The sequence below is a fragment of the Micrasema longulum genome, unplaced genomic scaffold (assembly GCF_059751315.1).
Source record: "Micrasema longulum isolate JH-2025_06_02 unplaced genomic scaffold, ASM5975131v1 h1tg000736l, whole genome shotgun sequence".
Classification (NCBI taxonomy): Eukaryota; Metazoa; Arthropoda; class Insecta; order Trichoptera; family Brachycentridae; genus Micrasema; species Micrasema longulum.
The window spans coordinates 62,055-134,143 of NW_028277930.1; the positions used below are offsets into that span (position 1 = coordinate 62,055).

Here is a 72,089-nt window from a genome sequence, read left to right on the forward strand (position 1 = left end):
TTTGAGGCATGTCAGCAGGTGGGATAGAGGGTATATGGAAAGAGGTAATGAAAAATACACCACAACACCCAAACCAATTGAGAAAAAAATCTTTCTTGGATTTATTTCATGCAACTGACGGGAATCGAACCCGCGACGCCAGATTCACAGATTGGCCGTCTAACCAACTGCGCCACGGCGCCTGTCGAATTACTGTAATGGAATCTCCCAATTTACCAAACTGATAATTTTCAATCTGTTTTCGATGCAGCAGCAAGGCTTATTACACAAGTAAAAAAAACATTCTAACATCTCACAACATCTTCGAGATTTGCACTGGTTAAAAAGCCCAGAGAGAATAAAATACAAGCTTCGCTGGACAGTATTCAAATCCCTTCATGAAATGGCTCCAAGATACCTATCAGACCTTTGTATTAGGGGAAATACAAGTCAAAAAAAATCTACTCTCAGGTCAGAATTTGATTTAAGAGGAAAACTTGTCGAAATCCGGCACTCCCCAAACACTCAATTTGGATTAACATATTACAACAGAGATGAAGAACATTTAAGAGAAGGTAATATAGAAGTCCAGGCATCTACAGGGCTTATGACCTGTCGATGGCTGGTTTAAGTGGCCACTTTACACACTGTGCAACATTCACCATTCCGCCTATATTTGGACATCTATATTCCTTCAATTCTTTCATCTGTTGATGTTACAGGGCTTATGACCTGTCGATGGCTGGTTTCTTCTCTAAAATGTTCTTCATCTCTGTTGTAATATGTTAATATAAACAGCTCCCCGGGGAGTTGAATCCAGTCCTTGTCTACAAAAATTTGGACAAACTCAAAATATTGTTGACTCAATTTGGAGATCGTGCTTTTGCCATTGCCGGCCCCTCTGCCTGGAAACTATTGCCTTCAAACTTACGAATCATCGACAGTCCCAGTCAGTTCAGATCCAAAGTAAAATCTCACTTCTTTAAATTATCATACCCTCAATTTTGAATCCGAAAATAAATGACGCTTTAGTTAAGTTAGAATGTAAGTTTAAGTATACGATTGTAAAGCGTTCTTGGAAGTAATTTTAAAAAAAAATGGCGTTTAATAAATCAGCCTAATATTATTAAGGTCGACACGTAGTAATGAATTCACAAAAAATATTTTTTACCAAACTTGTACCTGGTACATATTTTTTTATTTATAAGTATGTCATCAGATAAATTCATAATTATTTTTTACAGGCAGGTAGCCTTTGCTCGTGCCCTTACATCCATGTACTGCTTTTCTGTCAACATTTAAGAAAAAAATAAAACCAATACTATCAAATATGTATTTCACAACATTTTTCAAATAAATAATTACCATTAAAAAAAAGAGTGTTAGATACATTGCTATAAAATTTCCCATTATACTACAGCAAATAACCGTATTTATCATATATATTACAAGTGATTCGACTCAACTTGGATTTTCTAGCGAGTCAGGCAAGTTCACGGGCATGTGTCGTTTCTGGTTGTTACTATAAGCTGTCTCTGTACTCAATTGATGAATGTATTATGTTGGTATTATTTCAAAAGAAATACTTATTTCAAAAGAACCCCCGCCGAGCAAAAGAAAACAAAAATTTCATTTAAAAGATTTATTTTGTGAAATGAATTATCTTAAATTTACCAACAAATCGAATGAAAATACACTGTAGACATCTCCATCCAGTTGTCAACCACACAATAATAATATAAGGCAAATTGTAGTCAGACACGAGAAAGTAATCTGGGACGAGCCCCACTCACACTGGCATAATACTTACATAAAATAAATGGCAGCCTAATGCGAATCTTAATTTATTTAATGATAAAAATAACAAACTAGCTCGGTAAGTGTAATGTGTAGAACGAGTTTGTAGTTTGAAGAGGATTTAACACTAGTCTTAAGAGTCTATCTCCCTCCAGCCGCGCGACTGTCGGACAGCGGCTTACACCGGCTGGCCCGGGCCGCCCTTCTTGCCGATCAGCGACTTGTGGATGTGGGGGATGACGCCGCCGCCCGCGATGGTGGCCTTGATGAGGCTGTCCAGCTCCTCGTCTCCGCGGATGGCGAGCTGCAAGTGGCGCGGCGTGATGCGCTTCACCTTCAGGTCCTTGGAAGCGTTTCCCGCCAACTCGAGCACCTGCGCCGGAAAAACGACACACGTCAGATGACGACAATAACAAACTTCCCGCCAAAAACACCGGGCGTGTTTTCGGCGAGTCCGGCGGGGAAATTGACAGTGGAAACAAAATAATTGTATGTTAATTTATTACTACATTAATTCGAGCGAAAAAACTAGGCCGATTTACATTTAAGCAAATCGATTTCGTGTCCCGCCGATTCGACGCTATGAAAAATGGCGGCGGCCATTTTGCGCGGTGCATAATATGCAATGTACGCCTACCTCGGCTGTGAGATATTCCAGGATAGCAGCGGAGTAAACGGCCGCCGTGGCACCGACTCTTCCATGACTCGTCGTCCGGTTCTTTAAATGCCTGTGGATCCTTCCCACGGGGAACTGAAATCAAAATACAATGACTAAAACGGACCCGCACGCTTGTCAATGTCGAATGGAGCGCGGTACAAAAGAAGTCACCGATGAAATTGAATTTAAAAAATTCTTTCAGAAAGCGAATTGAGAAGCGAAACCGTATTTTAAATTAAGGAAATATTTTTTAAAAGACATAAATAATTACCTGAAGACCGGCTCTCGCGGATCGAGATACCGCTTTCGCCTTTGCTTTACCAGAATCCTTACCAGCTTTACCACCAGCCTAAAAACATTGGAAAAAATGGTTAAAATTTCAGATAGCGCCCTGAAATTTGGTGAGGTGATTAAAAAGACCCCGAGTAATACGCTGCCGATAACAAACGTTGCAAAATCACAGTATACACTTAATAAGCTTGACACAAAACTCACCATGTCGGAGCTTATTTCACAACAACCACACTACAACACTAACGAAAGGCGCCAAATGAACTAACGGATATTAAAGATGGCAGCAGTCGATTGACATCAACCAATCACGAGTCACCTGTGACCGTTGGAAGCACGATAATACGCAACTCACCAATGAGAAGGCTAGAAATCTGAAAAATGTCTCGGTTCGTGCTGCTCTCTGGCGGATTAATATTTAGAATATACGCGTGGCGTCTTGCGTCACTTTGTTTTATTTTTGAAAATGAGAGGGAACAATGTTTTACGGCTTAATTAATAATATTGGCAATTAAGGCATCGCATCGACTCAAATGCAGACGAAAAATAAAAGTTTTAATCGGATAATATTAACCCGTCACAAGTACGCATGATATTTTAAATATCCATTCTTTAGTGAAGTAGGTAAACAATTTCTTTGTCGTAGTGTTTACTTTGGTACAGTTCCAGATTCCCGCCATCTAGTGGTTATAATAAATACGTAGTTTGGAAAATTATTTTATGGAGATGCATAATAAGATAAATGATGGTGCATAAACTGTCAGATTTCAACAATGCATTCCATTCAACGTGTTTTTTTAAGAAACGAGAAATAATAAATATACTTAACAATTTTTGTGTAGGTGTTTTCACGGAACGCGCTGTGAATTTTACTAAAAAAATAAAAATTAGTATATATTATATATGTACATATATAGGCTGATTCTTAATTACTATTTACTTGAATCTTAATTTACAAACAAACCATAACGCCGTTTGCCCGTAAGAGTAGGCAGAGATGATAGAACGCCATATCACTATGCCTTTCCATACATACCTCGCTTCCTCTACATTCATACATCTTCTCTCGCACGCGCGCCGATGTTTCCGACTTTTCATTTCCACCTTAAAGAATTTGTCATCGTTTTATGCATATCCATCAACATTCGCATAAACATCACTCAAAACGCATTAAAAACGTAACTCAGTGGATGATTTAGAAGTAACAATGCAGGTAATGTGATATCGTACTTTGGTATACCAAAGATCAACCTGGCAGCTCCATTTTATATTTAGTAAGGCAAAAGGATATACAAAAGCATTTATCTAATGAGGCAGCCCGTCTCTTTAGGTAGAAACATTTACTGTTTGATTTGCTGATTTGTATTTCAAGGGAAAATTCAGCATCAACGTGAATGACTAAAAGCTTAACAGTAGGTATGCCAAAATTATAAAAAGATCCAATGCCAAAATAGTTTTTTTACCTATTGACCTAAATATTATATTAATATCTCATCCACTGCATAATGCTTACAATGGTTTAAACTGATTAATTAATAAATATCACAAACATTATACTATTATTGAATTGAATTGATTGAATTATGTTTTATTTACAGAACGAAAAGGCTGTTGATAATATATCGATATAATAAACCAATACTTTAACCCCAGAGGCTCTTATACTTCACAAAAGTTAACAGATGGAAGAGTTGAGGAAATGAAAATGTTTAAACATAGGCAGAACGCTTAATGTTACACACAGTTTGTAAAGTGGCCACTTCAACCAGCCAATGACAGTACATAAACCCAGTAAATACCTAGACTTCCATATATCCTTCCCAAAATGTTTTCCCTCTGTTGCAACAAATTTTGATTTGAATATCGGAAACTTTTTACCATGAGAAATCCCGCTAGTCGAAAAGCTAGTAAGTCATAACACAGTTTCATTTATTTGTTTCAGAGTTGAGAGACAAAAGAATGCACCGGACTCTGATCTCCAGTCAATTGAAATGAATTATTTGTCATCACATCATCTGACATCATATCACCTGACTTTCTTGGCAAAAATAGCCCGTAATTTTTATTATTTATTCAAAATAAATATACTGAGTAATAATAACAAGATATTTTATTTAATGTTAAATTTTTAAGAAGCTTCGTGTTTTTTGTTTTTTTTTGGTTTGTATTTTTTTTGTTTCATTTTTTTTTGTTTTTTCATTTTTTTTTGTTTTTCCTAGTTTTTCTTTCCTTTTTTTTTCTCTATTTTTTGTTTTTTTTTTGTATTTTTTGTTTTTGTTTTTTTTTTGGTAAATAAATCATAACTTGCATGATGTTTGTTGGATGGTACCAAAGAAGTTTGCTTTAAACTTGCCTCAAGTTTACAGAGTTGCAATCTCAAACTTGGGTCAAGATTGAACTCTTGATACTTCCAACTAACAACATTTTAAAACATCAAATATACAAAAAACACAAATGGTTGCTTACTTCTGCGGGGGGAGGGGGGAGTTTGATAAACAGTCAACCGCACGGCCACGCCCCACTCGCTTCTCCCCTTCAGAAGTAAGACCATTAGCTATTTTAAATATTTTATTTTTAAAAATGTTCGTCGTTAGATTTAATATGTCTTCTTGCTCATACTGATCATTGTGGTTTCGGAGGTGACAGGATTTAAAGAACATCCTGTATACATATTTTTAACACATTTACGAAAATCCCTAAGGGCGTTTATAAATAAATATAAGAGGTTCATGCTATTTTCTTAATTAGGTTAAGTATTTTCCGTAATATTTTTTTAATTGATGATTTTTAAAATCAATAAAAATTTCATCAAAAGACTATCGTGAATTTTCATGTGTTATAATAATATGGAAATGTTTTAGTTTTGCAACACTGAAAAACGCGCATCAGCCGATCAGCGCCCCCATTATTTCTACAACGTAACCACAGACTACAGGCACAGGCTACAGATTCTGTACTACAGATATCTACTACAGGTATCTTGGTTGTTTTAATAGTCTGTGGTTGTTATGGTTTTGTGTTTGGTGTCTGGTGTGTGGATCATCTGTCAAAAAGCACGCGGTCTAATGCCCAAATTCAAACCTTATAAATGATGTTTTGTGTACCTAAATTAAATACAAATCTAAACTCTCAAAACTGAAACTATAAGTAAGCAGTATTTTTTCTGTTGTAATCTTGACGTGTTTGTGTCGTAAAATATTATTTGTGACAATTTTGCCCAGCCATGACAACTTTGCCCACTGCCAAAATCCTTAACAAAATCATGTATTAAAGTAAGAAATGTTACTGGTATCATTAGAATTACATTTCGTAAGTATATTTTGACAGTTCCATGGCAAAACTAAATATTCAGTTTACCGCCAGTTTCAGTTGATCACTTGAAATTTGGAATTAAACTTGAAGGTCTGTTTTTGTATATCTATAAATAGTATCAAAACTTTTGTTGTTGCGGAGTTTTAGTTGAAACTAGGCAAGTAAGTGTTATATATTTCATTGCATAAATAATAAGAACGCTATAGAAAATATTTCTGTATATCTATTTGAACAAACACAATAGATATTTAAGTGGGCAAAATTGTCTTAGATTTCTTAGTTAATGTTTTGACAATTTTGCCCACGTCTAGGGTTGTCGCTACATACTACTTTGAAAAAACATTATCCATGACAAAAACCAGATTACAGAAAAAAATACATCAGGCGACCCGAAGAAAATGAAAGTACCTGCTGCTTAAACAAAGTAGAAAATATAAAAGAAAATGAAGTAAGCGACAAAAACATGATTTTAAACGAGGTAACCGGATGTTTTGTTCAAACTGGCCGATTTTCCTCAAAGATTTAACAAATAAGATTTTAAAATCTGATGGGGGTTTCAATCCAAATACACGCTAAAAATGATAAGCCAGTTATTCCGTTCATCAAAACTTTTTATACCGCACAGCGATTGGATAACAATCCATCCGATTTTTCTCTGCCTTCAGAATCAAAAGATACCCACATCTTATAAAGAAGAACAGTGAAAAAATGTTATAGCGACACCGAAACAACAGACTCCAATGCCTACTCAGTTAATGAATAAACAGATTTCGAGACATCCATCATAAGTCATCATGGCGAATATGAACAACGTGCCTCCGAATCTTCGGCTGAGGAAAACGAAAAAACAGTGTCAGTGTCCAACACCGATGTAGAACGGTATTGGTCTGATCCGCTTGAAATTAATAACGGTAAATAAGGCGCTTCCGTTTTAGTAAAGTTTAACACTGTTGATACGCAAAACGACAAATATGATGTCGGTTAAGTTATCAGCACATCAACAACCACAATTTTAATATTGTCATTTGTAAGATGCAAACGTAATGGAGCTTTGTTTGGTCTAAAGTTGAGGATATTGCTGATGTATTTAATTGGAACATAGTGAAATCTTTGCCTGAACCTGTCATCTTGCATCAAGGTTTTCATAAATTCAATGTAAACCTTAAAAACTGCAAGATTGAGTCATTTTCTGTGAGTAAATTAAAAATGGTAATACAAAAACCAATATTAATTTTTACCGTTCAAAAACAATTTAAACCATTTTAAAAAATGTAAAAATATCCGACCACATTTTAGAAATTTTTACTTAATTGAATTTGCCAGCTTTTTGTGAAATTATAAAGACTTATTTTTTTATTTTAAATGTTTTTTGTATAAATATTTTTAACAGTCTAAAGAATAAAATAAAACATGGAAAATAATATGAATTCTGTACATAAAATACAATTTCAAAGTATAGGTCATTTAGCAAATAATTGCACTGCTGTACAAAAAAAAAAGAATCGTTTTTTTTCTACATACTTATTTAAAGAAAAATAGTTTTGAGAGCTTGCCCCCTTAATTACGAAAATCGCATCAGAACTGAAATGGTTTGTAAAAAAAAATTAAAAGCGATTAATAATTTATTGGCTTATGCATAGTCAAACACGAACAAATTTAAAGGATTAGAGATAAACTCCTTTGGTTTGGTTAAAAATCCAATTATGCGCCAACCCTGGCCCACAAATCCGCATTGTATAGAAAAATTGAGGAAATAGTTGACAATTTTGCCCACCGGTTTTTTGCATTGATTTTATAATGGTGATGCCTCAATGATGCTATTGTTTAAACATAAACAGTTTTTTCGCCCAAAAAGTTGTAATAAATCGTATGATAAGGATGATAAAACCAAAAATAACAGTTAATTACCAAGTGGGCAAAATTGTCAACAAGTGGAGATAATTTTGTCCAATATGTTTTGTCTTCTAAAATTGCATAAATAAAATAAAAGCAAACATTGTGTACTTGTAAAAAGGCTCAGAATAATTAGTATCACTATTCAACAAAATGGATAGGAGTAGTCTTTTACAAAAAAAATATGATATTGTAAAAGTTTGTTAAAACTGTGCAAAATTGTCACGTTTGACGGTAGTGATTCATGTTTATAAAAATCGCAACTGAGCAATGCAGCTAAGCGCAATATTTTATAAGATATTGATTTATTTTTAATTCTTGAAATAGGGCACGCATAAACATACTCTTATGTGTGCTCTTTTAATAAAAATCTACAAATATATTCAAGTTATTAAAAACATATTTCTTAACCTTCTGTTTCAATTTGGATTTTTTTTTCCTAAATGTTTTTTCTGAAAAATATTCTTCTCTCATATGTCGGTACTTAAAATTATTTTAGCCTGGGCATATTCACTATTACTATTAGAGTTCACTACTTGGGCTATTTCTTCCAGTCCTAAACCGAAACCGTGGCGATGTTTCCTCCAAAGCTAGTGGAAGACAGCTGCAGAGACTGGACCATACTCCTCGATTGCCTGTCTGCAGAAATGAAAGATAAACCGATCGATACTGCAGATGAGTATGCGGCGATCATTCAAATATACTCGATTCGAGGAATTCGGTAAGTTTAAACTCTACCAATAAAAATAATCGTATCATTTTGAAATCAAAATAGTCATCACCAAATAATATGGCCCCATTTCGATGATACCTTATCTCGCGGAGTAATGTTGATGATATTTTGTAGTATCAAAATCATAAAACAGATTCTTTACAATATGCCCCATGTTTCTATTTCATGTATTAAACCAATTATGTATACATATACATACATACCGATGTATGAGGAACACAAAAAGTATCTCACTTATACTTACTCGCAGCTTTTATCTAAGCTAAATGATATAATGCTATGGACAGGCTTAAAAAACCAAAATAATTGCATAGAGTTTTGTTTATAATTTTTAGCGAAATATTTGAAAAATGGTTATCGACTCTGCTTCCCGATAAAAGTGTTTTGGAGAAATGCGCAAGTAGAGCGATTTCATGGAGAGAACGGGGAAATGTGTACTTCAAGGAAGGCAAGTTGGAGCAGAGTTTGGAGTGCTACACCTTCAGTGTCCTGTCAGCTCCTCGGGAGCATCTCACCTTCCCGCTGGCGCTCGCCAACCGCGCCGCTGTGCTGCTGAAGATGGCTAGATATAAGGTTCTCGTTACATTATACCGAAACAAATATTATCGCACTGTCGTTTCTGTCGAGTATGTTGGGCATGTAGTTAGTCGTAGCGATGAACCCCCGAAGGCGGATATCTAACGTATTACAGAGTTGACTATGGACAAATGACGGAGACGTCGGGAGTCCTCTCCTAAGGGTAGATGGACTTATTCCTTTTACTCTGGTGTGAGTTCGAAATAGGCGCTGGTATCTAAATCACCACGCAGTTTAAATTATTTCTGGTCGCGGAGAATCCAGGAGCAGACTCCATTTTTCCGCTCTTTCTAATAATCCGAGTTGCGCTTGTGGCGCGTAAAATCAAACGGCCGAATATGTGTTATGGTATTATCCCTTCTTGAATGAGAAAGTAAGCTTATGGCCTGATGGATGTTACCAGACCAGTCTAGTATCCAGATTTAGTGAAAAACCGTCAGAATTTCAGATTATTCAAGCAGTTTAGTAGCTTGTGGGTTGAGAAATAGGAAATGAGCCCCATAATATGGTGACCGATATTTGCGGAATTCTCGTCTGTTAGAGAATGTGCAGAATGGTTGCTAATTTCACATATTGTCGAAGGAGCCCGATGTGTCTGGGTATGAACTGAACAAATATTTTGAACTGTCCTTTCCTATCAAAGGGAAGTGGTGTTGCTTTTCTTCTAACTAGATTAAATTGAAGTAGCTAATAACTTTGGTATAAGCGGTGTTAATTGCATGGTAACTGAATCAATCTTTTAGTGACTCGAATGAAGTGTGTAAAGTGTGTAGAGTTAAGTAATCTTTCAAAGTACCAGTAATATTCTTAATTGATGTTATTATAAGGTGAAGCACCCAATTGTTAGCACTGCACCATTTATCAGCACTGCGTACTTTAAATAAAGAAAAAGAAGTCAATAACTTTTCGTCGTTCGCCTGATGCAAAAAACGTGGACACTGATTAGTATATTTTACTATTGGCAACATTACATCAGAAAAAAACCCATAAAATTGAAAAAAAATCAGCTAGAAGTGAGGCTGTTGCATTTTTAAAGCTTGTTGCAGCGTAAGGTGAGTGCTCAACTTATCCCTATATTTGAAATATATCTTTGTATTTTAATAAAATCATTTGTACATCGGTAGGAAAAGAAGAAAGTGAATTATTCACTGACATTAAATTATTACAAAGGCTTGAATCTTTCTATCCGACAGGACCTATAAGATAACCGAGAATAATAAGTATAAGCGAGATGCTGCTTTGGTATTCACAGAGAGAGTGAAGACCACAAAATGTGTACAGAAGATTAATTATGATGTGAAAGGCAGCACGAAAGGGTATCAACATTATCAAAACAAATTGATGCTCTGAAAGCTGTCAATAATGGGATGAGCAAAAAACTAGCTGCGAAAACTTTGAATGTACCACGAAGAACTTTTCAATTTAATGAATTGTGGAAAACTGGTGCAAATATTATGTGATGCTGAAACATTAAACCGAAAAAGTGATTTCTCATCACAACTAAACATATTTTACAAAATAATTTTAAAAAATCTTTTCAGAAGTCGACATGCACTACGACTTCATTTTTAGGCGATGTTCGAAACGAAAATATGTACATGTATTGAATTTTAAAAAAATATTTGAAAAAATTGTGAAATAGAACAGAGTAAACACGCTGATGGAAGACATCATTTTAAAGATATTTCGAGGGAACCTGATCATAAGACAAACGGAAAATACCCGACTCCTGTTGGATCGAGTAGTGTCATTGCATTCGCAAGAAGTACTTTAGGAAACATTTTAAAAGGCAATCAAAAAAGTTATTTTAGGAGGAGGAAATATTAAAAAAGAAGATGTTTTTTGAGAATTGTTTTTAAAGAAAATATTTATTTGTGATTTTCAAAATGACAAAACGCAATAGACGCCGAGCCGGAAGAGCTGTGCGGAGGAACAAGTTATTTTTTAATATATATATTTCTGCTTCTGGGCCATATGTTTATTATTAACACAAGTTAACAATGCGTGAAAAAATAATAAATACATGGAACAATAATGATTCTTCGTAATAAAAGCAACTGTATGTTTTATTTATTAATTTTTACCAGCGGCACTTATACCGTGCTCATGATTGGGTAGTGGGGTGTCAATACTCGGAGAAATGCATGCTGATAATTGGCATTTGGGTTGTTTTGGGCGGATTAAAAAGTTATTATTTAAAGAAGAACAGTGAAATTTAGCATTTAAACTAAAATTTCAAATAAACAAATAAAAAAATTCAGATAATTGACTACCTTTATATCTATCTTTAATTTCACTATCAAATTTTCATAAAATAAAAAATAATCTTTCATAAAATAATTTTTATTACTCCGAAGTCAGGCGATGCCTTAAAGTGTTAATAAATAGTGATTTTTGGAAATGGATTTTAGTAACTAGATTATACTAGTGAATAATATCCGACATCAGCCCGAAATTTGTATTTCTTTTAACGTGCATTATTACTCGCAGTATTACACGAGTATTATTCGAGTATTACTCGAGTATAGACCGCATTCGTTTTTTTTTCGCTCTTATAATTTACACAAATATTTAAAAAAATTGTGGCCATTTTCAACAAGTTGTAAATAACTCACTTTAAGACAATGGAAATCAAGTCGGGGTAGTGGGGTTCGAACAGTCAAGTTAATTCGATTAAGGCAATGATGATGTAAAGTTTTGTTTACTATTGTCAGGAATGTGTGCGGGATGCAGAATTAGCCCTGAGCCAGGGGTATCCCCGTGATGAGCGTGCTAACAAGTTACTGCGCCGCCTGCAACTCGCTCGTGAGCACGTCCCCGGTAAGGACTGCTTATTATTCTCAGGATGTGTGTCATCGAATGTCAGCTTGAAGAGGAAGATCTGAACCATGTTTTTTTTTATGCCCCATAAATAATTGTTATCCTGGGTTCGTGTCCGACCACTTCGATATTAACATTCCATTCCCTACTAATATTCTAACTCTCCTGTCTCCACCCAATAGGAATGTATTCAAAATTTTATGTAAATATCTAGTTATGATATGAAGTTGAAAATAAGTTATATATGTGACGCTAAAAAACAAACGTGCCCATCTCCAGCCACCGTGATTTTTTTAGATTTTTGGTTAATATTAATGCCTACGATGTTTTACATAATAATATTAAGTTTAAACAACCCAGTCTCTTTTATTTTTGCTAAAAAAACAATTTAAAAATTGTATTATTTTTCAAACGTGGCCATGTCCATTGAGTGTTTTAAATCAAACGCGTCCACATCCGTTCGAGCCAATCAGATCGTAGCTTTTTATCAAGATGGCTCCCATTGCTCAAAAGATTGTCATTCTTGCGGTGTGTGCTCTTCGAGTTTTTAAGTGTATAACAATGGAAAACAATACGACTAATATAGAAAAAGTGACTTCAGATAAAGCACGAAAGGTTACCATATCAAATCACAGCATTAATGTACAAATACGACTGAAAAACTGTAAGTTGATTTCGAAATTCAACTGTTAAACTTGCTAGGGCTGTCCCGTCCCTATCTCCATTTTTTTTTGTTATCATTTAATTGACTTTTATTTAGATAAATAAGTACGGTGTTTTTTTAAAGTATTTATTACACATTCAAATCATCTATATTATTTAATAGCCTAAGTAAAAATAATTTTTAAAAACCTGTTAGTAACAATTTATTGTAAAAACTTCGTTCGTTTAATTCAATGAAGCTAGCCAATTTAAAAAAAATCAATTATAAACTTTTTTTTTCTTTATTTGTGCATGCTGTGTTCACATATAATTGATGAAAAATATCTAAAAATAACAATTTGTGATTATTTTACCAATGTCATATGTATTGTTTGTGAACCATAATAAATAAAATAAATAAATGGTCTAAGAAGCTATTTTGAGTCCAAAAACAATGGGGTTCCAATTTTTGTATTCACTGCTTAACTTAACGATGACGTAGGCAAGGAGTGATTTTTATTTGTTGATTTTTGTAATAAAGCAAAACTTTTTTATAGATATTTTAGAGAAAGTTTGACATGCTTAAGTCTAATTTGGAAATTTAGGCTTGAAACCGAACTTTCTAATGACAAAGTTCAGCCCTATGGGGAATTGTATATAAAAAAATTCTCTTAAATTAATGAAAAAATAAGAAAAAATATTTTTAATATAAACGAACTACTTTGAACGACGTTGCTAGTTCTTCCGGATCCACCAATGGTAAGAAAGTTATAATATGTTTCCGGTTTATCGTAAGTCAACTGACTAATCATCAAAACTCACCGAAGATGAGGGGAAGAGAACTTGAGACGTCACAAGCGGAGTAATTAAAAAAATACAAAACTTTGAAAAAATCGTAGCACTGATAATACGGTACATTAAAGAAAATGGCTTAGTTTACTTAGTAAAAAGTCTTTTAAATTAGAAATAAATAAAAAAACACTGAACTCCCTTATAATGAAATTCGGTAAATAATACAGTGTAATTTTGAAAACAGTTTCAATTAAAATCCATCTAAGTTGGATATTAGGGATCTTTTTTTAAAAAAAACACAAAAGTGTGTTTTTTATCCAATTATTATTACAATATTATTAAATAAAAAAATATTTCATACTAAAATTTTCATATACTCATCTCCGGGATTCCTATAAAACCGAAATGTGGTCACAAAAAAATGCTTTTCAGTGCACCCAATTGAAGTCAAGCGACATTTTAGAATTTCACAAATCTTTTTAGAAGTATTCAAACAAAATTGAGCAAAACAATTTCCTGCTACAATTTATTAAAACATCAACTGCCGAAAGAAGAAGACCAAAAAATATTGATAAATGCAAAGCCCAGCATCTAAGCAAAATAAATAATATAGTTCTGTGTACTATAAAACTACACAGAACTATATTATTTATTTTGGACTAGAGCTGAAGTGTTAAACTTATCATTTTGCCTTAATGTATGTATCAGATTTCAATTATTGTTCTTTTATACAAGTTTAATCCTATTTTTTTAACGCTTCTTTGTCTAGTGTTGTACTTTTAATTATTGCTAAAGATCTAATTTTGTTTTTATTCATTTTAATATACATGTTTTTTTTATAATGTGACTTTTTTTATCTTAGCACATCCCTGTTGGTTTTTGGAGAGACACGAATGATAGAGTGCAAAACAAAACTGGCCAAATCCAGACAGTGCAAAACAAACATGGACATCTCCAAAATTTAAATGCAATTTCCGAGTTTTTTTAACTAATTGTGACTACAACTCACTATCGAAATCGTACTTTTTAGTCAAAGTACATTTATAGAATAGCACTACGGGAACTCTGTGATTATATTAATCGTTCAAAGAAAAAAAGTTGATTTACTCAGTTTGACGAACGGTGGAGATAGCCACGTTTGTTTTTTAGCGTCACATATATATGTATACGTATGGTGTATAAATGATTAAATACCAACACACTAACTTGTATATAGTACTAACACGTGTGTAAATATTTACATATATTAAAAATCTAAAACTCGACACTGACTAGAACACCCCAGTTGACTAGACTAGACTTTGAATGTTGAATTTGTGGTTTGTTGTTGTGTCAGTCGTAATACGGAGGAGGGACCCTTCCTTACTTCTTCCCGTATACTTTATGCCAATGAGACAATAATAAGAGTATGTAATTACTCTAAAACTAGTTAGAAATAACAAAAGTTTAAATAAAATAAAGAAATATACGCAGTTGTATATTTTCCTTAAATTATTTTCAGTTCAAAAAGATGATGTTCTCTCGACGCCATTATTTACTCCACACCCCACATTGGACGGTGCTTCTTCAGCTCTCGATGTTAAGTATGTTTATTATTCAATCCTACTGGTTCAGAAATTATTTGGAAAATACAAGTTTGTATGCCTGGATTTATGAAAGTGCTACATGTCTGTCACCAGGGGAGTGCAGCTCAATTAACAATTGAAGAATTCAAGAAATAATGTTAGATATCGTACACGGGTGCAAAGTGACTACTTGAACCAGCCAAAGATAGGTCGTAGCATTTCCTTTCTATAAAATGTTCACCGCCTCTGTTGTGATAGATAAAAATATAATAGTTTAATAACTAAAATCCGAAGACCACCGAAGAGAACCACCGAAGGAGAGCTGGAAATGAACGTCTCAGGAGTCACCCTCTAGCTGATAGCGGATCACCCGATCTAAACCGAGAAGAAGAACTAAAATCTTATAAGATCCCGTGACAGAGTGACCGAAGGACACTGCAATACAGTATACCTAAAATATGCAACACGTTACCGAATGATATTAAGAATAGTGAGTTAAATAAAGGAGCGAGACGTATTACGTAGATCGAGTATGAGACGCTTGAATAAATTATGGCAATAATAATTAAAAATTTTAATAAAATATTGTACAATATGTAATGTTTTCAAATAAAATGATTAATTGAAAAAATATACATGAACCTGCTGACGAATTGCCTGTTGCCATTCAGCAGGACTTTAGTTTTAAGATTATTTTGTAAATAAATAAATTAAGAAAATGTTTACGAAAAGTACTAAGCGGGGCGCGGTCATCTTTAACCTGTATGCGAGTTACTACGCAGGGGAAAGGTTTTACGTAGGGTTTGTTGCCATTCAAAAATATACTCAATGGATGATAATTCAAACCCATTATAGTTCTCCACGATTAGCTACAAAATTTTTAAAAAAGCTATTTAAAAGATTAGTTTATTTACAGCTGATTATTATACAAAAGAATTATGTACTGATTATGTAGTCAAATTTAAATGACGCATTGGTTCCATCCGATCTATGTGTACATGATAGGTATCATGCGCACTGCGCAGACAGCCGGTAGATGAAGTGCGTAAGTCCGTTAATTCCTTTGAGGCGGGCGCTTAGTACTAAATTTTCGGGTTTACGGTACTTTATAACTTCACAGTTAGACGCGCCGGCTCCTGTGCTCCCGGCAATTATTATTATTATAATGGAAAACCTATATAGCTTAATTTTTGTAATATAATACCCCGAGCGCACTTTACAAAAATGATTCTATGCTATGTTGATTTTAATTAGATATCTACCATCACGCCTACTAAAAGTAAGACCGTGATAATTTTTTGTCAGCATCCCTAATGATAATATTTACAGATTTCAGCAAGTACAGTTTCACAATGTACCATATAATTTGTATGCAGTATCTGCACATGTACGAGTCCTTATAATGTCGGTTGTTTTAGATACTCTGATAAGTATGGAAGATACATTGTGACCAATCGGGAGGTACAGGAGGGAGAAATTCTTTTCCTTGAGGATCCTTACGCCTTCGTAGCTCTTCCCGGTCCCGATGGAGTCCTTCCTACGGCGTGTGAGATGTGCTGTGCTCCTGACATCTGCCCTGTGCCGTGAGTGACTGTCCATCTTATTACTAGACATCGGGCGGGTGATATGGGTACTTTTGGAAAATAATTTACCTTAATTTTTTAATTTGGTAATGTATCCAAAATAAAACAAGTTTATTGGATTGTAATTCTACTTTATTTTTTATAAAATATACAAAGGGTATATTGTGACGCGTTTCGTCTTGTTAGGACATTTTCAAACTAACTTAAATATTTACAAAGTTTCCTTATATACTAAAAATAATTGCTATTTTATGTTTGTGGATTTCTATACAAGCCAAAATAAGTAGAGTAAGATTACAATTATAAATAATTCAGTTTTTACTTTTGAAAATATTAAGTAAAGGTGAATTAAGTAGGTTTAACTGTTCATTTATAAGTATATTAGCAGGGTTATTGTCATTTTTTATTATTTCTAGCTGTTCTAACAGATTGAGTCTATAGCCTTTATTTTCTATGTATGATGGTTGGTTCAGGTTTGTTTTTGTTTGTTAAATTATGTTTGTTATTTATGAGGTGTTTTGCAAATTGGGATTTTTCAGGTTTTTGTTTAATGAATGCACTTTTATGTTCTTTGAATCTAATATTAAAAGATCTGCCTGATTGACCAATATAAATGGCATTGCATTCCTCACATGTTAATTTGTAAATGCCACTTTTATCAATAATGTTTATATTCTCTTTACTATTTTTCAATTTTTTCCCTATGTTATTATTTGTTTTATAGGCAACGTTTATATTATTGTTTCTGAAGATTTTTCCGATTTTTTCTGAAATATTTCCAAGATACTCTATGCAGCTATATTTCTTGTCTAAGTTATTTGAATCTTTGGGGTAAATTCATTTTAAGTTATTTGTATGTATTTTCTTTTTTAAAATATTATCTATAATTTTAGGGTTAAAACCATTATTTTTTTGCTATAGTTTTTATTATATTTAGTTCTTGATCGAATGACTGTATCTAGTGGGTAATTTATTAACCTATGCATCATGGAATGGTATGCTGCTAATTTATGTGTCCATGGGTGCATTGAGGATGCATGAATTGTGGTGTCTGTAAACGTAGGTTTTCTATAGATTTTAAAATTGTGTTTGTTTTCGAATGTTCGACTACCAAATTAAATATGGAATTCTACCAATTGTCTGCATACACAATAAATTAATTAATTTTTTAACGCGGAAATTAAACAAAACACTGCGTTCTTCGTTGTACATATTTATAAGAGGTACAAACATTGACCAACTTACTCTAGTCTCTTTGGTCGGATATTGCGCAAAAAGTTTAAACGATTCAATAAAATAAAATTTAATTGTTTAATTTTTATGTTTAAAAATATTATAAAATTCTCATTCGAATTCCATATCTATCTTTAGTAAATTTAGGTAACATAGGCAACTTGGGTTGAGGCTCTCCTGAGGCATCCGCGGTATGTGTCCCGGCTCATAGGAGGCTTCTCCAATAAAACAAAATGAAAAAATCTCTCTTGGTACTTAAGTTAAGCAGCATTAAATAAGGTTAATGAATATGAAATCTATCTGCATTTCAAAAAAGGGCCCAAGAATGCCCAGAGAAAAAAGTTCAAAATATTATTTTGTATGTTGTGTTCTTTTATATGTAGTTTTTATTTTGCTTGTGTAATGTAAATGAATATATACGAACCGAGTACAGTAGAGACTCGGTTATCCGACCTTTGGTTATCCGACCTTCCGAGTTATCCGACCTACCGGGGCAATGCCCTTTTCCTTTACCTGACTGCACGCATTATATTCGCGCGACAGTCCTCAGTGCTTCCGTAGCTCTTTCGCTGAGAGGACGTGTTGCGCATTGTTTTTGTTAGACTGTTAGTTGTGTTTTGATTTTGTCATCTTTAAAAGTTGTGGTGATGGCTTCAAAACGTAAAAAAGTGGTTGTGTCAATGGAAGAAAAACTGAAAGCCTCGAAGAGATTAGACAATGGTGAAACTTTATTAAACGTGGCGCAAGATTATAACATAGGAAAAACAACGGTAGGAGACTGGAAGAGGAATCGCAATGAAATAAAAAAATGGTGTTCTCACTGAGTCACGGCAACTGCTTTGGAAGATCAGAAAACCATAAAAAAATGTGAGTACGAAAAAGTAAGCGAAGCTCTGTACCTGTGGTTTACTCAACAAAGAGATAAAGGCGTACCGACAGCAGGGCCAATCTTACAAGAAAAAGCCCTAAAGTTCCAAAATAAACTGAACGAAGGTGAACCTGATTTCACAGCTAGTGTAGGTTGGCTCGATAGATGGGAGAAAAGATATGGAATTTGGCAGCCTTATATCTGTGGCGAGAAGCTTTCAGCAAACTCTGAAGCCATTCAATCATTTAGAGATAAACTTCATACGCTATTGGACAAGGAAAGCCAATAAGGTGATCTGATATTCAAGTGGGATAAGAATGGTCTCAATTACAAACTGTTGCCGGCGAAAACACTAGCGTCAAAGGCTGAAGCGGCAGCGCCAGGTTACAAACGTAGCAAAGAAAGAGTGACAATTCTTGCATGCAGTAATGCCGCAGCAAATATGAAAATGCAACTGGCTATGATAGATTACATTCAGTTATGTTACATGTACATATTTGAAAAGTTTTCGATGTGTAAAGAAAATTATGTAACGCATTTTCAATGTCGTTTTTATCATTTTATGTGTTATCCGACCTTTTCGCTTATCCCACCTTGTCGCGGCCGGTTTAGGTCGGATAATGGAGACTCTACTGTACCACATTTGTACCGACTATTGTAGGTGCGTGGAGTGTGCCGGCAGCGTGTACTGCAGCGAGGAGTGTCGAGAGCGGGCGTGGGAGAACTTCCACCGCTGGGAGTGCAGCGGGACGCGCTCCTTACTCTGGCCCACTATTGGCATCGCTCACCTCGCTCTCAGGTTTGTGTGTAGCTGGGCGCACGGCCCACTGTTGCTCACCTCGCTCTCGTAACACCGGTAGACGTGTGTGTTGCAGGACCTACCTGGTCGGGCGGAGGGAGGGGTTCGGGCTGGGGGAGGAGGAGACGGGGGGCGGGGGCGCTCTCCTCCAACACCTGAGGGAAGCTGCGCTCACTCCCCCCGCTGGCCGAACATACCTCCGGATATACAACTTAGTGACCAATTTTACTAAGATGGATAAACAGGATTTTTTGCAGTACGCATTGGTAAATATATTTTAGACTGACAGTTGAGTTTATTTATTATCATATTTTTTTTTTTTTTAAAAGAAATATTTGCGTTCTTATGATTTACCCAAATATTTAATTTTGAGTGCCATTTTCGACGAGTTGTCAATAACTCACTATTAGATAATGGAATCGAGTTGGGGTAGAGTGGGATTCAAACCACGGACCTTTGGCCGCTTTATATTCAGAATAATAAGGTATTTTCTGTAGGTGTCATGTGTCCCGTCATTTAAAATTAAATTAAAAAATACATTGTTTACGAGCTTTGCTGTCAAAAATTGCCCGTATTCAGAGACACTAAGTACATTCTAATCTCATATGCAGAGAATTACTTGAAGGTTGGGGCTGAGCTATTGTTTGTTTCTGAATACGTCACACGGACACAAAATAATAGTTTTCTACAATCTGAGCACTTTCATTGTTATAAAATATGTTTTTTTAAATTGCAAACATATATGTTTAGTTTATATAGCCCCATTTTAGTTATATTTATTTATTTCTTTAAACGCCTTGTAGGCTTTTCCATGTTTTACATATATATATATAAAGAGAGACATGTATTTCACACAAAAGTAAAAAATAAAATGAATGAATACCTCAAGGGCGCTTAACAAGGGTGATTCATGAATAGGCCTGTAGGACCGATAAAATGAGGTTCGAAGGCCCGAATCTCCCAGCATGGAACAGACGGCGATAGTCGTTAGTGTGGTTTTTTTTAAAAACTTTAGTCTCATACTTGATAGGTGTGTTTTGTGTCTTCAGACGAGTGTGATGCTGGCGACGTACCTGGAACGGCGCTCGGGGCTGGCCGGCGGCGGGGGGCCCGCGGGGGCCGCGCTCCTGCTACGGCACCTGGGGCAGCTGGTGAGCTGCGGCCACGCCGTGGGCAGCGCCGGCCGCCCGCGCCGCGCCACCGCCATATATCCCTCAGTCAGCATCATGAACCACGCGTGCGCGCCCGCCGTGCGCAGCGCCCATCGCAGCGCGCGCCTCGCCGTGCGCGCGGCGGCGCGCCTGTCGTGCGGCGTCGAGGTCACCAACTGCTACGGGCCCCACTACCGCCGCATGACCGGGGCGCGGCGCCGGGAGGCCCTGCTGCGCCAGTACGCCTTCCTGTGCGACTGCTCCGCTTGCTCCGACCCGCTGAAAGATAGTTTTGCTGTAAGTATTCGCTTAGTTGAAAATTTTTTTTTCTGTCGTATCTTTAGATGTTTCAAAAAATGGAAATCTATATTTTCGGAGACATTAAAATTTTGTCAGCAAATAAATATTATCTCGATAATAATTTTTTTACGCTTAAAGAATACGCAGACATGGTATAGTTTGACATATATATATATTTGGACAATTTAAATAGTGACATTTTTGTGAAAATCACCTCAAGAGTGCTGTACAGTAAATAAAAATCTAGCCCGTCTTGCAGCTACAGAGCGCTTGGACGGTTGGGATTCTAGTTCCTCGTCTCCAATTATGATATATATGAGCTAGATTACAGCACGTCTTGCAGCTACAGAGCACATATATAATAATAAATCTAGCCCCTATTAACCTTTTTATTTGCGCAGCACAGTTTACATGCACAGTTTGAATTTGTCCTGTGAAACATCGGACCCTTGAGTAGTATTTTTACAATTGAACCGAGTCGTGGTCCCATAGCTAGTGTTGAGGACTCGCAGATCAGAGGTCCGAGGTAGCAGTGACTTATTTATAACTTAATATATAACCCCCGAAATTCATTTATTATATTTCATTATATTATATTCGGGTAAATCACGAGAACTCAAATATTTACTTGTTATTGTTTTAAAAATATCTTATATTTTGTAAAAAAATAATTAGTCAAGAACATTCTGTGAAGATTAAATACGTGTAGTACTAATATGAATGATTATTATTAGCACTAAATAACGATACAATATGCAGGGCAAAAGATTGAAAATGAGCTGTGGGCTGTGGGCTGTGGGTAGAGATTTAGAATATAAGTGAATTGTCATGACTTGCCATTTAATGAAAATTGACACCTCAACCATTTGGCAATATGAAAACAAAAGTTATATAATCTTCCAAATAAGTACAATAAATAATAAATATCTTCTTATAATTAATCCAAATATTTCAATTTTTTGGGCCATTTACAGTTGTAATTTAACGGTGGTAGAGAACGGGAAAAAGGTTGTCAGAGTGAAGTTCTCATAATTCCCTTTTCGCACCTAATGGTGCATAGGGCACCGCATTAGTACAACGATTGCAGCGCATCAGTCTTACGCTTCAGGTGCCAGTCCCGGGACAGTGAAATATGCTAGTGTGAAAACACCCTTTTAAATAAATATTTCATATCAACCATGTCGGGAATCGAACCTGAGACCTCTCGCATGGTATGCAAATGCACTGACCACTACACCACGAGGCCGACACCGACACTTGAACAAATCGTTTACGTAATATGTGGGTATGTAAATGTGTCAATAAAATCACGTCATTTGATTGTCTAACGTCCGTTCCGCATTCGGAACGAAACATGAACCATTGTTCAAAATTCAAAATATACTTGTTATTTATCATAGAAATAAATTACAATGAACTTCCATCAAGAATATTCACTTACAAACTCAAATGTTTTATATACTTGTCGGTGAGTTCCCAACTCTCGAGGTGTTCAGTTTCAAGTTTCAAGAAAAATACAGTGACCGTGTCTAAAGCTACGAAGTTGGGACAAGGACGGGCTCTGTGCGGACAAACCGAGGAAGCCCTGTTAAATGTTTATGAATACATCCAGAATAGATATGAAGCGTTGATGGAGGTAATTATTTTATGCTAATATTCGTTTAATTAACAATGTAAAAATATTTTTTGTTATATAAATAAAAAATATATTAATTCATCATTTATTTTTATTTCTCTTAACACAAAACAAAATAACGGTTATGTTTTCATATTAATATACGCATTATAATAATTTATGGTTTTCTTTTTTCAGGGCGCTAAACTTACTGAAAACGATTCAGCGATGTGCCTTCCAAACCCGCGAATTCTTTGTTATTTACTTTTTAAAATATACGAACCCATCTATTTAAAATTATTTTAACCGTGCACTGGTTTATATTTTAAAAACTTACATAATGCGGTGTTGGGTTCATGTCATATATAATTACAAATGTATTTAGAAAGTTTTTATAAATACATTTGTTATCAATAGATCATCATCGTCAGTGGCTTTACAGCCTGTTGTGGGCCCATTCCTTCCTGCATCCTGCGGCTCTTCTCCAGTTTGTCAGGCCAATCGCTCTAATGTCACTTTCCACATTATTCAGCCATCTTAATTTTGGTCTGCCTCTGCTTCGTCTGCCTTCCGGAGTGGTATAAAGAATCCTATGAACAATAGAAGTTAACTTAAAAACATGATTTATTATTAAAAATTCTAATAATCGCATACATGAGTGACTAAATCCAAAAATCATGAAAATAAGAGGTGTTCTGTCTGATAATTTCCTTGATTTTTAGCATGTGTGGCTTTTTTTAAAGTTTTGTTTACTCAGTCTATTGGCAAATATTACTTGTCATTTTAGTATCTAAAACTTTCTATAAAAAGTATTGCGCATATTCAATGTCGATATTATCCCTTAGTTGTATCCAAACATGTTGAATTTAAAAACATTATTCTCATAAAATACGCGTACTTAATTTTTTTTTTAAATTATCGAAAAATAATTCTCCATTAAGTGACTGGGAAGTCCGAAATTTTATATTCGTATTATTTATATTCCGGAAAGAGCACGTAATTTCTTGTTTGCAGTTATGAAAAGATTAATATATTTATATAATGTCCTACAATAAAGATTGCCTACTAATTGGGTAATACCAAAATCTACGAATTAGGTCATTAACTCCTCTGCCGAGTCTTACCATAACTGAACATAACCTTCTCGGAATATAAATAATTTTAAAGAAAGTAAATTAGAATTTTTTCGGAATTCTCCTGCATTGTTATTTGATTGCAAAAGTATTCATGCAAATACAAGAGATTAAAAGTAATTCTGCCTAATATTCCTGCAAACCAGTTGTTTTATGTATTATGTCCTTTATTTATACATTATTGTACATGTAAAAATATGTACATAAATTGTCAATAAAATATTTATAATTCATAATTTGAGTGTTAATTAACACACTTCGTGTGGACAAAGTATTGCGCTGGCGACGGGCGAAAATATAGGTCCTGCGCAAATTTCTTTAATTTATTTGAAATCGCTATATCTTCGAAAATGATAAAAATATTTTAATAAAAAGTTCTACACACTAACTCAGCATATCCAAGCCATAAAATTACAAACCAAAACCAAATATTATTTGTAATCCAACATCATTATGGTTCAAGTTTTAAGTAAAACTCGATTTGTATTTTATAACATTACATATTTTGTATTTTATTTTATATTTTGTATAAAAAAAAGAACATTTGTATTGCTATTTGAAAATTATATACATATGGTTAAGACCTTAACAAAGAGATTGGTATATAATACTCATATAAAAACCTTTTTATTTTGCCTTTGAAATGAGGCCGGCGCAAAAGGTATTTCTACCCTTCCCGCTGTCAAGCTTTAATCCATTGAACAGGTAGAAATACCTTTCCCGCCCCAAGTGTGTTAAGATAATATCTCATTGAAACGGATTTCTTTCTTTATTTTTTAAACAATTAGACTTATTTTTTAGATGTTTTTCTGGGTTATCGTGCCGTGTACTATTACTCCATCTTGCCGATGTTTCGGACAGCGTTACATCGTCCATCATCTGGGCTGATGTAAACGCTGTAACGCCGTCCGAAACGTCTGCAAGAAGGAGTAATAATACATGGCGCAATGACCCAGAAAAACATTACGAGAATCCGAATGGCCGTGAAAACCTACGAACTTTAACGAGACATACTTTAGAAATACAATGTATGATTTTTTTCCAGAAATTTATTCTTGCCGAAGAAGTTTCAGCAGCTACTGATGTTTTCTCCAGAACAATAAGATCATTATTATAATGCTATCTCATCGCCAAAAAAAAGGAACCGGTCGAGTACATATACTCCAAATTCGTTTGACAAATGCGTAATAAGAAAGAGTATTTATGGTTTTTATCTGAAAGAAAAAATATTACCAACAATTGGAAGGTTACTGTCTGTTCTACAAGAAGTCATCGGTTATAATGGTTCCGAGATGACACTAAGAAGAATGGTGAACAAGATGGGATTTAATTCAAGAGCGTGTTACGAAAGAAGCCAAATATTTTCAAAAGGATATCCTATTCGAGAGCTATATGAAAGTATCGGGAAGAAAGCAGATTTATAGTTTACGCTGATGAAACTTGTATTCATACGACCCATGTGGAGTGACAAATCAGGTAAAAGCATAAAAATGCTAGTGTCAAAAGGATTCCGCTTCATTGTTGCGCATACCAGATACCCTATATATGTATGTATAAATCCCACCGAAAGACTGGTGATTACCACGATGACATGAACTTTACCAATTATCAGAAATAGTTGTCTGTAATGATTATTGGCAATGCGTCATACCACAACAAGTTGGTAAATCCAGCACCAACATGGAATTCTAAGAAAGCCGATATGATTCAGCGGTTAACTCGAAAGGGTAAACCTTTTTCGAATATGCTTCGACCAGAATTGTATCGGCTAATAAATTTACAAAAAAGCACTTTCGAGGAATTCGCTATCGATAAACTATTTAACGAAAGTGGTCATGAAGGATTCGCCATATCACCCAGACCCGATTGAAGAAATTTGGTCAATTATAAAGGGGCATGTAGCATCAATGTCAATGTCAATAAAATCAATAAATGACAAAATGACATTGAGCTCTGTCAAAAAATTGGTGAAAGAAAAGGTGTCATCAATCGCCAGCATTGAATGGGATAACGTCTGCAGGCATGTATGCAAAATAGAATATGGATTTGGTTGCATTTGATGATTTTACCGAAATTAGTGATTTGTTTTTTAACTTGTCTGATGGCACATCGGATTGTGACGAGTAGTTAATATTTTTAAGAATAGTTGTAGTTATTATAATATGTGTTTTTATTATTTCGTACCATATTATGTTTTGGCTACATTTACTGCATTATTTTCAATATGTTTTATTTTCACTGCATTTACTACGTACAGTACAGTACACGAAATGTTCAGGACCCATTTTTCTTCATACATTCTCATACACATATTCCCCCCAATTAACGTTTTTTTACATTTTTCATCACACCGGTTTTACGCTTAAAATTTTTCAGAATTAATTTAATGTGTCAAAATAGCCTAAATTATGTCGTAATAATGATGCAGCGGCCCGCGCTTCACTGCGTGTGCCACGCGAATGAAGAATAACAACAGGTGAACAACTAATAAAGGATAAATTATTGTCATAACCTAAATTCAAAGCAGGTGCAGTGTAGTGCAGTTAACCTTTTTGTTTAAGTGTCTTCCTTTAGGGTTAGTCTTGGTTTTCATTTGAACAAAAATGTCATATTGACTTGTACAAATCATGATACGCAGTTGACAAACGTTTAGAAACAATAAAGTTTTAATATCATTGAATTGCGATGTTTAAAACATAACAATATAAATATTTAAAGTTATAAAAAAGATGGTTTAAAAAGTTGTCATAAAAGTGGAAATAATTTTCCCGCGATCTATATGACAGTTGTTTTTAGTGATGCCATAGAAAAAAAGTGATACCATATAATTGAAATTTTTAATGCAAATTCTATTTTCGTTTTTTTTTATTTACACATAAAATAATTTTAACATGCTGTTTTTATATAAAATAAAAAATCAGATGACATAATATTGCTTGAAAAAATATATATTTTTTTTTAGTGAAATCATTGAAAATAGGTAAAACAAATATTGTCAATTTCCACTTATCACCGTTTTTACAATTTTTCTGGAAGTATATGTACACTATAGTGTAGCAAATCAATTTTATTTTTATGCAATTCATCTTTTTTCCATTATTTCCTCACTTTAGCGTTTTCCTCAGTTTTACACTTTTTTCTTGCTCCCTTGAATAAAAAAGTAAAAAAGGGGTTTTACTGTATGTTAGTTTTACTTCATTATTTCTTACTATTTTATATTTTCCCTAAATTTACCATATAATATGTTTGGTACTTTTTTAATTTTTACAATATGTATGTAATAAAACGTACAAATGGAAATATTTTGTTTAAATGTTCCCTTGCCCCGAATCTCTGCTTATGTTGTCTACGTTTTTATATTAAACGCATCTCACTTTTGCAATCGGACATCTATTACAAAGTCGCTTTATTATCTTGGTGCCTATGTTCAAATCAAAATTTCAAGTAAATAATGTTAAATATAAATTCTAATAAACAATTTATATTTTCGCACCGCAGTTACCCTATGAGAATAGGAGAGGTTATATAGAGATAGCTCTACATAATATTATGATCGTTGTTTATAGGACCTTTTTGATTGCTACTTGTGCGATATGTGCCGTGGACCGGTATTTACATCCAACTATGAATGTGAGGACTGCGGAAGGATTGTGCCCGATCCTGACGAATTACAACATTCAGCCGAAACGTCACTTCAGCTTTACCGACACGGTACTGTATTATTTTATATTTTAGTAGAATTATTATCTATGTATCGTAGCCGGCAGTAAAAAACGAGACATCCGGGTCGTGGTCCTGTGGAAGTTTTGTAGAGTCACGGGCCGAAGGTCCGAGGTTCAAATTCCACTCTATCACAACTCGATTTCCATTTTTCCAGCACGAGTTATTTACTACTTTTAGGAATTGGTCTGAAATTTTGAGTAAATAATGAAAACTTGAGTACAATTTATTGAACATAAAAAACAAACCGGCTTAAGAAAGAGATTATCGGCCATAATCGGCTAACTTCGGTTTTGTAGCGGGCCTATAGACTTCCATATTTTTCTGTCGAAAATTCTCTTCATCTCTGTTGCAATACGTATCGATGAAGTTTTTCTATATTATTGTGTTTTGTGTCAAAATATATGAATATGTATGTGGAATATGCCTGTGATATACTGTACGGACGGCTCTCGAATTTCACACAATTCGCTATTTATTGATAATGCGAAAATTATTCGCTTCCATGCTTTCGCTCCCGCGGTCAAATAGTGATAGACTTTACTTATTAGCTCCATATGTTCGATGTAATCATTGTTAAAATAAAATAGGATAGAATTAATTAGTTAGTTATACCTTGATAAAGAAGTTTGTGTAGCTTTGAAACCGATCCGTAGAAAAAATAAAAACAAATTTGTTTTATATTAATTTTATTATAATGAATAACCACAAAGTTAGAGCTTCAAATCTAAATTTTATTCAAAAAAGAAAATTATTGTGGTATATAATTTTTAAATTATATTATATTAAGAAAATAATTAATCAGACCATCGGGGAAACTGGCAGGAAAGGTGTGCCTACATTAAGAGAATTTTGGGGGAACTATAATACAATGTGCAGACCAATTTGTCATAAGAAAAATATTTTTTAAAATACCAACAAAAATAAATCTAAATATATCTTTTATGAGTAAAAAGTTATTAAAATAAAATATATATTTTAGTCATAGCTTAGATTTTATTATATTATGGCAATAAAAAAATATCATTCAATTGTTATTGCATTGTTTTAACTATTCAAAATAAGAACAACGAAAAGTAACAGAAATATGTAAGTAAAAATTTTACAGAATATTTTGATGTTTACATTTATGCTGAATTATGCTATTATTATTATTATTATTGATAATCATTCTACTGAAGTCACTGTACAGTACACTAAAACTAAAACAATATTTTCATCTATCTTTCATAGATTCCAAGAAATAAGACCCCAAACATGCCCATGTTTTGGTTCGGAACTACGGAACTACTATGTTCTGCCGAATGCCAGCACGGCAGGCGGTGACTCACAGCACCCCCAAAGATAGATAAAAACGTTGTTTCAGTGTATTGTCGAGTGTCTTTAGTAGAATGATTATCAATACTAATAATAACAGGACATTTTTCAATGAAATCTGCATTTATGTAATTTTTTGTGAAAATCATGTAAAATATTTTACTTTCGTTTTTTTATCCTAAAAACCCAAGTTAATTTTTGTTTTTTTAACTTTAAATATGTAGCTAAAATGATTCAATACCATTTAATGAGATTTTTTGTTACCATAATTTACTGTAATCTAAAAGATTCTCAAGAGTGTAAGAGCTATGAGTAAAATGATTTATTTTTATTAATAACCTTTTCTTATGATAGACCCCCCGTTTTAATTGTAATGTTATCAAAAGTTTATATTAGTTCTTAAGATGTTATGAACTATCTATCTTAATAAAGCATAAATAAATAAATTATGTTTTTTGTTGATAATTTCTAATGCATTTTCATACGACATCGGCCGGTCAGTCGAGCCAAGACAATTGTAAATGGAACACAAAAAGCAATATTGGTGACTCGTGGGCTGAAATAAAAGAGTCAACAATCATAGGTTCCTCCACAATTGATGAGTGATTTTATCAATTCTAGAGAGACTTTGGAAACTATCACAGATGATGAAGTAGTTATCCTAATGAATGAACTGAACTTGGACGTTGTCAAGAAGGTGTTCATGAGTCGATTGAATCTTACGCGGTACCGGCTATCAAATGAGTACTTAATGGAGCAACAACTGGTAAATGACACACAATGAAAGTGAGGAAGAAGATACTGATAAAATCGTCAAGACTTTGACGATCAAAAATATGAATGAAGCCTTCACGCTTCTTGACATCATGGAAGATTGTGATCCTAATGGAGAACATGTATCCCGAGTACGAAGGGCGATCGAGAAAGACAGCATGTTATAGAACTCTTTATCTAACTAGAATGACAAATTTATAATGAAACTACCTATAAGCAAACATGCCTCGTTAACTTAATTACGTGCATAATATTGCTAAAGAAATATTTTTAATGTAAATTTGATCAGATTGTACCTTCAGAACAGGTATTTTTGTATCTAGTGAAGCTGCTAGGAATATCTTTTTGCAATTTTTACATGTCCAACACGTGTTTTGTATTGCGAGTATGTACTTTTTTTTGCCAAAAAACGCTGTATTTCAGCACTGAACTGAAAAAATAAATAATAAGAATGTAAATATTTATTTTTTTATTAAAAAAAGTGCATTTAAATGACAAAAAAATATGAAACATTAAAAATAAGTTTAAATGGTAGATAAAAACTATGGTGTGTCAACTTTTTACTCGAATACAATTTACTATGTACATAATGCAAATCGCTTTTCCAAAAATTTGATTTATTGATAACTTTAGAAATACTACACAACATTGTATTAATATGATATAATTAATAATTTATTATTTTCAGCTCAAACTTTGGAGGGAAGAGAGGCGATAAGGACAACTCTCCGAGTGAAAACTTTACAAGAAAAAATATTCCACAAATACAATACACATTTACGAAAGACAAATGATTTACTAGCAAACTTATTAGCTGCAGAAGGTAACACACTTTATCACACCATTAATTTCTTGTTTTTTCAATCAATATTGTTTTTTTTTTATTGAATTTTCCCCTAAATGTTGGGGAATTTTATTTATATAGTATCACTTTTTTTTTACTATGGCACCACAGAATTTCAACTGTTATCAGCGTTGCCAGCCCTACCGATTTTGAAACATTTCTTTTTTTTTCTATATAATAATTTGATCTATATGGAAATTCAGACCTTTTCGAATTATTATTTGATCACTATAGAGAGTACCTATACTATTCAGTAATCTGTTTGTCAGGGCGCTACGAAGAGAGTGCGGCTCTGGTGGAGGCAGCGCTGGACGCCGTGAGGCTCCAGTTCGGGGCGACGAGCGCGGAGGTCGCTCACGAGCTACACAAGCTGGGCGGGGTGCTGCTCGAGCGCTTGCGAGCCGACCTCGAGCCGAACTCCGGGTGAGTGCGAGTAGCGACCTCGGCGGACCGCGAGTACATCCGCCGCCACGCTGATCTCTAACCGGCCCTTCCCTTGCTTGCAGGACGTTACGCGCAGAGCGACAGACGGCAGAGCGAGTTTTATCGGAGGCGTTGCGAATATTCCGACTCATATACGATGCGGACATGCCTCCCCATAAAGATGCTTTGGATCAATTACAATCGGTGAAGAATTTAGCTATAAATGATTTGGGGGAATAACTGTGAAATTATTATTTTTTTGTATATCGACACACCCTACACACAACTGTGTAACTGAAAAAGATAAATTTTATAGGAGAGCGTTTTAAAGATTTAAAAAAAATCAACTCGTGATATTTCACTGTTCTTACGTAGTAAAGCTGGGAAATTTGTCATTACGCTTTTAATTGAGTTATTTAATAAGATAAAAAATAAATGTTCTTTCTGAGATCACTAGTTTTTGTTTTATCACACATACGCACTTGTACTTTGCTACGTAACCTGTCATCAATACTGTAAGTCGCTGATACAGGCTTATTCATGCTTCACGAGTATCTGCCTAGTTACATAGTTTTCCTCTGTACTTCATTTGATATCATCTCCTAAAGTGTTCACTTACACAGCTTTTACCAAAAACTCTAACCTATTAAATACGGTTTTATATTTGTTTATGTGTCGCTGTCACAACATTCGTATTAGATCATTTTCATTATTTTGATGAGTATACCTGCCATATAAAATAATACTTCTATTTCATTTTAAGATATTGAAAAAAAAGCGATCTTAAATAAAACCATGTAAAATAATAATTAGATAAAGTTTTTTTTATATAAAAGACAAAATTAAAACGATGTAGGAATGGTGTCTAGAATGCTAGTTTCTCCGCGGGGCGTTCCTTGCAGTTTTTGACAATCGTAAACGGCGGTTATTACGTCATTCTCCTTAGTAGATCTTTCTTTATCCTTATTTTTTAGTTCTCGAGCTACAGTTTTATTTCGTATGTGTGTATTGTATGTCAAGGTTTCATTTTCTGTTATTGGTTTTGGTAAATTTGTGTAGACACGGCAAATGTCACATTGGGCTTTTTTTGGGACATGAACACCCAAATTGATTTTCTCGGAAAAAGTACTAATAAAAGTCACTAGATGTGAATAAAATGCGCATTTTTAGATAGCTGGCACACCACGTGAAAACATGGGACCGGGACCCAACGCTCGGATACACAATCACATGTTTACACGGCTCCGGGATATAATGTGTTAAGAAGTTTTCACGTAGGGAAGTCCAAACTGTGGGTGGTGTTTGTGCTTTCAGATGGCATTATCCAGAGCCTATTGCCGAGTTGCTCTCTTCACAGATCCTCTCTGTCTTTTTCTGGTCTTTTACTAGTTCCTCCATAAAAAATATTTTTCAGTTGACGGCACTCACAGATTTTCCCGGGTGATGTGACGAATATTAAATGAAATATGCCCAAATGGTATATTACAAAGTTTATAACAAGATAAAATGCAAAATATAGTTATGTAGATAAATACAATACGAATCTCTATTTCTAAATCTACGATAAATGATCTTAACAGCTAGAAAACTATTAAGCTATCTTACTAGGTAAATTTAATAAGAATACAATTTTCTCAAAATTTCAATCATCTACATGCATTTACGTGATATCCATGGTGAGATCACCTGCTTCCTGAATTTTTCCTCATTGATTATTCGAACTCCCGAAGGTTTCTCATGAAGTGAATAATTGCTACTGTCCAACTACCTCTAGTTTTATACTTCAACAAAAGTAAAATATGATTTTTTTATTACAGGATAACCCCCGGTATAATATAAATATGTAGTAGATTCCTCATCCGAAAGCTTGAATATTTCATCTTATCTTCAAGATGCAATTGAAAAATACATTCCAAACTTATTCAAAGTATGAACATGACATTATATATTTTGGTTATGAAGGAGGAGCCCTGTGTCAAAATTGAATCAGATTATTTCAGTTCGGTTCACCTTATCGATCTTAAATGGAACGTGTTTTTTTACTATCAACGCTATACACGACACCTCGCCGTGCTTTTCAAGTCTAGACTCTTGCAGAGGCAGCACGTATCTACTGCTGGTCGTCCAAAGCGAAGAGCGAAATTCTCCCTGAATATTTTATTATAATTTTCGTACTTAATCCTAGTGCCTGGGTATTTTATCTTAAAATGTCGAAACATTTTTTCTACTGATAGGTCAGCAGGAAGATACTTTACTATGCCAGAAGAGTAGTGGCTCTCTTTTGCTGGAAAACAGGATATATGAGAGATCACTGCAGTAATTTCATCACCAGACATTGCATTGACCGTTTTCGATTTCCCTCTCTTGTCTTCCGGTATTTTACCCAAAACCAACAAGTCACGGAGCCTCTTAACACGGTCCTTAGTAATGCCAAACAAGCTAAGAAAAGCAGAATGGCATACATCTTTCTTCTCATTACCAATTTAAACGGTGTATGTAAACATTTTCTGTCTTAATGGGATCTCCTTCAGCACTTGGCGTCGTTTTATGTCCTTACAAGATATTAACCCCTGGAGATAGATAGATCTTGTTCATTTTTTGTCGCCAAGTTATATAATTTGGCGAAGTTCTCTAATTTGTCATATTCGGATATGGTTTCCCAGCATTTTTTTGTACACTTGCATGGAGGTCCTGTTGTCTTACACCGTATAGTTTTATTTTTTGTCGATACATAAGCCTGTCCATGAATACGTGTTTGTTTGATCTTATCCTGAGAATAATCAGCAGAGTTATCTCGTCGTTTTTTTGTGCAAGTTTCACCCGAGGAAGACTCACCTGGGTTTAAATATATCACATTTTCCTCCGTTTCAGCACTCATTTTGACCAATAAGCAATAAAATTAAATTTAATTTGTGTAATGCAAGTAATTTGTGTGCGTTACAGTCACCTCAGTTGTTCAAACTAACCTTAAAAACTTGACAGCTGACAGTTTCAGGTGTTGCCACATGTTTGATTGCAAAAAAACACCTCATCCAGGATAAGTTGGATTTTTACGCTCATTGAATATTCGTATCTTTATAATACTGTGGGATGCTTGTATGACCGAGGTATGTTTTGATACTCGAACAGTTTGTCTTGCCATAGAGAATATAAATCCGCCATAAACAGGATTTCGGAAAAAGTGGTCTGAGGTGGGTTCTTACGATCATGCATTTATATACATTATAAACATTTAAGAAATACATGGATATCGTTTCGGCTGCTTTGCCACCTCGTGATCATGGACGAGGATTTATTACAAAATAAAGAAATGTCCATTAACAAATTATCAACATTTGCTATGAAATTAAAGAGAAATATATTTAAAAATAATAATAATCTTAAATATTCCTCAACAGTTTTGTAGTTTTGTAGGTATGTATTATTTACAGTGCAAATCGCATTTTAAATTTAACATAAATTTAGTTAAATATTATGAGTAGTCGGTATAAGTATTTATGTTTACCCCACATTTAAAATATTTCCCTTTTCTATAAAGTATCGCATATTCTCATCTTACAGTTTATGTTTTCAATTTCAAAATAAATACATGTTATACACAAAGTGTTTATAAGTATGATTAGGTTTTATGAATTTTTAGAAATCAGATTAAGATTAGTTTCAGTATAAATGGCATATAAAAGTTTATTTATGAATATTATGTCTCATAATTTTCGGAAATATTTCAAAAATAGTTTCATATATTTATAAATCGTTCTTCCCCACATTTCGATTCATTTCACTTTTTCAGAAAAATCGCATTTTAGTTTACAAAATAATAGAAGATAAAAATGTAGAAATAATTACATTTTGTAGTTTTTTTTATATTTCTAAACAGTTTGATAAATTTACTATTTACTATTTACAATTAGGCATATATTATATCTACAGTTTTTCAAGATGGTTTCACCAATTAATGCAAGTTTAAATTTAAATTGCTTTTACAATTAAACATAAAATTTTCTATAAATTATTAATAAATTGGTCGGTGAAAAAAAAAAAATTGTGTTCATATATTTCAATCAAATCACTTCTTAATTTTATGTGTTGTTTGAGTTCAATTCATAGATTTTTAAAATTCTTGGGGCTATATTTTTCAAAAAGATTACACATCCTGGTCTTGCTTCTTTGCATCTTTGCATCTTTGCATTTAAGTATGTCTTCTGGTCGATTATAGTCGATGTTTCTCATTTCATACTGGGATTTCAATTTCATTATTTCCGCCTCGAAGATGCTGCAATCAAAGATAAGATGTTTGATGTCTTGTATTGAGGTGTTGTCACAAGGACAAAGATATGTGTTTATTTTCTTAAACTACATAAATACTCTCTAAAAGCTCCATGACCTGTTAAAATTTGTATAAGTTCAAAAGATCTTTTAGTTTCGTTTAGAATATTCATGCAGTCTTCTGCAATTCTAAAAAAATATTTAGGTTATTTTTCCTTTATTTGAGTTTGTATATTTCTTATTCCACTCTATAATCAAAGTCTGTTTTATCAGGTTTTTGACATAAGACACCGGTATCTCCTCATACGTTGGTTCAGTTTTCATTTTTGTTGCCTTTTTTGCAAGAATAGTTGATAGCAACTATCTCATTTTGAATGTGACCTGCATGAGCCTTTATCCAGGTTAAGTAAATTTTATTTCCAGTATTATAATCGGTTTTCCAGCATGTTTTTATCATGTTAACAATTTTATCAACCGACCTTATGTCACTGACTGCTTGTATGCTTAAAAACCGTCGCTGTATATTAAAATTCGCCTGTTAGTTAGACATTTTGAAGTCCAATCTAGCGCTTCTTTAATGGCGATTAATTCGCTTTGGTAAACTGTGCATTCATTGGCCAGTTTCAATAGTTTTTTGTAGATTTCTGTATTGTTTGTGTACACCACAAAGGCTGCTCCTACACGACCTTCATGCTTGCTTCCATCGGTATATATTCAAACATCATTTATATCGTTTTACAGGTAATTTTTGTCGAAGATTACACCAATGCTGTTCATTGCTGCTGTATGGTCAAGTTCACATACATTAAGAGAGGTTTAAATAGTTCTATCCGATGGTATTTCTTCATTTTTTCCATATCTTTTAGTAATGTAGATCTTTTTTCTCTCCGAGATTAAAATTTCGCCCTTAATAATTTTTATGGCAATGAATCTTTGTAGAATTTCAAATTTGAGATTATTTTTCTTTTTGAGAGCGCAATCCTCCCATACGCTTGCTTCATATGTAAATATAGGGTTTTATATGTATTCATGTAAGATTTTTATTATCTCACTTTTGAGTCCCCATGTGGCTTTTGGTGCTCGAGCGATTTGTTTGTAGATTCCGAATATTTTGTTTTTAATATAGTCCATGTGGGCATTCCATAGAAGATTGTCGTCTATAATTAAGCCTAAATCCCTACAGTCATTTACTTTGTTGATAGTTATGTTATTCATTTTTAATATAGGAAATAGTTGGTTGTTTTCTGGTGCAAAAGACAGTTTAACTACTTGACCCCAAGTATAAACTTCATGGAAGATTTGATTTGCCCTTTCTTCCGCTATTTTAATATCGTTATCTGCTATTGCCAGTAAGACGTCGTCGGCAAATGCATGGTAGTAGACTACATGTTTTTCCAAAAGGTCAAGTAGATCGTTTATTATGATATTCCAGAAAGTTGGGCCCAGAACGGATCCCTGGATACAACCTTTGGTATTATTTTTAGTTTTTGTTATGCCAAAATGTTCAACAACTGTACATTTATCCATTAAGTAATTTTGTTTTGTGGAATTAATATTTTTTGGGGTTTCATTTTTTCTCAAGTTTTGTAGAATGCCAGGCCACCATGCATGATCAAAAGCTCCTCGTATACCAAGAGGAATTACAAAAATACATTTTTTTGTCTCTTTTGGCTATTATATAGTCTGTGGCGTCTTTTAATGTATCTTTTGCACTTCTTTAGGCCATGAATCCGTACTGTTTTGAAAATATCTTATCTGATCTAAGTAAGTGCCAATTTATCCCTATACACAGATGGCAGTAAAACCGGAGGAAAAGTAGGCGCTGCTTTCGCCGTATTTGACAATTCCGGAGAGTTATACAGTAAGAAGCTCCCCATGGCAGACTACTGCACGGTATTCCAAGCCGAACTCTTCGCAATTGTGAAGGCACTGGAATAGGTCACTAGCAAAAAGAAAAGCTGGAAAATTGTCAACTTGTTGTCAGATTCTAAACGCTCAATACAGGCGCTAGATGACGGATCGCCTAATAATCCAATGGTATTCTGTATACAAGAATCATTAAGAAACCTCGAGAAAAGTGGCATTAAATGCAAATTCTTGTGGATACGTGGCCACAACGGTCTTTCTGGAAATGATAGAGCTGATGAATTAGCGAAAAACGTATGTTTGCGATAGAAAGGTACAAATTTGAAAAAGAATGCAACAAAATAAATGTAGCAATTGAAAATTTTCAGAAAGTTCTACATCACGGCACATTGTCCCAAAAGTTTGTATCTTACGCTAAACTAATCATAGGTAGAATAAGACCAATGAACAAGTAATGGGGCTGGTACCCAAAAACTTTTCAACTGTGATATGCATGCACTAACAAATAACATAGCTATATTTTATCTCTAAGTCGCTATTGTTATACCATTTTACAGTTGTTATTGTTATGTTACTTTTGTTACTAGCTGTTACTAGTTGTTTTGACAGATTCTGTTATGTAACTTTTGTTACATTATTGTTATAAAGTTGTTATGTAACTTTTGTTATATATTTACTGCGAGGAAGATGGTACGTAACTTTTGTTACGAACTTATTGTTATGTAACCTTTGTTATATTTATTGTTATTAATGTTAATCCCTTTCCAGTCATGGTTTTACATGGTTCCCTTGACTATGGTATTGATCCCGTTTCCGAGTCTCAGCGGGCATGCGTGGTGCTAGATAATTTGTGATGACTAGATGAGTGTACGCAGCGCACACATGGCGGAAACCGCAAGGTTATCGTCTGTGTGGGAGGCGTGACACAAAACTGGAAACCGCAATATTGTTTGGTAATGCGTAGGGAAACAGGACTGGTAAGTGATGGGTCGGCACTTGAAAGTGCTAATAGTCCATGACACAGCTAAAACACAATACATAAATACACATAAAATCATACACAGCACAATAATAAAGTACAGACCCAAAATATCACCTCGTATAGTTATAAGCAAGGGATATCAAGTGACACAACAAAGAAAAAAAAAAAAACAAAAACCTAACTTAACAGAGTTGTCAGTATTTTTTCTCTGTTTCCGTTTACAAGTAGTGTGCTTTTTGCACTGCCATATATATTAACTTCATTTTTCACGTCAGTTGTTGTGTCACGCCCGCTTCGGTGAGTGCTTTTTTCGTTCACTTCTGTGCATGACTTGCAGCATTTGATTTTTTGATTAATTTGTGTTGTTTTGTGTTTTCTTCCTTGCGTTCCGATATCAAAATCAGTTTATTTTTCATTAAAGCCATAGTTTGTGTTCGTTTTATTAAATTAAATTCGTCTTGCCAATTTAACTTCAGTTCAAGTTTTGTTTGTTTCGTTTTGTTTTAGGCATCCATTAAAATCCTTCGTTATTTAAATTAGTGATTGCAGTAAATAAATAATTAAACTCCGTTAAAAGTAGCTTCGTTTTATAAATTCTTTTCGACTCCGTTTCATTTTCGAAACATAGGAAAAGGTACTGGCAGCGGCTGGCCACAAGTCAATCGAATCACCACGTTTTTATATAAAACCAGCAAAGCAAACTGGAAAAAATTCAAAGACACCTTAAAGAAAATAATTACAGAAAATGAACTTAGCTCAATAAAAATACCAAACCGAGTGTCCTAAACAGACAGGTAGGTATTTATTGTGTATGCAGACACTTGGTAGAATTCCATATTTAATTTGGTAATGTATCCAAAATAAAACAAGTTTATTGGATTATAATTCTACTTTATTTTTTATAAAATATACAAAGGGTATTTCGTCTTGTTAGGACATTTTCAAACAAACATTGTTTGAAGTTTTGAAGTCAGAGTTTGTTTAAAAATGTCCTAACAAGACGAAACGCGTCACAATATACCCTTTGTATATTTTATAAAAAATAAAGTAGAATTATAATCCTATAAACTTGTTTTATTTTGGATACATTACCAAATTAGACAGGTAGGTATTATTACAGATGCTATCTCAGAAGCTTGTCGCTCGTCCATCCCTAACGTTAAAGCGTCAAAACCTAAAAAATGTCCCTGGTGGACGGGAGAACTTAATGAACTTAAAAAAGAAGTCATTAGACTAAAGAGGAAATTGGTCAACTCGGCTGCGGGTGGAAGAAATCTCATAACATTACCAGCGTACCTTGAGATCAAGCAAAAATATAAAGATGCGATTTCATTAGCTAAGACTAAAAGCTGGAAGGATTTTTGCGCGGGACAAAATGAAGATACGGTTTGGTCTACGGTACAAAAAATATTGAGAAACTCGCAATCACGACCTCCAGAGACGCTTAAATTCAACAGCATTCAAACTACCTCAGCGCAGGAGTCGGCAACTGAACTTCGTAAACATTTCTTTCCGGATGACACCATGCACGAAGAAACAAACGAGCAACTTGGAATTAGGCAAAATAGAGTTCAAAATCTATTAACCAACAATGACATTCCTTTTACACTAAGCATCCCTGAAAGGTTGAATTAACCCCAAAAATCCTACTTTTAATGGACCTTTTCGAATATGAATGTATCTCAATACCTTTCGCTCTAATAAAGTAAAAAGCCACGTTTACTAACAATATAATAATTAATAATAAATAAATAATAAACAAATAAATAATTTCAAATTTATTAGAGCTTTCTTATTATTAAGGTGGCTTGATGCAAATAGAACTTCGTCTTTTGTGATTTCAGGGTCATTTTCTGATAAATAGACATCTTCCAAGTGTTTTCTTATTTGTCTTTGAATGTTGCTCTCATTAGTGCATTGATCGTAGGAGTATAATGTATCAGTGAGAAGCGCGGCAGTTTTGCTTGTATTGGCGCACCATTTTGTGCCAGATTTAAGAACCGCATTTACTGATTTGTAGCTTGCTTTACAAATTATATAGTTAATCCGGTCCCACACACTTTCTTTAGTTTGTCCTTCACAAAAAAGCTTCCAACTAGATATTTTTGCTTTATCAATGGTCTGGATGTATTAATCTTTTTCAAAAATATAGTAAGCTATCAACGCAGTTTTCCTCCTATCTCAAGAATTAGTTAACTGAGTTTTGAGCTTTCAAAGTTGAATTTTTGCTGTGTTTAATTCTTTGCTTCACCATGGTGGCTGTTTTTTTTTGTATTATGTTTTACCTTTCGACATATCTCTTCACATCCATCTTGAATACATTGTACAATAAGATTAACAGAATTTTCGATCTGATTCGTATTCATGCTAGAGAAACATTCTGAGTTGAAGTTATTCCTCTTCATATTGTCTTTGGTTTTAACACATAGTTTTTTCCAGTCCAGATTGTTTGTGCAGTACTTTCGTGTTGACGTATTTTTTCTGTGGCTTTCTGTATTATGTGACTCGTGAAAAAATTCTATCGCATTGTGGTCGATAATTGTATATACAGTTCATTTACTTTCCATCCATTGAATTTATTTAATATATTGTTTGAACAAAGTGTCAAATCAATAATACTTTCTGACACTTTGTTCCATCTTATTGCACGAAAGGTTGGTGTTGTGCCCTTGTTCAAAACACTAAGATTGTGGAGAGGCAACGAAGTTTCTCCTTGAGAACAATTTCTAGTTGAGCCCCACATCACGTGCTTGGAATTAAAATCTCCAGCTATAATGCATTTATTTTGTTAAGTAGTTGAAATTCTGCTGCTGAGGTCATCAAGCATTCTGTTAAGATTACAATTAGGTTCAGCATACACAGAAATAATGGCAAGATTCAAATCAGGTATAGTAGCACAAACCATATTATTTGAGCAGATTGTATTTTCGAGAGAACTTCTAATATTCCTGTTTAAAATTAGGATAGCAGCTTTATTCTTATTGTTGAAATCAAAGGTTTGGCATTGGTATATTTTGGCATTTGGTGTATCTTTAATGTTGCTAGTGTTTCCTGTGTAAGGCTCTTGGATTATAGCCACATCAACAGAATTTGTTTGGCATTCTCTGATAAGTTCCTCTGGAGCTGCTCTGCTCCTTTGGAGATTGCACTGAATAAATTTAAGGCCCCTTTGGCTGCCTTTAACACTGGTAATCGACCCTCTTACGGGCTCTCTTTTCCATAAGAGAACGCAGTGGCCAAAGTTTGCTGGCAAAGTGATCATTATTTTCAATTTTCCTGATTACACAATAATTGAAAATTGGATTTCCCTTTTCGCGATCTGGACAGTCCACAGTAGAGTGTTTTGAAGTGCAATATCCACACTTTTCTTCACCATTACAGTACTTTGGAACGTGTTCAATCGCAAGACACTTAAAACATTGTACTAAAGGACTTTCATCCTCTACTACTAGTCGTTGGAAGGGTAACCAATATTAACCTTACTAACCATTATAAGAATTTTCCAGGTTGACGGGTTCACTTCGCATACCACGTTTGCCAGGAGACCATTCCTGTTTCTTTTCTTATATTTAATTTTTAGTTCGTTGGTTCCAATGTCAAGACTTCCGTTTTGGGTTTTCAGTGACTCATTAAGATCATCTTCGGTTACGCCCTTTATGAGACCCTTGAAAATGACCAGAGGTTTTTTTTTCTTTCCCTCTTCCACCAAAAGGTTGTCGGTTTTATTTTTGATTTCGTGAATCATTTTGTCGCGGTCTCTTGGCCTGGCATAATTTATAATCACTTGCTGGTTACTGATTTTACGCACTCCAGAGATTCCAATTCCGGTAGCGCGGACATTTATATTTATTTTCACCATGCCCTCGATTTCTTCGCTTTTCTTTGTAGAATTACCAGATTTTACGATCAGGACATAGCTCGGCCTTGAATGCACCGGCTCCAGAGAAGATACACTTCCAATTCAACTAAAAAGCCTTTCAAAGCCCTGTAGGGTCAAAAAGGTGGCTATCTTGGCTGTATGCTCCTTGACCGACCTCTCTAGGCTTTCTAAATTGAAAGATGGGGGACTGCGATCGGTAGTAGCGAGATCATTATTCATCATCATTACCTTACTATTTTGTCAAGGCCCTTAAGGGATAGCAACACTTGTTCCTTTATTTCTCTCTTGAGATTTCTTGCGCTATTTAAAGTGTCAATAGCTGCCTCAACAAGAATATAAGATTCCTCAAGAATGAATGATTAAGAAATCAAATCAAAGATGATATAGGGCCCAAAAAGCTAGGATTCTGAGATGACTCCCGAGTATTAGGAGTTGAGCGTGACAGTCGGTCAAACGGGACCTTAATGCTCAAACTAGGTTGAATTGGCTTAAAAGACATTTTGGAATTGAATAAAATAGCGCCTATATGAAGGCAAAACGCAAAGCTTGAAGAAAGACTTTAACGCCTGGGCAAGCGAGAAATCAAGAATCCAGGAAAAGGGTCCAGCAGATTGGAAGTGGGAAAAAATTGGGGTGAGGTGTGGTGAGCTGAGGTGAGGTGAGGTGAGGTGAGGTGAAGTGAAGTGAGGTGAGGTGAGGTTAGGTGAGGTTAGGTTAGGTTAGGTTAGGTTAGGTTAGGTTAGGTTATGGCCGTTCCACTAGAGGAGTGTTCGGCATTTTGTTCCCTACTTTGGTTTATTTTACCAATTGCCTGAACTATATTGATCATATATGATACTACCTCTCGTGTGAGTTCTTTATTACCTAAAACCGATGGGATGTCGCATAGGTCTTCACCCAAGCTTCTGCATCGCGCCTCCAGCTGTTGTCTTTAAAAGCTGAAAAGGGGGGAATGCATCAACATGTGAGAGACATCTTAAGGAGTTTCATCGTTGCATGGGCAGCTGTCGATCTCGGAGAGCTTGAAGCGATGCAAGAAGCTCATAAACCCACCATGACCCGTAAGCATATGGGTGAGCTCGTAGCCAGCATTCTGCATTCTCCTGAAATCATAGGCATGAAAAATGGTAGGGAAAAACATTTTAGTTATACTTACGGTAGGTTCACTTAAATAACGATCGTTCCAGAGTTGAAGGGTTCTACTTCTTATTTTCCTTTTGGCAAAGCTGAGCGGGAAATCGGTAAAATCGGGGGCTGTCTTCTTGAGCGTAGCTTCCCGAGCCTTTTCGTCAGCCTTTTCGTTGCCAAGGATTCCGCAGTGTCCCCGTACCCAGCCAATGTACACGTCCTGGTGTCTGCATCTTAGCTTCTGGATATCTGTTTCAATGTCCATTACAATAGGGTTGAACGAATTTCGGTCAGTTATTGCATGGACGCCAGATTTGCAATCTGTCAGGATCGTTATTTTCTTCCATCGGTTTGGTGGCTTCTTCAAAACATAGAACAGGGTTTCTCTGATCGCAAAGAGTTTCGCCTGAAACACGGAGCAGAAATCGCCGAGTTTCATCTTTCTCGACGGTAGCTCTATGACGCCATCGTAAGGAACAAACGCTGCACCCACTTTGCCGTCCAAGAGACTGCCATTTGTGTAGATCCTCAACTCTTTCTGCGCCGTCTCAGACAGAACCTGATCATCATAGCCGTGATCAATCGGATAGCGCTCCGCCGGATGAGGAAGGGAAAAATAGTCTCCCACTTCCTGGTAAAATCTGTCCTGCGGCAAGTCTTGCTAGGTGAAGCTCTTCTTTACCTCATATGCTTCTGCAAGCTCCCTAATCCTCAGATCAAGTGGCATGAATCCACTCAAAATCTGTGCAAATACCAAAGCGATTGTTCTGTATCCCTTGCATGACCTTATGGCTATTTGTCGTTAGATGGAGTTCAATTTCTTCCGATTGACTTTCCTGTTGACCGCGTCCACCCACACGCTCGAGGCGTGCGTAATCAGAGGCTCTACATCGCCTACGTATATTTGCTGCATAACCTCCGGCAACGCGCCCCATATGGGTTTGGCGGCTCTCACGAGTTTGTTTGTAATACCTGCGGCTTTTTTACAAACACTGTCAACGTGTTTAGATACAACCTAAATTGGTTGCGATCTATGGTAAGACCCAAAACCTTAAAGTGGTTCACATAGTTCAACTGGATAGATTCAGCTGGCTGGCGGTTCTTTCTTCTGGTTATAAACATCGCGTTTGTTTTGTCTTTGGCGAATTGGAGTTTAGCTTTTGAGCCCCATGTTGTGATAATCTTCAGCGCATTGTCTTTCATCCTCTCAAGTTCTGTTGTATTGTCTGCCACGGCTGTCAAGAGAAGGTCGTCCGCAAATGCCTTCAGTTCGACTCCCGCACCCAAGACTTTCTGGAGTACATGATCTAAGATGTAATTCCAGAAGCTCGGTCCGCAGGAGAATCCCTGAACGCATCCTTTGGTCGTTACCTTTTCGAGAGTGGCATCGAAATGTGACAATACAACTTTCTTTTGTTGATAATAGTTCTTCACCAACAAGAACAAGTTTCGAGGTCACTTCTTACTGTTCAGTTAGCACATTAAAAATGGCCGCCAAGCGTTATTAAAGGCTTTTTTTATGTCAAACGAGATCACTACGATCATTTTCTTGGCATGCAGTGCAGTCCTGATTACCTTGATGCGTTAAGAGCGTCTTTTGTTGATTTCTGGAGTGTAAATCCGTATTGCTTCTGACTCAACTTACCTTTGCGATGAAAATGCCAGTTGATCCGATTGATCATCAGCTTTTCGAGTGTTTTGCCAAATACCGAGATTGTTCCGTTCGGTCTTTAGGACTTGATGTCTTGAAAGTCATCCTTTCCCAGTTTGAATATGACAATGACCCTCGCTATTTTCCATTGAGCTAAAAAGTGGCTCATTCTTAAACATGCATTATACATACTCAGTACCAGCAACCTGTCCACGTTGAAGAAGTAAAAGCAGATATCCGCGGTGAAATGGTCTTCACCGGGCGCCTTTTCTGGATTAATATTTTATATTATATCCTCGATCTCCTCCACTGTAAATATCGGGTCGCTTTCTGTACAGGGTATGATTTCCGCCATCCGCCTGATGTCGATTTGCTCACGAGTCTCTTGTTGTGTATTGTCGTCCGGAAAGAACCTCTCCAATAGACGGCTAGCGCTTTCCTCAGCCGAAGCCAAGTATTCGCTGCCATCCTTAAGCGTCGCTAATGGAGTGGTCTTTTTCCGGTTGACCAGCACTCTGTGAATTGCAGACCAGGCGGTTTCTCTGTTTTAAGAGCCGCAGTAATTCTTCCAGGATTTTGTTTTTGCTTTTTCAATGGCGATTTTGTAGGCTTGTTTAGTCTCAAAATACTCAGGAAGCATCTTAGTCTCTCTGCACGATTCGTCTAAAATTTGCCATCAACAAAACGATTTGCTTCTCCAAATCGAGCGAGTTACTTACTTCGGAGAAGAAAAACAGTGATATTTTACGTTCCTTTAATTTACGTTGAACTTTTTTCGAAAATTTCTCCCAGTTGGCTTTTTTGTTGTTATAAATGGTCGTTTTGGTTCCGTGGGGTTCCATATTCTGGCTGAAATTTCAAAGTAAATGGGATTGTGACCACTTAGATAGTTATTGTAAGACTCCACTCTCCGTCTGTCGACGGTGTCTATCAGACTTGAAGAGCAGAATGTTATGTCAATAACGCTCTTGAGGTGAAGGTGACCGCGAAAGGCCTCGAAAGTGGGCCGATTCATTCAAAGTGTGCAGATTTAGTTCAGATAAGAAATCTGCAATCTTTTTGCCGCTTCGGTCCGTTCTCGCGCTTCCCCACCACACATTTTTGGCGTTAAGATCACCTCCTATGAGAAAGGGAACATCTCCCAAGAGCCTGAGTTTATCTAGTGCGGGAGCAACATACGAGGTTGGTTCCACGTACATGGATCCGGCGTCGCATTTTTTCTCGGATGCTACTGTCATTGCCATATCCTGGGCATCATTACTTTTGTTCGCATTTATTTGTAGAACTGTGTATGAGCCGTGTTTATTTTTTGCTTTCCGCAGAACAATCTAAATGTGTTTACATCCTGCACTTCCCGCCATATGTCCTTCTTGATCGCAAATAGGACAAGCGGCCTGCTCGAGACAGTCTCTCATTTTATGTTTTTCTTGAGCACATTTATGGTTTGCATACTGCAGCTTTGTGTCCGTATTGCCAAAACCTATAGCATTTTTCTACGTTCAATCTTTCTTTTCTTTCGTATTTGGCAGATGCTAAGACCTATTCTTATTTTTATGAGTCTATCTGCATCTTTCTCTTCTAGCACTATGGTAGCAATTTGATTTCCACTCCACGCAGGTCTCAGAAATTTCAAATCCAAGAGATCTGCTTGTGTTATCTCTTTGCAGTTTTGGATTGCATCTTTATTTTCCTCTATTTCTGTAATCTCGTAGATATTTCTAATAATGAGTATCTTCGTTTTTGGTTTGTTTACCTTAATTTTAAAGCCTTTTTTAGTATCTACAATAGCTTTGAACACTTCTCTATGTTCGTTCACTCTCAATAAAATTTCTCCATTTTTCGTTTTTCTTGGTCCCCTTTATATATTTGGATAATTTATATAGCGCCATTTTTGTGGAAATCACCTCAAGGGCGCTGTACAATAAATAAATATCCCAGCTCGTCTTGCAGCTACAGAGCGCGTGGATAGTTGAGATTCTAGTTCCTCGTCTCCAATTATGATATATAGGAGCTAGGTAACAGCACGTCTTGCAGCTACAGAGCGCATAGACAGCAAGAAATATAGCCCCTTTTTACATTTTTTATTTTTTTTTTATTTAACAGTGAAGTTTAAAGTTTAAGTGATATTTTAAAAACGAAATAAAAAGCAAATTTATAATAACAGAAGTAAGATTACAACAAGTCTTGCAGCTACTGAGCGCATGGACGGTTGAAATTCTAGACCCCATTTACTAAATTTAGATATTTGATAGTTAATAACATTTACAAAATATGATAAATATAATAAATGATAGCTAACATCACAAAAAGTCTCGTAGCTTCAAAACGCACTGACAAGTGGAATTTCAACAACATAAGAATGATTTTAAAAAGTTAACAATAAAAATATTTTTAAAAAACACAATAATAATACATCGATCAAAGAACTGGTAAGTATGGCAATTGAGTGAACATGTAACAGCACAAAAAGTAAATGATAAAAAACTACAAAGATAGCATTCCTTAACTTGTAATTAAGCTTAACAAGATGATAGACGCTATTCAAACTCGAAGGGTCTCTGTTTTATTTAGGTATGCATTTTACAGGATCCATTGTCATTTTCCTAGTAAATAACTGTAAAAACATTTGGTTCACATTTGGCTGTTCCCTGGGAGATGATAGTAGAAACGCATCTGTGTGCGTAGAGTAGAGTGTAGGTACCAAGGAATCTATCCGTTTCTTTTCAATTTTGTTATTATTAGACGCATGTTTCCCGCTTAAAATTTCTAATTATTATTATTTTACTTGTCGATGTCAGATAAACTTGTGTATTACTCTTTTGATATTTGAGCAATTTTATGTGATACAGGAAAAAAAAAGTGTCATTTGTATTTTCAAATGAATGTAGATAGGTAGCACTATATTGTTCAGAAATGGTTTTATAACAAATAATTAAATTTCAGCACTTGATCTTCACAAATTCACACATTTTCAAAAAGTTTTAACAGAAACACAGTTATAAAATCACGAGAGTTTGTGGCGTTTAAATATATTTTGGTTAGAACAAAGCGTTGAATATAATAACATGTATAAAAGAATGCTTCAAATAAATTATTTTTCTTCTCATTCTTAGTTTATATCATGTCCACACCTTAGCGACTTAACTCAATGTTTATAACAACTAAACACATATTTTTGAATTTCAAACTAAAGTTGCAAAGATGAACTATGTTTTACACCCGGCCCGCTCGGAGGCTTTATATATATTTGGATAATTTATATAGCGCCGTTTTTGTGAAAATCACCTCAAGGGCGCTTATAATTTCAATTGATGTACTATCTTTAAGGCTCTCCTTGATATTTCTCAGTATATCAGTATATTTACTCTCCCTTTTCTAAAATGATAATACCATCATTATTATTATACCTTGTATACTTAGATATATTTTTATTACTCTTATTTATCCTTGTTGTAATTTTGACAATAGAGTCTTTGAAAACTATTGTCTATACCCTTTTCATGAAGTCTCGATTCTATACCATGTGGAGATACAACATAAATAGTCGAACGATGGGAGAAAAATTAATTGTCATAAAAGTCGGCGTGATAAGGCCAATGCACGGTGGTCCCCCATAGGTCACAGCCCTCCAATATTGATGTCCGAATTACGATGTATCACTGCATGTAATTAGTGACTGATAGCCAAATTAACTGAAAGTATAAAAACTACCTAGGATTCTTAAAGGATTCATTTGTATTTCGGCATCGAAAGTGAGTTCATTTAAAAAAAATGATTATTACTTTACAGTACCTGATGTAACTGATTACTCAGTGCGCTTATTAGTCACCGTGTTAACTGTTCTATATTTCTCATAATTGTAATTGATGTGTGTTTTTTTGCAATGGAAATTCAAGTTGAAGGTATGTTTGTTTATTTTTATGTATTTTGAAGCGTAAATAAGTTGTTTTTGAATAGTGTCCCTGCTATATAATGCACAAATTTTGTTTAAATTTTAAATTTTATTTTTTTTCCATAGACTTTTAACTATTTAGTCTCGCTCTGCCCCCAATCTGATTTACTACACATTGTTTATAAGAACATTTTATTTATGATATATACATTTTTATCTGCACAACTTTGCTCCTGGGTTAAGTATGAGCAATACACTCCGTACGTTGCACACGCATAAAAAATTTAGAGAAAATTACATACCTGATTTTTTTGTATTTTTTTTTAGGATCTTATTACAAGTGTTTATTTACGCGGATGCACTTGTTTGACATTAGGCTAGCTAAAAATATAAGTTATGTGGGAAAAACCGGCATACTTGACATGTGTTGGCCGAATAATTACCCGATGTCGAAAATATCGACACAAATAACTTGAAAAATCGTATTAATTACTTAAGTTCAGGAATATCCATGGTACTACTTGCCATCTTCTATCCATAAAGTACTTATTCATGGGTCTGAGGTAATTGAGCATGCGTTATTGTCTATTGGAGAGTCATCTGAGGAAGCAGCGGAATCAGGCAACAAAAATACTAAGCTTTATAGGCGCGAAAACACGAAAAATGTCACGCACTTTATCTAATACCGATTCTTACTTCAGATCCCTTAATTTGAAACCTTAGAAATTTGCCTCGTAAGAAGAAGTCTATATTGTCAAAAGAGGTATTATAATTGTTATGTGTTTAATTTTTTTTTTAAAGTGCAACTAGTTTTTAATAAGTTTTTTGAAAATATAGAATTTTGTAAATATTATTTGCTGAAATTTTTATTTATGTAAAAAAGTTTTAATAAGTTTTTTGAATATATAGAATTTTGTAAATATTATGTGCTGAAATTTTTATTTGTGTAAAATGACTACACCCATGCTATATTTTTAATAAACCGTTTCTTTTTTGTATGTTAGGTTTTATATTTGTACTCTTTCACTATGTATTTTTGTGTCGAAAAGTAATTTAGTTAGTACCTACTACCGATATTAAGAAATTTTAAGGTTTTCATGTGTTTATACTAAAAATCATTTAAAAAAATATTTTTTTCCTATTTTATTTAACTAATAAACTATATATTTCAATAAAAAATAGTGATTTTTTACTTAAACCAAGTTCATTAAATTTATGTCTGAGAGATTCAGAAAACAGATCCCAATCAGCTTTTGTTACATTATATTTCCTGGTTTTCGGCTCGACTGCGGTACTTGGATTGTAGTTTTCAAGGATAAATGTGATTGCATTGTGATCGGACAGACTGACAAATTTACGATTTACGGTCTAGTTTCGTATATTGTCCACAACGTTTCCTAAAGTAACGTCAATAATACTATTAAGCTGCGGGTCCCTTTAGTTGTTTCGAAGGTTGGTGTGGTTCCCCGGTTGGCAACGTCCATATTTTTGCTAGCGAGAAATTCATTGATGAAATTTCCACGGGAGTTATTTATCCGACAACCCCACCAAGTGCTCTTCGCATTTAGGTCCCACCGAAAGTTATTTTGACTTTTGTATTTCCTTGTAAATATACTTCCAGAGGTGTTTCTTCTGGGTCAACTCCAGGTGGTAAGTATATAGAACCAATAGTGATTGTATTATGTTTAACTGGGATACGTATTAAAACCACTCATTTGTCAGTGCATTCCTTAATACCAAAAGGCTTTGAACGGGGGTCAAATACAATAACTCCCAATTTAACTGAATTTTTCAAGGATGCCCCTTTGCAATTCTGAAAAAATTGTTGACATTTTATTGTGCAAATTCCATTTTTACCAGTATACGGTTCTTGGACCAATGCAATATCAAAACAGTTTCGAAGTTGCTCAAATTCAGCGGTGGCGGTCTTTGACCGTTATAAATTTATTTGGATAAAACGTAAATTTCTGTTATTCATAAGATCCTTATCCTTCGTCGAAGGGCATTTAATGATAACTTTCTGGTTCGCAATTTTTCTCATCAAATTGACACCAATCCCTTGGAAATGAACATTTACATTCTTCTTTATACTATTGCAAATGACTTCACTGCTGTTTCCTTCATGTTGCTTGTCACGATAAGTGAATGGACAGCTCTCGGGGGGCGAAATTTAGGAGAACGCAGTGTCGGCCACTCAGTTTCATCCACAAATCGTTTTTCAGCTGAAGGGAATGACGAATGAGAGAATGCTTTTGAAAGATTATAATTTTTTTCATTCTGATTGTAGATAAGTTCTTCAAGGTTAGTCAGAGTCGGAGCTGAGAGTTCAGATGTTTGAGAAACAGAAGAGGAAGAAACCAGGTCAACAACTATCTCACGTATTCCGGCCAAAGCTTTTAAAACATTGTCTCTTATCTCTCTCTTCAAATTATTGGCACTGTTAATTACCTCGGTAGCCATATTTATAAGCTCTTGTGCCAGTTTCATTTTGGAGTTTGGAATTGACAATTATTTTAGTTTTGGACTTCAGCGTAGATCCGATGTTCAGAGACACATCACGTGAAGTTAAAGGGGTAACCTTTATTAAACCAGAGTTTGAAGACAAATCACGGGTATTCGGGGCTGAACGAGTGATGTCACTAGCAGTTTTGACCCCTAGACTGGGTCGTGAGATCTTTTTGTCAGACATTTTGTATCTTTACATCTTACTACAAGAAAGATCTTTAGAGAGATTTTAGCGATACAAAAAGTCACCTGTTAGGTTAGGTCAGGTCAGGTCAGGTCTGGAGTTGCATTGCAACATATATGGAAAAAAATCATTAAACAAAAGGAAGACGATGGAAGAAAAAATCAACAAGATGCCGCAACAAATGCAAATACGCAGAACTAACTAGTCCAGGAAACAAAAAGCAGAAGAAAGACAAGCTTGCGCAACAGGGTAGGCCAATAAGCAGGAACCTGTGTGCAACAGAAGAAGAAGGGGGTTTAGCCGGTAAGAGTCCGGCACTACCCAGTTCTAGACTGGGTGTCCATGACGGATTTCCCCTTCTAAAAAAAAAAAAAAAGGTCTGGTCAGGTCAGGTTAGGTTTTGTTTTTGGTTTCCCCCCCCCCCTCCCGATCTTTATTGACATCGCCCTGCTTGTTTATGCAAGGCTTTCGCTCAAAATAAATACATTTTTACATTCAAAATACAGTAGTTTACATTTATAGTGATAGTTTTTTGAAGAAGAAGAAAAAGATGTTGGGTTGCATTACAACACACGCGTTGCAAACATAGAAAATAGGTAGTTTTTCTTGTTACATGTATTTTAACAAATAATTTTACAATAGTAACAAAGACATAAATAGAAGAATATAAATAATAATATAAAAGTGTTTAAATGCTAACGAAATCAATAAAGTGTTACAATCTACAATAGAACTTCTCCATCTGAAAACAATGATCATATATTTTTAAAGTAACAATTTGCATACTAAAATATTATGTAGTATAAATATTATGTATACTTTGATTTAAAGTTTGAGCTATTCATTCAAGATCACGACAAAATAGTACACTTTATAATAATAATCAAGATCATGTCTGTATTGTGAAAATAATTCGAAAAATCTTTTGCCGCCTTTCGATGACTCATGGGATTAAATATAATAAAAACACATTAATAGTTAAGTAAAACTATAGGTGTTGTTACTCAATGTTGCGTTGCCGCTTTCTGCCTAAGTTCTGGAAGGTCTACATAACATAAATAATGAAAACATGAGTAATATAATTATTTGAAAGTAACACAAAGAAGAAGAAATTAAATTTTACATAGAATACTTAGGGTTAATAATTTAGAAAATGTAGTACAAGGAAAAAGAAGAGTTTTAATCAGAGTTTTCTCTGTTTTCAAATAACGATAAGAATTACAGATAAAATTACAGTTAAAATTACAATTTTAATAACAATTAAAGTAACAGTTAAAATAATAATAAAAAAAAACTGTTAACTGTTAGAATTACAATTAAAGTTACAGTTACAAGTTCAAGTTACAGTTACAAAAATTACGGTTCAAATTACAGTTAAGGTTTTTGAAAAATAAATTTAAATTACAGTTTATCACAAAAAATATCAACAAAATAACAGTGTATTGAGGGTTCAGTGATGCATTAGCATATACAATTAGTAAGGAACATGTTAAGAAATAATGATATGGGGAATTCGCCCTCTTTTGACTAGATACAAGGTTGAGATCAAAAATAAAATAAGGTGTTTGCCACCTCTTAACAGTACATATAATGGACAAATGTATGTAATTAAGGATAATGTCTACATATTGAAAATAACTAAAAGATGATGATTGAGTCCAATTCGTTGATCCTTTTGATTCTTGTGACTATATTTTTCAGAAAGACTACGTATGTTGGTCCTGCCTCCTTGCATTTCAGTATGTTATCCGGTTTATGAAAGTCAACATTTCTCATTTTGCACTGGAATTCCAATTTCATTCTAGAGAGAGAGGCAGAGGCCTCAAAGATATTGCAGTCGAAAATCAGATGTTTGACGTCTTGTATAGAGGAGTTATCACAGGGGCAAAGATTTGTGTTTATTATTTTAAATCTATGTAGATACTCTTTAAATGCTCCATGACCTGTGAGAATTTGCGTTAGCTCGAAGGATCTTTCGGTTTCGTTGAGAATATTGATGCAGTCTTCAACGTTTCTAAATAACATTTTGGTAATTTTTTCCTTGTCTGAATTCGTATACTTTTTGTTCCATTCCATAATTGATTTTTGTTTTATGTTCCAGAGTGTTGGACCCAAAACAGATCCTTGTATGCAGCCTTTTGTGTTGTTTTTGTTTTTTTTTTTATGCCAAAATGTTCTTCTACATTGAGGGGAGACCCTTAAGCCCACCATCCACCCGCAGCTGTTATAGAGTCCTGGGGGACTCTCTGTCAGCTGCGCATAGAGGAAAGTTATTATAAATATTCCTAAAGAATACAAACTCTATGCAGATTAAGGAGGGGGGAGGAGGACGTATGGACAGAGGCCAACACGTCGTCCCCACCCCTCAGGATTCCCTCAATGCCTCTGTTTTTTTTATTCAAAAAAAATATGTTAACAAACAATTTACATAAATAAACGTATCCAAATATACAAAAACATTTTCTTAAAACTATAGTAACATAACAAACATAACTTACACAAAACATAAGTAAAAACACGGATATTTACAATAAGAGAACGACTTTGGATAAAGAATGTTCCACTACAGTGCATCTATCCATAGAATAATTCTGTATTGTTGAGTACAGGTTTTTTGGGGTACCGTTTTTCCTTAAGTTGTTAAGGACGCCAGGCCACCAGGCATGGTCAAACGCTTCCCGTATATCAAGTGAGATTGCGATGACATTTTTTTTTGTCTCTGAGATATTATGTAATCTGTGGCATCTCTAAGTGCATCCTCCGCACTTCTTTGAGCCATGAAACCATACTGTTTTGGGGAGATTTGGTTTTCTTTAAGTAAGTGCCAGTTTATTCGAAAACATATTATCTTCTCAATAACTTTCCCAAAAACTGGTAAAATACCTATTGGGCGATAGGGTTTGACGTCGTCGTAGTCGTCTTTTCCCGCCTTAGGCAAGATGATTACTTTTGCAATTTTCCAGGACTTTGGAAAGAAACCTATCTCTAAAAATCTATTAAACAGTAGTAGGAATGTACCTATATTGTCTTGTATGATCTCAAAACATATATCACCTGACAAACTATCCAAACCCGGAGCTTTTTTGTTGTTGAGGCAACTTGATACGAATATGAGTTCATCTTTTGTGATTTTGGGATCATTTTCAGATATGTATACGCCTTTCACGTCTTTCCTGATTTGTTTTTGAGTTGTGTTCTCATTGGTGAAATTATCATCTGGATAGAATGTAACAATGATAAGCGTGGCAGTGTCATTTGTGCCTGTGCACCAGTTTGTGCCAGATTTGAGTATTGCACTTATTGATTGGTATATCTTTTTGCTTAATATTTGGTTAATTCTATTCCATACATTTTCCTTATTTTGTCCTTCGCAGAAGGTTTTCCAGCTGGATATTTTTGCCTCTTCTATAGTTTGGATGTATTTTTCCTTTTCCGTGAGTTAGTTAGCTAACAATGCTGTTTTTCTTCTGCCTCGAGAATTCGTCATTTGGATTTTGGAGTTTCTGAGTTTTATTATGGCTTCATTAATTTCTTTACTCCACCATGGTGGTTTTCGTTTAGTATTTTGTTTTTGTTTCCGACAAACCTCTTGGCATCCGTCTTGGATACATTTCGTAAGAAGTTCAACAAAGTTTTCAAATTCATTAGAGTTCATGGTGGAAAATTGGACTGTATTAAGGTTGTTTTTGTGCATATGTTCTTTTGTTTTGGCACACAACGTTTTCCGATCCAGTTGGCCTGTGCAGAATTTCCTGGTTGACGTACTTTGGTTATGATATTCTGTGTAGTCCGTTTTAAGGAAAAATTGAACTGCATTATGGTCAAATAGTTGTATAAGTAATTCATTTACTTTCCACCCATTTATTTTAGTAAGGAGGTTATTTGTGCAAAGTGTCAAATCGATAATGCTCTCTGATACTCTATTTTATCTCATTGCCCTAAAGGTTGGTGTGGTGCCTTGGTTTAGGACACAAAGGTTATTGGATGCAATAAAGTCACACAGAATTTTTCCTCTGGAGCAATTTTTGGATGAGCCTCATATCATATGCTTTGAGTTGAGATCTCCAGCTATTATGATTTTCTTTTGTTTAAGAGTTGAACTTTTAAGGTTTAAATCATCCAGCAGTCTGTTAAGGTCAAAGTTGGGCTCGGCATAAATTGATATTATGGCGATATCCAGTTCAGGAAAAGCCGCACAAATCATGTTATTTGTGAAGACATCGTATATAGAAACACATATTATTTTTTGGTTGAATATAAGTATTGCCACTTTATTTTTGTTAACGAAGTCAGATTGTACGACTTTGGAATACTTTAACATTTGCGATGTCCTTAATGTGGCCCGTGTTTCCAGTGTACGGTTCTTGGGTTATAGCGATACCAATAGACTTTGCTTGGCATTCCCTGGTCAGTTCTTCTGGAGCTGCTCTGCTTCTTTGAAGGTTGCACTGAATGAGTTTTATTTGGCTGCCTTCAGCATTGGTAATCTACCCTTTACCGGGCTCTTATGTCCATTAAAAATCTCAATGGACATAGTGTGCTGGTTGCAAAGTGGCCGAAATCATTATTTTTCCTCGAGACACGGTTAAACATTTTAGTTCAGTGTTATCTCTATTCGAGCAGTCCTTTGTAGAGTGATCCAGGGTACAGTAGTCACATTTTTCTTCTCCCTTGCAGTATTTTGCGATGTAGCCATAAGCGAGGCACTTGTAGCACTGAGTAAGTGGGCTTTCATCGGTAACTTTAACTCTTTGGTAGCCAATGTTTACCTTTCCAGCGTCTGTAAGTGCTTGCCATGTTTGTGCGCTGATTTCACATACCACATTAGAAAGTAGACCGTCTCTGTTTCTTTTTTTGTATTTTATAGACAAATCACCTTTGTTAATTTTCAAGTGGGTATTTTGGTTAATAATGGATGCGTTGATGTCTTCCTCTGTGATCCCCTTAATCAGTCCTTTGAAAGCGACTAGCGGCTTTTTCTTGGTGCCTTCATTTACCGATAAGGTGCTGGTCTTATTTTTTATCTCATTCTTCATCTTATCCCGGTCATTTTGTGAGGCACAATTAATAAGTACTTGTTGGTTTCCAATTTTCCGTACCCCAACAATACTGATTCCAGATGTTTTGACGTTAATATGTCTTAAGAGACGTTCAACTTCCTCACTTTTTGTGGTAGGGTCGTTTGATTTGACAATTAGTGCATAGCTGATATTTTGGAAACTTTAGGCCTTATCGGTATTTCTTTATTATTTTCGAGTTTTCCCATAAGCTTCTCCATGACTTTTTCTTTTTTTTTAGGGGCTCCTTTGTGGTACCAGACACAGTTTCCTTAATATCTCGGCGAATATTGCCGCCTGAGCTCAAAGCTGCGTTTATACTGTTTCCAAGCGCACGAGCCCTTTTAAGTGGATCGTAGGATGATGAAAATTCATCATTTGATGATAATGCGTCCACAATCTGCTCATCAGCTTTTCTGGACAAAAAGAGTGAACCCGAATTATGAGACGAGTCTCGGGTTATTGGGAGCTGAGCAAGAAATGCCACTTGCAATATTTACTCCAAGACTAGGTGTATGTAATTTCTTTTTGTCGGACATCTTAAAGAATCCAATATTCTCCGGATTTTCAACGATTTTTCTGGGGATTTCCGAAATTGTAGTAAACTTTAGAATTTTCAAACCATAAATTTTCCAGGGTTTTCCAGGATTGTATAAGACTTCAGAGTTTTCCGGGATTGTACTAGACTTTGAAATTTTGCAAATTTTCCTTAATATTTTCGGGGTTTTCCAGAATTGTACTAGTACACAAGTCTAGACTTAGAAGTTGTCCAGATTTTTCTAGATTTTTCCGGGGTTTTCCTGGATTAAAATAAACTTCGGAATTTTCCGGGGTTATCCGGGATTGTATAAGGATCAAGAGTTTTCCGGGATAATAATTAACATCAGAATTTTCCGAATTTTTCCGGGGTTATCCGGGATTGTAAAAGAATTAAGAGTTTTCCGGGATTGTACAAGATTTTTATCTAGACTTTTTCCGGGGTTTTCCAGTAATGTATTAGACTTCGGAGTTTTCCTGATTTTCTTTGATTTTTCCGGGATTGTATAAGACTTAGAAGTTTTCCGAAGTTTTTCTAGATTTTTCCGGGGCTTTCCAGGATTGTAAGAAACATCAGAATTTTCCGGATTTTTCTCAATTTTTCCGGGATTGTACTGAACTTTGAAATTTTCCAGATTTTCATAGACTTTCGGGGTTTTCCAGGAAAATAATTAACTTCAGAATTTTCTGGATTTTTCCAGGGTATCCGGGATTGTAAAAGAATTAAGAGTTTTCCGGGATTGTACAAGATTTTTATATTTTCCGGGGTTTTCCAGGATTAGAATAGACTTCGGAGTTATACTGATTTTCCAGGATTATAATAGACTTCGGAGTTTTCCAGATTTTTCCGGGGTTTCCCGGGATTGTACTACACTTCGGAGTTTTCCGGGTTTTCTAAGATTTTTCTACAAATGTCAGCAAAGGTCAGGTCAGCAAATGTCCAGTCTAGTCATGTCAGGGGGGCAACGGCTTTTTTTTTTTTCTTGGTTGTGTTGCATTGTGTTTCCCTCGCTTATTATTTATCAAGGTGATATATTTGTGCTGCTTTTAGTGTTAGTGCTTTGTGTATGATTTTACGTGTGAGTGTTTGTGTACTGTATAGCAGTTTACAATCACGTCCAAAAGCACTAACACAATTACTTGTGTCAGCGCCCCCGAATGCGACTATACCTGTTTGTGTTATGTATTCTGTTATTTGTGTTAGTTCTTATGTGCGTCATTTTACGTGTTTGTGTTTTGTGTACCTATAACCTCAGTTTTCATGGGCTAGTTTCGCTTTCCGACATTCGTCCAAGTGTTAAGGGAACCTTGAAAAACCTTAATAGGAAAGGGAGGTATCTGTGGAGAAATTTTGATTAGTTTACATTTTAATATTGTTATTATCACAGATTGTTATGACAAGTATAGGGTGCCAGCCTCTTTACTTGTTCATGGGTCTTATTCTATCTATAATTAGTTTAGCAAAGTTCACGAACATCCCGGAGAGTAACCTGTTTTGAAGTACCTGTGTAAAATCTTCAAATCGAACATTTAATCTATTGCACTCTTTTTCGAAAGAGAATCGATCTATGGCAAACATGGGGCAGTGAAACAACAGATGATCTACGTTTTGCTCCGTCTGTGCATCGCAAAGACAAGCCGGATTATCTTTCAATTTAAATCTGTGAAGATAAGAGAGTGTGGCTTCATGGCCCGTTAGAATTTGGGTTTACTCGAATGTTGGCGTGTTTGATTTTCTGAAGTTTTTGCACTCTTCTAGTGTCTTTAAAAAGTATTTGGTTCTAGAACCAGTGGTGCTGCTTTGGTATCGTTCTTCCCATTCTGTTAAAGTCAGACTTCTTAATTCTCTTTTGGCGTAACTAAGTGGAAAATCAGTGTAAAGCTTTGCGGTTTTTACGTGTAGAGCTGCGCTTTTAGCTAGTTCATCAGCTCTTTCATTTCCCGCAAGGCCATTATGGCCTCGAATCCACATAAATTTGCAATCGATGCCTTTGGACTTTAAGCTCCGAGATGAGTTTTGGATGTAGAAAATCATCGGATTGTCGGGAGCCCCGTCTTCAAGTGCTTGAACAGAGCTTCTAGAATCTGACAACAAGTTGACAGTCTAAGGCTTTCATAATGGCGAAGAGTTCGGCTTGGAATACCGAGCAGAAGTCAGCCATGGGAAGCTTCTTACTGTGTACTTCTCCGTCATTATTAAACACGGCGAAAGCTGCTCCCACTTTTCCTTCAGTTTTACTTCCATCCGTGTATATATCGATTTTTTCGACGGGGAATTTGACTCTTGCGTACGAGTCTGGGTAACTAGTGATTTCACCTCTTTGCTCGCTTGGATGCGGCAGTTCTGTGTACGCTATCCTTCCCTGGTATCTTTGATCATCTGGTCTATTAGTGATGGTGAGATTCTTCTTCGTATTATAGATTTCTCCCAGCTCTTTAACTTTTAAGTCAAGTGGAATTAGTCCAGCTATTGCTTGTACGGATGTAAGGGAAGCCGTGTGGTATGATTTGCATATTCTTATTCCCATAGATCCCTGTACTCTATTTAGTTTCGCCTGTATATTTTTCCTTTTTGCCACTTCCGACCACACCGCCGCAGCATAGGCGATCATCGGTTCCACTAATCCAATGTAAATTGACCGCAATATTTCAGGATTAAGACCCCATGTTGGCTTGGCCATGAATATTAATTTGTTTGCAATTTTTGTCGCTTTTTTCGTTACTGAATCTACATGTTTACTCCAATTAAGATTCTCATCTAGTACCACTCCAAGGATTTTGCAGTCTGTTACGAAGTTAATTCTTTTTCCCTTCATGAAGAGGCAAGGTGCCTGCGCTTTACTGCACTTAGTTATGAAGAGGGCGTTAGTTTTTTCCTCTGAAAATATCAATTTGACTTTATCTCCCCATTCAGTGACCAAGGAGAGCGTTTCATTAGTAGTACTCTCCAGAATGTTAATGTCTTTGTGCTTTATGACCAGTAGTACATCATCTGCAAATGCTTGTAAATGAACATTGCAGTGATATTTGTTTTGTAAAAGTTCGTCTAGGACGATATTCCAAAGCACCGGGCCGCAAGCAGATCCCTGTATGCAACCTTTATTGGAGCCTTTCTTTGAGTTGGCTTCCACGTATTTTATTTCTACCATCTTATCCGAAAGGTAGTCCTTGAACATGTTAAATATGTTCAAGGGACAGTCAAGTCGCGCTAGTTGCCGGAGGATGTGAGGCCACCAGGCATTGTCGAACGCTCCCTTGATGTCAAGGGATATCACACACACGTGATAACCTTCCCTTGTTGCCGTCTTGATGCAAGTTACTGCGTCGAGCATGGCACCCTTTGTACTCTTTTGTCGAGTAAAACCATATTGGCGAGGACTCAGTTTATTATATTTGTTAAATTTCCATGATATTCTATTAATTAAAAGTTTTTCTAGGACTTTACCCAAGACTGGTAAAAGTCCAATGGGTCTATAAGAGGTGACATTGCCGTAGTCTTCTTTGCCCGGTTTGAGTATAACTTTTATTCTTGCTATTTTCCACAGTAGTGGAAAACAGCCAACTCTAAGGCAAGCGTTATATATGCTGACAAGAATTTCTGGATGGAGCTTGAACGCCATCTCAATTGATCACGACCCGGTGCTTTCCTCGCAGACCGGCAACCCAGTGAAGAATATTCACACTAGAGATCCGCTGGGTATGCCACTGCGAGAGGGAGGCTTTTTTCGCCAGTAAAAATCTGGCACTACTGGTTGGGTTGGGTTGGGTTGGGTTGGGTTGGGTTGGGTTGGGTTGGGTTGGGTTGGGTTGGGTTGGGTTGGGTTTTTTTTTTTTTTTTTTATATAGGAGTTGCTTTATTATTTACCTTGCTTATAATATACAAGGTTTATATTTCAAAAGTGGATTTTTCTGCAATTAAATTTCTTTAAATTGATCTAAACTGTTGGGATCAGGTGGGATATACTAATGTGGGCCAATCAGGAACTTCTCAGCATTTGCTTATGTGGAGAGGAAACCACTCAAAACTCTTCAGGAGAAGCCGGCCTGTTGGCAGTAGTCAACAGGCCTTCCGTTCCACTAGAGGAGTGTTCGGCATTTTCTTCCGTACTTTGGTTTATTTTACCAATAGCCTGCACTATATTGATCATGTATAATACTACCTCTCGTGTGAGTTCTTTATTACCTATCACCGATGGGATGTCACATAGATCTTCACCCAAGCTTCTGCAGCGCGCCTCCAGCTGTTGTCTTTGAAAGCTGAAAAGGGGGCAATGCATCAACAGGTGAGGGACATCTTGAGGAGTTTCATCGTCGCATGGGCAGCTGTCGATTTCGGAGATCTTGAAGCGATGCAGGTAGCTCATAAACCCACCGTGACCCGTAAGCATCTGGGTGAGCTCGTAGCCAGCATTCTGCATTCTCCTGAAATCATAGGCATGGAAAATGGTAGGGAAAAACATTTTAGTTATACTTCCGGTAGGTTCACTTAAATAACGATCGTTCCAGACTTGAAGGGTTCTGCTTCTTATTTTCCTTTTGGCAAAACTGAGCGGGAAATCGGCAAAATCAGGGGCTGTCTTCTTGAGTGTAGCTTCCCGAGCCTTTTCGTCAGCCTTTTCGTTGCCAAGGATTCCGCAGTGTCCCCGTATCCAGCCGATGTACACGTCCTGGTGTCTGCATCGAAGCTTCTGGATATCTGTTCTAATGTCCATTACAATAGGGTTGACCGAATTTCGGTCAGTTATTGCATGGACGCCAGATTTGCAATCTGTCAGGATCGTTATTTTCTTCCATCTGTTTGGTGGTTTCTTCAAAACATAGACCAGGGCTTCTCTGATCGCAAAGAGTTCCGCCTGAAACACGGAGCAGAAATCGCCGAGTTTCAACTTTCTCGACGGCAGCTCTCTGACGCCATCGTAAGGTACAAACGCTGCACCCACTTTGCCGTCCAAGAGACTGCCATCTGTTTAGATCCTCAACTCTTCCTGCACCGTCTCAGGCAGAACCTGATCATCATAGCCGTGATCTATCGGATAGCGCTCCGCCGGATGAGGAAGTGAGAAATAGTCTCCCACTCCCTGGTAAAATCTGTCCTGTGGCAAGTCTTGCAAAGTGAGGCTCTTCTTCACCTCATATGCTTCTGCAAGCTCCCTGATTCTCAAATCGAGTGGCATAAATCCACTTAAAACCTGTGCTGATACCAAGGAGATTGTTCTGTATCCCTTGCATGACCTGATGGCTATTTGTCGTTGGATGGAGTTCAATTTCTTCCGATTGACTTTCCTGTTGACCGCGTCCACCCACACGCTTGAGGCGTACGTACGTTAGGTCAGGTTAGGTCAGGTTAGGTCAGGTTAGGTCAGGTTAGGTCAGGTTAGGTCAGGTTAGGTCAGGTTAGGTCAGGTTAGGTCAGGTTAGGTCAGGTTAGGTCAGGTTAGGTCAGGTTAGGTCAGGTTAGGTCAGGTTAGGTCAGGTTAGGTCAGGTTAGGTCAGGTTAGGTCAGGTTAGGTCAGGTTAGGTCAGGTTAGGTCAGGTTAGGTCAGGTTAGGTCAGGTTAGGTTAGGTTAGGTTAGGTTAGGTTAGGTTAGGTTAGGTTAGGTTAGGTTAGGTTAGGTTAGGTTAGGTTAGGTTAGGTTAGGTTAGGTTAGGTTAGGTTAGGTTAGGTTAGGTTAGGTTAGGTTAGGTTAGGTTAGGTTAGGTTAGGTTAGGTTAGGTTAGGTTAGGTTAGGTTAGGTTAGGTTAGGTTAGGTTAGGTTAGGTTAGGTTTTTTTTTTAAAGGTTTTTTATTAATTCTTTCATTTTTCATCACCCTGCTTACATATACAAGGTTTTGATACAAAATACAGAGTTTATTACTTATTACTAAACAATTTATTACTTATGTTAATGTTTAAAGAAAAAATATAAATTTTTGAGTGCAGTTCCACCTCTTATGTTTTATCTCTTTTTTGTTATATTAGCTTTTTTTTTAATTATACTCTATTGTAGAGTTTTTATTAGCTCAATGCCAATGAAGATATATATATATATATATTATTTTTATGCAAAGTTCTATTTGCAATACGATAAGAATATAATTAATTCATGTTATACACAAAGAGTTAATAAGTATAATAAGGTTTCATGATTTCAAAAATCAGTTTTGTACATACTTGTATCAGAATAAGTTATAGTATAAATGGCATATAAATAGAAATGATTTCATTTTGTAGTTTTTCTAAGTATTTCTAAACAGTTTGCTAAATTTACTTTTAAAAATTAGGCATATATTATATTTACAATTTTTAAAAGTGGTTTGACGAATTATTGTCTGTTTAGATTTTAATTGAATTAAACACAATTAAACATATATCTTTCCATAAGCTATTATTGAATTGGTCGGTAAAAAAAAAAGAAATTTAAAAAAAAAAATTTAAAAAAAAAGAAATAAGAATAGTTTATTTCAATCATATCACTTTTTTAATTTTATGTGTTGTTTGAGTCCAATTCATTGATTTTTTTGATTTTCGTGGCTATATTTTTCAAAAAGTTTACATATTCTGGTCTTGCTTCTTTGCATTTGAATATGTCCTCTGGTTGATTAAAATCAATATTTCTCATGTTACACTGGAATTTTTGTTTCATTCTTTCCGCTTCAAAGATGCTGCAGTCGAAAATAAGATGTTTGATGTCTTGTATTGAGGTGTTGTCGCAAGGACAAAGATTTGTATTTATTTTCTTAAATCTACATAAATACTCTCTGAAAGCTCCATGGCCTGTTAACATTTGAGTAAGCTCATAGGATCTTTTGGTTTCGTTTAAAATACTCATGCAGTCTTCTACATTTTTAAAAAATATTTTTGTTATTTTTCCTTTATTTGAGTTTGTATATTTCTTATTCCATTCTATAATTGAAGTCTGTTTTATCAGGTTTTTGACAAAAGACACCGGTATCTCCTCATACGTTGGTTTAGTTTTCATTTTTGTTGCCTTTTTTGCAAGACCATCAACTATCTCATTTTGAACGTGACCTGCATGAGCCTTTATCCAGGTTAAGTGTATTTTATTTCCAGCATTGTTATTCAGCTTTCCAGCATGTTTTATCATATTAACAATTTTATCAACTGACCTTATGTCATTGACGGCTTGTATGCTTGAATAACTGTCGCTGTATATTAAAATTCGTTTGTTAATTAGACGTTTTGAGGTCCAATCTAGCGCTTCTTTAATTGCGAATAGTTCGCTTTGGTAAACTGTGCATTCATTGGCCAGTTTCAATAGTTTTTTGTAGATTTCTGTATTATCTATGTACACCACAAAGGCTGCTCCTACCCGACCTTCAAGCTTGCTCCCATCGGTATATATTTGAACATCATTTTTGTCATTTTGCAGGTAGTTTTGGTCGAAGATTACATCAATGCTGTTCATTGCCGCTGGATGGTCAAGTTTACATACATTAAGTGAGGTTTGGATAGTCCTATCCGGTGGTATTTCATCAGTTATTCCATATCTTTTGGTAATGTAGATTTTCTTTCTCTCCGAGATTAAAATTTCCATGGGTATTGTACCAGCCAGAATAAGTGCTGCATTTGTAGAGATTGTACGGTAACCCTTAATAATTTTTATAGCAATGAATCTTTGTAGACTTTCAAATTTATGAATATTTTTCTTTTTGAGAGCGCAATTCCCCCATACGCTTGCCCCATATGTAAATATAGGGGTTAATATGTAGTCATATAAGATTTTTACTATCTCACTTTTGAGTCCCCATGTAGCTTTTGCTGCTCGAGCGATTTGTTTATAGATTCCAAATATTCTGTTTTTAATATAGTCAACGTGAGCATTCCATAGAAGATTGTCGTCTATAATTAAGCCCAAAATCCTACAGTTATTTACTTTGTTGATAGTTATGCTATCCATTTTTAATATAGGAAGACTTATAATTTTTTTCCGAGTAACAATCATATAATTTGATTTTTCTGGTGCAAAAGACAGTTTAGCTACTTGACCCCAAGTATAAACTTCGTGGAGGATTTTATTTGCTTTTTCTTCAACTTTTTTTATTTCGTTATCTGATACTGCCAGTAAGACGTCATCGGCAAATGCATGGTAGTAAACTCCATGTTTTTCCAAAAGGTCAAGTAGTTCGTTTATAATGATATTCCAGAGAGTTGGGCCCAGAACGGATCCCTGAATACAACCTTTGGTATTGTTTTTGGTTTTTGTTATGCCAAAATGTTCAACAACTGTATATCTATCCATTAAGTAATTTTGTATTGTGGAATAAATATTTTTCGGGGTATCATTTTTCCTTAAGTTTTGTAGAATGCCAGGCCACCATGCATGATCGAAAGCTCCTCGTATGTCAAGAGAAATGACAAGAATAATGTTTTTTTTGTCTCTTTCGGCTATTATATAGTCTGTGGCGTCTTTTAATGCGTCTTCTGCGCTTCTTTGGGCCATGAATCCGTACTGTTTTGAGGATATCTTTTTTGATCTGAGTAGGTGCCAATTTAACCTTATACATATTATCTTTTCGAATATCTTTCCTAATACTGGCAAAAGTCCTATTGGACGAAAAGATTTCACTTCGTCGTAATCATCTTTTCCTGGTTTTGGCAAGATAATTGCTTTTGCAATCTTCCAAGTCTTAGGAAAGAATCCAATTTCTAAACATTTGTTGTATAGTGATGAAAAAATTTCTAGGTTGTCACGTATTATTTCGAAGCAAATATCACCCGTCAAACAATCCAAACCAGGAGCTTTCTTATTATTAAGGTGGCTCGATGCAAATAAAACTTCGTCTTTTGTGATTTCTGGGTCGTTTTCTGATAAATAGACGTCTTCCAAGTGTTTTCTTATTTGTTTTTGAATGTTATTCTCATTGGTGCATTGGTCGTCAGGGTAAAATGTTTCAGTGAGAAGTGCGGCAGTTTCGCTTGTATCGGCGCACCATTTTGTGCCAGATTTAAGAATAGCATTAACTGATTTATAGCTTGCTTTACACAGTATATGGTTAATCCGGTCCCACACACTTTCTTTAGTTTGTCCTTCACAAAAAAGCTTCCAACTAGATATTTTTGCTTTATCAATGGTCTGAATGTATTTCTCTTTTTCAACAATATAGTTAGTCATCAACGCAGTTTTCCTCCTACCTCGAGAATTAGTTACCTGAGTTTTAAGCTTCCGAAGTTGAATTTTTGCTTTGTTTATTTCTTTGCTCCACCATGGTGGTTGTTTTCTTTTTGTGTTATGTTTTAACTTTCGACATATATCTTCACATCCATCTCGAATACATTGCACAATAAGATGAACAGAACTTTCAATTTGATCCGTATTCATGATAGAAAAACATTCTGAGTTGAGGTTATTCCTTTTCATATTTTCTTTGGTTTTAGCACATAGTTTTTTCCAGTCCAGATTGTCTGTGCAGTACTTTCGTGTTGACGTATTTTTTCTGTGGCTTTCTGTATTATGTGACTCGAGAACAAATTCTATTGCATTGTGGTCCGATAATTGTATAAACAGTTCATTTACTTTCCATCCGTTGATTTTAGTTAATAGATTGTTTGAGCAAAATGTCAAATCAATAATACTTTCTGACACTTTGTTCCATCTTATTGCACGAAAGGTTGGTGTTGTGCCCTGGTTTAAAACACTGAGATTGTGAGAGGCAATAAAGTCTGAAAGAGTTTCTCCTCGAGAACAGTTTCTAGGTGAGCCCCACATCACGTGTTTGGAATTAAAATCTCCAGCTAAAATGCATTTATTTTGTTTGATATGTGAAATTCTGTTGCTAAGGTCATCAAGCATTCTGTTAAGATTACAATTAGGTTCAGCGTACACAGAAATAATGGCAAGATTCAAATCAGGTATAGCAACACAAATCATATTATTCGAGTAGATTGAATTTTCAAGAGAACTCATAATATTTCTGTTAAAAATTAGGATGGCAGCTTTATTCTTATTGTTAAAATCAAAAATGTGGCATTGGTATATTTTGACATTTGCTGTATCTTTAATGTTGCCAGTGTTTCCTGTGTAAGGCTCTTGAATCATAGCCACATCAACAGAATTTGTTTGGCATTCTCTAATAAGTTCTTCTGTAGCTGCTCTGCTCCTTTGGAGATTGCACTGAATAAATTTGAGGCCCTTTTGGCTGCCTTTAACACTGGTAATCGACCCTTTCGCGGGCTCTCTTATCCATAAGAGAACGCAGTGGGCAAAGTTTACTGGTGGCAAAATGACCATTATTTTCAGTTTTCCTGATTACACAATTATTGCAAATTGGATTTCCCTTTTCCCGATCTGGACAGTCCACAGTAGAGTGGTTTAAGGTACAATATCCACATTTTTCATCAGCATTACAGTATTTTTGAACGTGTCCAAATGTAAGACATTTAAAGCATTGTACCAAAGGACTTTCATCCTCTACTACTACTCGTTGATAACCAATATTAACCTTACTAACCATTGTAAGAATTTTCCAGGTTGACGGGCTCACTTCGCATACAACGTTCGCAAGAAGACCATTCCTGTTTCTCTTCTTGTATTTAATTTTCAGTTCGTTGGTTCCAATTTGTAGACTTCCGTTTTGGGTTTTCAGTGACTCATTAAGATCATCTTCAGTTACACCCTTTATGAGGCCCTTGAAAATGACCAGAGGTTTTCTTTTCTTTCCCTCTACTACCAAAAGATTGTCGATTTTGTTTTTGATTTCATGAATCATTTTGTCGCGGTCTCTTGGCGTGGCACAATTTATAATTACTTGCTGGTTGCTGATTTTACGCACTCCAGAAATTCCGATTCCGGTAGCGCGGACATTTATATTTCTTTTCACCATGCCTTCGATTTCTTCGCTTTTCTTTGTAGGATCACCAGATTTTACAATGAGGGCATAGCTTGGCTTTGAATGCACCGGCTCCAGGGAAGGTACTCGTCCAATTCCACCAAGAAGCCTTTCAAAGTCTTGTAGGGTCGGAAGGGTGGAAATCATGGCTGTATGTTCCTTGACTGACCTCTCTAGGCTATCCAAATTGAGAGAAGGGGGGCTGCAGTCAGTTGAAGCGAGATGCCTAACTATTTTGTCAAGGCCCTTAAGGGATAGCATCACTTGTTCCTTTATTTCTCTCTTGAGATTTCCTGCGCTATTTAAAGCGTCAATAGCTGCGTTAACAAGAATGTGAGATTCCTCAAGAAAAGATGATTTCTTTGATATAGAAACCGAAGATATAGGGCCCACAAAACCAGGATTTGGAGATGATTCGCGTGTATTAGGAGTTGAGCGTGACAGTCGGTCAGACGGCATTTTAATGCTCAAACTGGGTTGAGTTGGCTTAGAAGACATTTTGCGTTTTCACTTTTCACTTTACGTTTTCCGCAGACGGAGAGTTTTTAAAGAAAAATATTAAAACACGACCTATCGTGTTTCTCCTAAGAAAAGAACAGGAACGAACGGAACAAGACGTCAACACGAACAGTCACTTGAGCCTTTTTGTCATAGAGCACTTACACACACTGAATACGCTCGTAAGAAAGAAAAACGGAATAATCAAGATAACTCGGCTCGGGTTACAGATAAAAATATAGTGTTTCGGACTTTTTTGATTGTTTTTCAAAGCCGCGTCTTCTAATGTTAGTTTGAAAAATATATATTTATCCACAAGGTGAGCGTTCGTGAAGAAGGGCCGTTTTCAGTTTTTCCTCGAAATTGTCACTTTACTTTAAAATATTAAAAATCTAAAAACGTACTAGTGTTTGCCTTTTTAATGTACGTAATTTGATATGAATGAACACTATGTCACTTAAGAGATGGAGATTTTCATGAACACGTGTAAAACGGAAAAAACTGATTGTTCCGAAAACGGTAGGTGCTACACTATATGTCATGCGGACTTTTCCGTAGAATTTAATAGAACACAGTAAACCTAGTAAACAGAATGTAGAAAAACTGAACCCCGAGGGCAGCGTTTCGCTAAACGGCACTTTTACGTAAAAGAAAACCACTTTTTTAAAAATATTTATAAAACTGATGAATTTAGAGAAAAATGAAAACAAGCATCAAAAGCGCACTAAAAATCCAAAGAAAATGATATGTAACAGTAACACAAAAACTTCGAAAAAACTAGTTTTATCGCGATTTTCAATATTTGAGCGTACGGAGCACACAGAGCGCGACCTTCCTTGACGACGGTTTGATTGCAACTGGGTTAGGTTAGGTTAGGTTAGGTTAGGTTAGGTTAGGTTAGGTTAGGTTAGGTTAGGTTAGGTTAGGTTAGGTTAGGTTAGGTTAGGTTAGGTTAGGTTAGGTTAGGTTAGGTTAGGTTAGGTTAGGTTAGGTTAGGTTAGGTTAGGTTAGGTTAGGTTAGGTTAGGTTAGGTTAGGTTAGGTTAGGTTAGGTTAGGTTAGGTTAGGTTAGGTTAGGTTAGGTTAGGTTAGGTTAGGTTAGGTTAGGTTAGGTTAGGTTAGGTTAGGTTAGGTTAGGTTAGGTTAGGTTAGGTTAGGTTAGGTTAGGTTAGGTTAGGTTAGGTTAGGTTAGGTTAGGTTAGGTTAGGTTAGGTTAGGTTAGGTTAGGTTAGGTTAGGTTAGGTTAGGTTAGGTTAGGTTAGGTTAGGTTAGGTTAGGTTAGGTTAGGTTAGGTTAGGTTAGGTTAGGTTAGGTTAGGTTAGGTTAGGTTAGGTTAGGTTAGGTTAGGTTAGGTTAGGTTAGGTTAGGTTAGGTTAGGTTAGGTTAGGTTAGGTTAGGTTAGGTTAGGTTAGGTTAGGTTAGGTTAGGTTAGGTTAGGTTTTTTTTTTTTTTTTTTTTTTTTCTTTGTTGTGTTATTTGATATCCCTTGCTTATAACTATACAAGGTGATATTTTTGGGCTGTTATTTTTGTTAGTGCTTTGTGTATGATTTTATGTGTTTATGTTTTGTGTTGAAGCTGTGACATGGACTATTTGCACTTTCCGACATTCGTCTAGTGCCTATCCATCTTCGTCCCGCCCGCCCACGTTTTACTAAACAATGTCGCGATTCCCAGTCCAGTGTCACGCTTCATGCACAGGCGGTCACCTTGCGGTTTTTGCCAAGTGCGCTCTGCGTACACTAACTTAGTCACCACAACATATCCAGCAACACGTGCGCATGTCGAGACTCGGAATTGGAATCAGCACCGTTGTCAAGGGAACCATGTAAAACCTTGACTGGAAAGGGATTAACATAAATTTATATTTCTATAGCATAATAACAATAAATGTAACGAAAGTTACATAATAATTTGTAACAATAAGTTATTTAACAATAGATACTTAACAAAAGTTACGCACCTACTTCATAACAATATATATGTAGCAAAAGTTACATATCAACTTCAAAACAATAATGTAACAAAAGTTACATTACAGAGTCAGTCAAAGCAACAAGTAACAACAAGTAACAAAATAACAGTAACAACTGTAAAATGGTTAAACTATAGCAATTTAAATATAAAATATAGCTATGTCTATTGTTAGTGCATGCATATCACAGTTGAAAAGTTTTGGGTACCTGCCCCATTACTTGTTCATTGGCCTTATTTTTTCTATTATTAGTTTAGCGTAAGACACGAACTTTTGGGACAATATGCTGTGCTGTAGAACTGTCCGAAAATCTTCAATTGCAATTTTTCTTTTGTTGCACTCTTTTTCCAAATCATACCTTTCTTTCGCAAACATTGGGCAGTGAAGGAGAAGATGTTGGACATTTTGCTCGCTTAGCGTATCGCATGGGCAGGCACTGCTACTCTTCAATTTAAATCTGTGAAGATACGAAAGTGTAGCACCGTGACCTGTGAGAATTTGTGTTAATTCAAAGGTGTGTTTGTTTGCTTTGCCAAATTGTTTGCAGTCATTTAAATTTTCAAAGAAATATTTAGTTACTGACCCAGTAGAGCTTGTTTGGTATCGGTTTTCCCATTCTTCGAGAGACTTTTCTCTTAGTTCCCTTTTTGCGTAGCTTAGTGGAAACTTTGTGTATAGCTTTACAGTTTTTACGTGTAAGGCTGCATCTTTCGCTAACTCGTCAGCTCTATCATTTCCAGAGAGACCGTTATGACCACGTATCCACAAGAATTTGCATTCAATGCCTCTTTTCTCGAGATTTCTCGAAGATTCTTGTATGCAGAATACCATGGGATTGTTAGGCGATCCATCATCTAGCGCCTGAATAGAGCTTTTTGAATCTGACAATAAGTTGACAGTCTTCCAGTTTTTCTTTTTGCTAGTGACCCATTCTAGTGCCTTCACAATTGCGAAGAGTTCGGCTTGGAATACCGTGCAGTAGTCTGCCATGGGAAGCTTCTTACTGTACAACTCTCCGGAATTGTCAAATGCGGCGAAGGCAGCGCCCACTTTCCCTCCAGTTTTACTGCCGTCCGTGTAGATGTCTATTTCATCCTCTGGAAATTCAAGTCTGGCGTACGTTTCTGGATGCCCAGTAGATAAGCCCACTTGTTTGCTTGGATGTGGAAGATCTGTATAGGCGATCCTTCCTTGATACAATATGTCGTTTGGAGCATTTATGATAGTATGGTTCAATTTTGTGTAATAGATATCGCTAATCTCTTTAATTCTAATATCCAATGGCATGAGTCCTGCAATTGCCTGGACCGAGGTGAGGGATGTAGTTCTATATGCTTTGCTTATTCTTATTCCCATTGACCGTTGAATTCTATTTAGTTTTGTCTGGATATTTTTCCTCTTTGCTGCTTCTGACCATACCGCGGCAGCATAAGTGATAGTGGGTTCTACTACCCCGCTATAAATCGTTCTTACTATTTCTGGGCTGAGTCCCCATGTCGGTTTGGCCATGAATGTTAGGCGATTTGCTATTTTCGCTGCTTTTTTTGTTATTGAGTCAACGTGTTTACTCCAATTTAGATTTTCGTCCAGAACTACACCAAGGATTTTACAATCTTTGACAAAATAAAGCCTTTTTCCTCTCATAAATATATTTGGAGGTTGTGCTTTTCTCTTAGTTATAAATAGAGCATTTGTTTTTTCTTCGGAAAATTTTAATTTTACTTTGTCTCCCCAAGAAGTGACTAAGGAGAGAGTTTCGTTTGTTATTTGTTCCAATAAGTTCGTATCTTTGTGCTTTATTAAAACTAGGACATCATCTGCAAATGCTTGTAAATGAACATTGCAGTGATAACTTAACTGTAAAAGTTCGTCTAGGACGATATTCCAAAGCACCGGTCCACAAGCAGATCCCTGTATGCAACCTTTGTTTGAACTTTTATTTGAGTATGCGCCAGCGTATTTAACTTCTACCATCCTGTCGGAGTGGTAGTCTTGGAAGACATTGAATATGTTCTTCGGGCACT

At 35.5% G+C, this 72,089-nt stretch overlaps 3 protein-coding genes across 4 annotated transcripts; 1 reads left to right on the forward strand and 2 right to left on the reverse strand.

The window, feature by feature from the left end:
* Window positions 1-1,606: 1,606 nt before the first annotated feature.
* His2Av (Histone H2A variant) lies at window positions 1,607-3,054 on the reverse strand. The gene is made up of 4 exons (XM_088230163.1): window positions 2,930-3,054; window positions 2,706-2,783; window positions 2,414-2,527; window positions 1,607-2,149 (listed from the first exon to the last, which is right to left on the reverse strand). The coding sequence occupies exons 1-4, from the start codon at window positions 2,930-2,932 to the stop codon at window positions 1,955-1,957; spliced, it is 390 nt and encodes a 129-aa protein (XP_088086289.1). The 5' UTR covers window positions 2,933-3,054; the 3' UTR covers window positions 1,607-1,954.
* Window positions 3,055-5,610: 2,556 nt separating this feature from the next.
* LOC148279302 (protein-lysine N-methyltransferase SMYD4-like) lies at window positions 5,611-31,268 on the forward strand. 2 transcript variants are annotated; one of them, XM_088230162.1, is made up of 13 exons: window positions 5,611-5,700; window positions 8,485-8,651; window positions 8,999-9,236; window positions 11,954-12,059; window positions 14,995-15,076; window positions 16,477-16,641; window positions 19,404-19,541; window positions 19,618-19,807; window positions 20,591-20,989; window positions 27,307-27,451; window positions 30,240-30,374; window positions 30,665-30,818; window positions 30,902-31,268. In XM_088230162.1, the coding sequence occupies exons 2-13, from the start codon at window positions 8,506-8,508 to the stop codon at window positions 31,056-31,058; spliced, it is 2,055 nt and encodes a 684-aa protein (XP_088086288.1). In that variant the 5' UTR covers window positions 5,611-5,700; window positions 8,485-8,505; the 3' UTR covers window positions 31,059-31,268. The 2 variants fall into 2 exon arrangements, with proteins under 2 accessions (XP_088086288.1, XP_088086287.1); XM_088230161.1 differs by having other exon boundaries at window positions 5,637-5,872.
* Window positions 31,269-69,841: 38,573 nt separating this feature from the next.
* Window positions 69,842-71,421, reverse strand: LOC148279303 (uncharacterized). Its single transcript, XM_088230164.1, has 2 exons — window positions 70,851-71,421; window positions 69,842-69,930 (listed from the first exon to the last, which is right to left on the reverse strand). The coding sequence occupies exons 1-2, from the start codon at window positions 71,419-71,421 to the stop codon at window positions 69,842-69,844; spliced, it is 660 nt and encodes a 219-aa protein (XP_088086290.1).
* Window positions 71,422-72,089: the final 668 nt, after the last annotated feature.

What these genes read in the sequence shown, in the direction of transcription:
- LOC148279303 (XM_088230164.1), bottom strand. Translation starts at nt 71,421, where the DNA reads ATGGGAATAAGAATAAGCAAAGCATATAGAACTACATCCCTCACCTCG. An exon ending in GAGAAATCTCGAGAAAAGAG is followed by an intron (nt 69,931 to 70,850) that starts GCATTGAATGCA and finishes ATCCCTTTCCAG; the next exon opens with TCAAGGTTTTACATGGTTCC.
- His2Av (XM_088230163.1), bottom strand. An exon ending in CCGCGAGAGCCGGTCTTCAG is followed by an intron (nt 2,528 to 2,705) that starts GTAATTATTTAT and finishes TTTTGATTTCAG; the next exon opens with TTCCCCGTGGGAAGGATCCA. An exon ending in TGGAATATCTCACAGCCGAG is followed by an intron (nt 2,150 to 2,413) that starts GTAGGCGTACAT and finishes TTTCCGGCGCAG; the next exon opens with GTGCTCGAGTTGGCGGGAAA.
- LOC148279302 (XM_088230162.1), top strand. Translation starts at nt 8,506, where the DNA reads ATGTTTCCTCCAAAGCTAGTGGAAGACAGCTGCAGAGACTGGACCATA. An exon ending in TGAAGATGGCTAGATATAAG is followed by an intron (nt 9,237 to 11,953) that starts GTTCTCGTTACA and finishes TACTATTGTCAG; the next exon opens with GAATGTGTGCGGGATGCAGA. An exon ending in TCTTCAGCTCTCGATGTTAA is followed by an intron (nt 15,077 to 16,476) that starts GTATGTTTATTA and finishes CGGTTGTTTTAG; the next exon opens with ATACTCTGATAAGTATGGAA.